Source organism: Sparus aurata, chromosome 9, assembly GCF_900880675.1.
Source record: "Sparus aurata chromosome 9, fSpaAur1.1, whole genome shotgun sequence".
Lineage (NCBI taxonomy): Eukaryota > Metazoa > Chordata > Actinopteri > Spariformes > Sparidae > Sparus > Sparus aurata.
This window is the reverse complement of record NC_044195.1, coordinates 24409152-24481240: the sequence shown is the minus strand read 5'-3', so window position 1 is coordinate 24481240 and position 72089 is coordinate 24409152. Positions and strand designations below refer to the sequence as shown.

The window sequence follows — 72089 nt, the reverse complement described above, 5'->3', positions numbered from 1 at the left end:
GAGCAACAGAACAAAAGGTTTCGGGGCAAACTTCTTTTGAAAGTCCAATTCATCCTCATGTATTCTTTTCTTCTCACAAAGCGCCTCGGCTCAGAGACAAACTTTTTTATTACTGTCGAGCGAGTCTAACTCGAGTAATTTTGGAAGAAAAGATGAGGGGAGAGAATGGAGATAGAAAAGACTGATGAATGGAGATTGACAAGAGATGGGGAGGGAGATAGAGACAGGGAAGAAGGATGGACAACTGGGTCACAGTGATGGAACGGCAGATTGATTTGGAACGAGTTTGAGGAGCCTGCACAGGTCAAAGCCACCATCTATATTACTGTCCCCGACTATTCATCTCATCCACTGATAAACTATCTTGTCTGCTCTTTGGAGAACAGAGGAGAAGTTAAGACGAAAGAAGATACACAAATGTAGGCACAGAGTAGGGAGGTGGTCGAATGAGAACAAATCAAGAGGGTGAAATATGAGCTGTTACAGTACGACAGCTTTTGTTTCGGTTGATGAAAATGTTTTTGGACGTGTTTATGGAAACACCGAAGCCTGAAGCCTCGGGGTGGGCGTCTCCCCTGCGACGGTGAAGTGACATCTGAGGGAAGTCATCGCTGATACTAGCTCATTTTCTGCCTGATACGCAGCTGCAGAGCGTCAGCTGTAAAGGCTGCACTGTTACAAGATGTTTTTCCTCTTTCTCGACAAGTTCACACGACGGGATCTCAGCCCTGATCTTGGCAACGGGTTCTGGAGATCACAAACAGAAAGCCCCAGATCAGTCGCAGATCGGAATGACGATTAGTATGTGAGAGTTGCTCGAAGACGGGGGAAGCCGAGGAAAGCTCATGGCAGCCGGCTACATTTCTGGCGGACTCGCAGACGGGTCAGGGAGCCAGGCGCTACAGCCAGTGAGAGCAGACACTCCTCTGCTCTGCTGTCCTTCTCTGCTCTCTGGACCTCGTCTTATCGTGCATCTATTTACATGGAGTGGGCCAATCAAAGCCCATAGCTTCTCTCTGAACATATACGCACAAGCTGTTCTGTATTTGAGCCCGCGCCATCCTTGTTGAACCTCAACACAAGTGGGCAGTTTCCAGCTTTCACTGCGAAAATAATCTGTTGCTTTCTGTGCATGCTAATCCATCCTCTCACCTGCGTTCTCTTCTTTTATTTCCCCATTCTGTTGCCGCAAATCAGCGCGGAAAACAACTCGGACGGCTCACACCGTCTCTTTCCCGTGTCACATCTTTTGTATGTGGTTTTATAATGCATAATCCCCCGTCGCTGATCAATCAGGAAGTGTGCAACCACTGCAAGACTGCTGATTACAGAAGTGACAGTGTGCAGCCGTGTAGTGTGAACAGCACAGCAGTCTGATGACTTTGAACGTTGTGTGCCGAGACGCTGGTCTATACAGCTTCCACACAGAAGCATGCCTGGGACTCAACTGTACTGCATATGTCTGATGAACACCAAGGATACTCATTTCTTGCCAAATATAAGTTTTAATTTTACTTCAAATTCATTTCAAATGCAAATGTGTTGAAATTTGCCAGCATCATTAAAAAAAAAAAAAAGAAGTTAAATCAGTACACCTGTTGAGAAACGCAGAGCAGTTATTGATGATTGAGACGGTATCGTAACCAACTGATCTTTGTTGGTTTGCTGAGAAAGACGGATAAAATACAGAAACCTAACAGCAGCGGCATCTGGCTTTTGATCAAGATACAAATTAGAGTCACGTAGGGGTTGTACACGGGCCAGACACTGTCGTACCCAAACATCTGTTATTCACCACCAGTGATGCAGATGCCTTGTCAGAGTGCCTGTGACATTGGCTCCAGTTATCATTTCCTGTGAAAACCAGCTCAGGGACTTTTAGATAGAAACGTCCCTGTTTTACACTGTTAACACTTCACCTGGATATCATCATCAGAGCATTGATTAGTCTTAATAAACCTGGATTATAGCTCTATAGCTCCCCCTGCTGATTGCCTTTCTCATCATTCAGCTCTGCATTTGGCAGACTCAAAGCAATGTGGTGCAAATGTTTGATGTGTGCAGGCAGTGGTGTACAGTGTCATTACAAAGGTTGGGGTTTGCGTCAGCCGTCGTTGAGTGAGGACTGCAATGAATCCCTATAGTGAAAAACGAGCAATGCAGTACTTGTTTATACTCTACTGTAGATAGACAGATGCAGATAGATGGATTTGTGCCATGGGGGACTGTTGCAAAAAGACAGAAAGGGCTTAAAGTTCAACATCAGATGTATGCTCATGGAGAGATGGCAAGAGTAGAAGAGTAGCTGTACTGAGGACACGGTCATTAGTGTTCAAACACACACAGCAACAACAGGTGTATCTGAAACGCTGCTTCAGTAGCGACAGTACAGTTCTCAGTTCTCAGATGCAAGAGCAGAGATGAAAAGAAATAGCCACCCCACAGATAGGATAGAAACACACCCGAGATGGAAAGAGGGCAGGTGGGAAACTATGAGATCATGTGAAAAGTGGACGGGCTCAGGTTGATCAAACAACCGTGCTTTAAAAGCGCTCCCTTTTCTATTGATCCAGTCTTGTGTCTCACACCATCCAGCCATTGTTCCACTTCATTTTTTTGTTTTTTTCTCACAAATTTCTTGTTTCGGAAGTAGCCAGTATCCACAGCGGAGCAGACTCCTTGTCTGCAGCAATCACAACTTTAGCCCCGAGCCACATGTGACCGTCTCCCCTCACCTTCACTCCTCCACCGATAAAGGTTAGTATGAGCTTGTCTCTGTGTGAAATGCGGGTGGCGGCGAGGGGGGGAGCGGCTGGAGTAAATTAGTGTGGGAGCAGGTGGTCGGACGGCAGGCTGAGAATGATGTGTTACAGGTGTGAGACCGCATGATTTGCTGTCATCGTCAACACATTCGCGAGACGATGTGGCACCGTCCTTTGTCCATGAAGGGGACACATGAGGGACAGAGGACGGGGTAAGAAAGAAAGTGTGTGAAAAAGGGAATTACACTGTCCGTCCCAGAGGTATCACAGGGTGAGGTAAACATAGGAACTGAAGGAATTATCTGCAGGTTTTCTCTTGTCGGTGATCGTGGACCCAATCGTGGACCTTAGACTTTCAATTTCTCTTCAAGCTTTGTTCAGTTCTGTTAGATTGCAAGGTCAGTTCCTCAGTGTCAAAAGATAATCCCATTGTCAAATTAGGCGTGACATTAAGACACAGTATGCAATTTCTGTCTCAATCCGAACAAAGGAATTACTTTGATGATGTCTTTTGATGAAAGGGGATTATGGGAGTTGTTGTTTTCACTGTGAAACAACCACCACTGCAGATTGAATCCGGCAGAAGTGTTGAAGAGGTAATGTATTTAAGTTTTATTCACGTTACGTGTAGTCCTGACCTACAGTCTGTCGATTCCCTGTAAATTAAAGCAACAGGTGACAAAATGAAATGCACCATTACCTTAAGTAAAATTATGTATTTCTCTGGCCTTGAACATTATTGGAAAATATGTTATTGTTATTATTATTATTATTATTATTATTATTATTATTATTATATAATTAAGTCTGTTTTCTCTCAATATGTGACTGTCCGATTTTAATTATGATAAGGGCGATGTATAGGACGGTCCTGTTATCTGTTTTTACTCAAAGGACTACACTGTCAAAATTACACTATTAACTTATGACAGTCTGCTTTAAAACAATCTAAAAGCTGTTAATTAGGTTTTGCTGGGTCACTCCTACAAGATACTATACCATCAAAAGGATTTTGAAGATGTTATGTTAAGGTAAACCAGTAACAACAATTTCAAATAGATGGTAATGTTGCCTTGTGGCTACTGAGCGAGTAGATAGGTAGTCATTAGGTCCGATTGATGATATGTCAATGTTGTGTTTACAACTTGTTTTGCTGCCCCCATGTGGCCATAACAACAATTAACGTTGCTTTAATCATCAAACATCGATGAGTTCAAGTTAGCGTATTTGGTCGGCCAGTGACCTCAGATGCTCTATGAGAGCTACAAGATCATAAAGACTTTATTTTGGACATGAAACTCGAAGCGCTTCCATCAAAACAAGCAGTCTCTGCAGGCATTAAACCAACAATGTACTGAGTTGGCATTGAGTGAAAACAATCACAACCCCTGCTCATGTATTGTGTCCACTTGGAGCAAAGAGGCAGTAAATGTATTCTTTTAAGTCAGATGTGGAACATTTATGCTGGCCAAGACTTCAATGGAAAGCTGTTTGCACGGAGAGGAGAATTAATTTAATGACATGCTGGACATGAACATCACATTTCTGAACAGGCCCACTGAATGTTTTAGATGATCATAAAACATGAGCAACAATTTTTTTTAACATGAACGTGTATCGCATTATTCTGCATTCAACACTTAATGCCTCGCTCTGGAACACCACAAGTGAATGCACACGGAAACATTTCTTTGGATCTGATTGGCTTCCGATTAGTTTATCTAACTTGCCATTGTCCGTGAGGGTTGGTGTTCTTGCAAGGTATATTACTGTGGCCTTTTAGAGACCAAATGTGCTCACAGTGATTAGAGATGGTCAAAAGTTAAAATTGTGAAAACACAATGCAGGATAACGCATAAAAAATAGGTTGGTTAAAGAACACAAGGCGACTGAACCAAACTGAACTGATCTTATTCGTAACTCCACCTTGGAAATGATCTCAACGCTTTTTAGTGAATGTGTGGGTTATATATTTATTTTTTCAGGAAGTTGAACAGGTGAGTAAAGTAAATAACTGAATTCACAAGTTTAACAGTGTTGAACTCCAGTCCAAGACAACCCATTTTCAAATCACCCGTGAAAGCTTGCAATAACGTGTTCTATGCTCCATTACAGAATGACCTTGTCCATTCACTACATCTGCATTTGGATTTTGTTATCCGCACACTGATGGAAGCTAAGCGCTAGATGTCAGTATATGCTACATAGCATCTCATTATATTATAGCCATTTCTAGCAGTGACACTCAAGATGAGTGGTTGGAGCCATTAACGTCGACAGTAGCAGCTTAGCAAAAGCTCTAAGGGCCGGAATGCATTCATCTGGATGAAGGTGGTGTGACTAGGCGGCAGCGGCGTGAACGTCAGGGGTCGAGACAGAAACGGCAGTCGAAACATAATCAACTTTTGGAGAAATGCAACCCGACATCATGTTGCGGTGGCCAATCACATCAGCTGGTGATCAAACATGCTGCATGACTCACCGAAACACAATTGAGTGTTTCCTTTTTATTCACTCAATTTGACCTTTTGCACCACTTCAGAACAAACCACAATGATGTGCCTCACAACCTGGTTGATAACTGATATTTTTCTTAATCTGCCGAATTGGACGAACAGTCACTATCAGGTCCAGCATGCTTGCAGCGTAGCAGTGTTGCAGCTTCTCCTTTCCTGTTTAATGTCGCTTGGCAAACACCTTTTTCTGAGCGCTACACCTCCTTTCTCTACCAAACATTTGCAAATCAAAAATCAAACATTTACGTTCATTTAATCTAAAAAGCATCTGTCGCTCGCACCTTAATGCCAGCTCTTCCCTACATTTACAGCCCTCAGAGGTGCATTTACCGATGACAGAGTCATAATCATATTAGTAGACATGGGGGATTGATTGCTACACGCCTCATACCAAAACATCAGACACCCAGACGCACACAAACACAAGCCCATTTGGACCAGTTCCCAGTCGCAGAGTGGATTAATGTCTTTTGGCTTTGGTGTGTCTGTGTGAATGTGTCTCCTTAGCCCTGCCTAGTTCCATATGGCCGTGCCTGTGCACGCAACGTAAACGACTCTCTCTGTGTGATGTATGAATTTGGGATGATAATCCTGGTTTATGAATGAGGAGCGCAGTGTAATTTATTGTGTTTTCTTTGTGGACCCCGAGTACATTTACTCTCCAGTACGATCCCAACCAGACGGATGACGGAGCGTTCCCCTACTTCCTCTTTCCAGCAGAGACTCTTCCATCCTTTCACTTCTCACTCCACTCCCTCCGCCGAACACTATTTCTCATTTGAATTCGGGATAATGGATGGTGCTGTACTGGAGCGACAGACAATTCAACACCGCTGGCATGTCGAAAACTATTACGGTCGCAGATATTTTTCATGAATACGTCAGACGTGGATTCTACACTACAGACCTCCGTGAGCGAGTATCTGTGTGTGCAAAGTGTGTCCAGTTTGTATGTGGGTCACAGGATCACGCTGGTAACGAGGACCGCAGGGAAGCGCGATCGTTGCACACGAGTTTGATTGAGAGGTAGACTGGAACACGGCACATAAATCACCAACACATCAAACTCCTCCTATCATATATAACTTTTTTTATGAGACTTTCCCATGAACTTCTCTGGCGGAAAGAATGCGTTGTTATTTAAGAGCGTTATCTTTGTCCAAGCGGTCTGACTTACGAGGATGAAGTGATCAAAAAAGCAGGAATTTAGATTAAGGATGGCAACATTTGAGATGGATGTTTTGAATGAATGATTCATATACACTGCATATACACAGAATACACTGTTGAGAAACAAACAGCTGACGGACAGATGATGAAATTTTGCATTCGATTCATGGGTCACACAATGTAAATACTACTTGTATTACAAGTATTGTTACAATTCACAGTATGTTCCATCGCTTGTACAAGGATTTTTTTTTTCTGTGTATTTTTTGACAGCATTGATAACATTAATATACAGTCATTGCATTTTTCCACCATTATAGCTACTAAAGTGAGTTTTCTCTGAATATAAAGAAAAATTCTGAATTTCAAAGATCAATTTCAGACATGTATGAGGAGAAAACTTGCTGCAATTATAAAGTCAGACATTTGCTCGATAAAAAAAAACAAAAAAAACAAACAAAAGCAGTGTTTGTTTTTTGATTTTTTTGGTCAAGGAAACACATTTCTTCTTTTTTGGACCAACCTCATCGCACCACAGACGCCACCAGTAGCCAGGCCACATATTTGGCGGAGCTGCAGCAGTATGAAATATGTGCACGTCTCCTCAAAGTCTGGATGCTTTGGGTGATATTTTGATTGTGGGCTAAAAAATCACAAGCTCTGTTCGATTGGTCTTAGAGTGTGATTTGATAAGCTTATCCTCTGCAGGCATAAAACACTGCGTCTGTGGTGTGATGAGGTGAAAGTGATGTCGTCCCTTTTCTCACGCAATTTGGACTTCTAAATCTCAGTGAATATTCAAGTTCTTTCTGGTAAATTTGTGAGATTTTTTTATTTTAATTTACAACTTAAATCTCTCACTCTTTATAGTTATATTCATCACAGTTTCAGTCTGGAAGGTGTGCATAATCCCAAGATTTGTTACATCAGCCAACCTTGAGAGACTAATCTAAAACAGATGTGTCAGGATGGCTTCAAATTCATGGGATATTTCTGGGAATTTCACAATCCCAAACATTTAAAACTACGCTAGAATTGCATCTTAATTGACTGTGAATTAATGTGTTCTATTTCATTCTTCCTGACCGCCAGAGGGCGGTGCTTCAGCACTGGATATCTCCATCTCGCACATGTGCAGGTCGAGTTATTATACCAACAAAGTCACCTGTGACCGTGTGATGACGTAGGGCGCACGCCCCAGTATAAAACCCCCACGTCATCACGCAATCTGTTCCTTCTATCTTCTCGCGATTGAGGAAAATCTGATAGCAGGTCAATTGGCTCGCCGCTGGTAGTCTCGCAACCTGAAGGTTGGTGCTTCGGATATTTCGTCCACCAGAGACTGCGGCAAGTCGCTCATTTCTTCAAGTCTGTTCTTCGGACGAATAGCGGTGATCTCGCCGTAACGATTCGTACTGAATTACTGCAGACAGGTAAGTAAGCTAAGTTTCCTTAGTTGTTAGCCGTTAGCCGATGCTAAGAGCCGGCGGCTCGCCGGACTCGTATTTGTTTTGAAGAGCGGTGTTTTCGCCGCTTGTTATGTTACACGCTACATTGCTTGACTCTCTGTTTTCGGTGGGTTGTAGCGGCAGTAAGCACGCCATTAGGCGGGACAGTCAGGAATCGTACTTTAAGTTGTCGGGCAGTGCTGAGTGCACCGACTTGTTGAAATATATATATATATATTTTTTTTTCTCTCTCGAGGCACGCTCCGGTCCGGACGCGTTTGAATCTTATTGTTGTCTTGGTGAGCAGCACAGTGTGTCCGCTGTGACTGCTTTAACAACTGTGCAGCATAGTATTGACTGCATTATTCTTTCGTTCGCCCTTTCTGGAAACTGTCCTACTTAATGACATGTTGGGCTCGCCTGTCTGTAACGCTTGTATGGCCCCCCTCCAAACGGAGGACGGCCACGATCAGTGCCCGGCCTGTCTCGGGGTTGAGCACCTGAGGACAGGTATGTCTGACAACCCATGCATGAACTGTAGGTTTATGCCACTGGCGGTCAGAAGGGCTAGACTGGCAGCGGTGGAAGGAGATGCTGCGCTGCTACCTGTTAGCGGGAGCGCAGTCCCGAGGGCACCTAAGGGACGTGGACGCAGACGCAGTACTGCATCACATGGCCCTCCGGGGAAAGTTAAGAAGGTGGACACTTTAGCTCTCAAAGTGGACACTCTTTCATCTGAGTTTGCCCAGATTAAGGAGCTTCTGCTCAATCTGCAGCCTGACGATAGGGGACCAGTTGTCAGTGGTGACTCCGCCACGAGGGGCTCGCCTGTTCGGGACATTGATGTGCTGTCAACTGCAGCTTCCTGCAGTTTGTTTGATGATGAAGGGGAAGGACAGGACGAGGATAAAGACTCAGCCCTTCCAGCCTCTGACGCCTTGTCTCAAGGGTCGGATGGGTCATTGCGTGGATCAGAAGCTGGCCATGCCACACTGAAACCAGCAATTCGGATGGCCTTGGCACGCCTTGGGCTGGATGACGCTCCCGCCACAGCAGCTCCGTCAAGTGCCTTTTTTAGGCAGACACCGCAGCCTGCAGCTTTTTCAGTCCCGCCTTCAAAACCCTATATTGAAGAGCTCCAGCGCTGCTGGGGAGATCCGAAGCTGTTGTCCCATCACACCAGTGATAGCAGGAATTTGGCGGCCATGCAGGAGGCAGGCAGCTATGGGCTGGATCGTATGGCTCCAGTTGATCCTACCATTGCCTCCTTGATAGTCTCACCCGATGAGGCTCTCAGACCTGATGCCCGCTGCCCCCGTCCTCAGTGCCGGATGACCGATGATCTCCTGGTTAGGGCTTATAATATAGCAGCACGCATGGGCCGGATTGGTAACTCCTTTTCCCACCTTATCCTGGGCCTGTCTCAGGTCCTGCAGGAATCTGGTGTGGACTCCTCTGCCCAGACCCTCAGTGATGCATCCCTTCAGACTTTTGCATTCATGTCTAGGGAGCTTGGAAGACTGATGTCAACAGTGACACTGGCACGCCGCCAAGTCTGGCTGGCACAGTCCTCTCTATCAGAAGGGTGTCGCCGTACTCTCCGTTCTCTCCCTGTGGTCCCAGGTCACATGTTTGGGCCAGCTGCTCAGCTGGCGCTAGAGCGCAGTGCTCAAGTGGACCAGGCCAGGCAGCGGTTTGCTGGCCTGCGTCGGGGCTCGGCTCAGGCCCCAAGGCAGATGGGTCTCTTGCCACCTGCTCCCAGCCGCTCCTATCCACCTGCTCGCCCAGGTTTACAGCCGAGGTCCTCTCACTATTCAGGGCATTATGATCAGCGCCGCCGGTCTTTCTCACGGCCATTTTTCCAAGTGCCAAGGGGACCAGCCCCCAGTAGTCGCCCCCCCAAAGGCTCCAGGGGGCGGGGGGGGCGGACCTGAGGCTCAAAGGGCCGGCGTCGGGCGCTTCACTCAGCAGCATATCAGCTACTGGGAGAGGGAGACCACAGACCCTTGGGTGGTATCCACGCTGTCCAAGGGATACACACTGCAGTTCCGACGCCGGCCACCGACCTTCTGTGGGGTCAAAATGTCTGTGGTCAGAGATCCCACGAAATCCCTCGCCCTCAGCAGGGAGCTGGCGTCCCTTTTAGACAAGGACGCCATCGAGCCTGTCGTAGGGCATACACGGCTCAATGGGTTTTATTCAGTGTATTTTTTAATCCCGAAGAAGGACGGCGGGTTCCGCCCGATCCTGGATCTGCGGGGGCTGAACAGGTTTTTAAAGGTCCTGCCATTCCGTATGTTGCGGATGGCAGACGTTCTCCAGTCAGTGGCACAGGGGGCATGGTTTGTGTCAATAGATCTCAAAGATGCCTATTTTCATGTGCCTATTGCTCCACACCACAGGCAGTTCCTGCGATTCGCATTTCAGGGCCGAGCTTACCAATTCAAAGTGATGCCCTTCGGTCTCTCACTGGCCCCTCGCATATTTACAAGGTGTGTGGCAGCGGCACTTGCCCCCATACAAGCCAGGGGGTTGGCGGTTTTGCCATACCTGGACGATTGGCTAATTGTCTCCCCAACGGCAGAGCAGGCAGTCAGAGACACTGCTGTGCTCCTTGGACATGTGAACCAGCTGGGCCTCACAGTCAACTACTCCAAGAGCAGTCTCACACCCAGTCAAAAGGTAGATTACCTGGGCATGACTCTCGACTCGCGGTTAATGAGAGCCTTCCTTTCTCGGAAAAGGGTGGAGAACATTTTGCAACTCATAGGTTGCTTCCAGAGAGGCAGAGTGTTGAGATACGGCCTCTTTCTCAAACTGCTGGGTATGCTGACTGCAGCATCCATGGTGATCCCACTAGGTCTCCTTTCCTTACGGCCCCTTCAAGTCTGGGTCAACACACTTCACTTAGATCCCAAGTGGCACAGAGGCAGGAGAGTCAGGGTATCCAGCCCCTGCTGTCGAGCCCTGAAGCCATGGAGGAGGAGGGGGTATCTGGTTGGGGGGGTTCCCCTTGGAGTGATCCCGGCCCGCCGAGAAGTGGTGGAGACGGATGCCTCTCTGTTAGGCTGGGGTGCAGTCTGGCAGCACAGGACCATCAACGGCAGATGGAGCACACAACACAGGTGGGAACATATAAATGTGCTCGAGCTCAGAGCAATTTTTTTCGCACTGCAGCATTTTCTCCCAGTTTTGAAAGGGCGGCATGTTCTCATCCGCACAGACAGCACCTCAGCAGTATACCACATAAATCATCAGGGTGGCACCAGGTCCAAGCTGGGTCTGCGGGTGTCAGAGCAGCTCCTTACGTGGGCATTTCCCCACTTCCTAAGCCTCAGGGCCGTACACCTCCCAGGAGTACAGAACAATGTAGCGGATGTTCTCTCCCGCCAAGGGCCGCCACAGGGCGACTGGAGACTCCACCCCGAGGTGGTGGAAATGATTTGGAGCCGCTATGGCAGAGCAGAGGTGGACGTTTTTGCCTCAGAAACATCCACACATTGTCCCCTCTGGTACTCACTGATGGAGGGGACCAGCCCTCTGGGACAGGATGCCTTGGCTCATGCCTGGCCAGCCCACCTTCTATATGCCTTTCCTCCAATTCCGCTCATTCGAGCGACACTGGAAAGAGTGCAACGGAACGACCACAGACTGCTACTGGTGGCCCCCAACTGGCCAGGGCGGCCATGGTTTCCAGTACTGCTGAAACTACTCCAGGGGGAGCCATGGCGCCTCCCAAGGAGACCGGACCTTCTCTCTCAGCTGGAGGGACGCATATGGCATCCGAATCCGGACCGCCTTCAGCTTTGGATCTGGCCATTGGGGGCCAGGAACCACTCCTGGCATCCTGTGACCAGTCAGTAATTGATACGGTGTTAAGTGCTAGGGCTCCCTCCACCAGATTACTCTATGCTAATCGGTGGAAGCTGTTCTCCCAGTGGTGCCAGGCACAGGGTGAACTACCGGAGAACAGCTCAGTGGCCACCATTCTGCGTTTCCTGCAGTCGTTATTGGACGCAGGCAGATGTGCATCAACCCTAAAGGTGTATGCAGCGGCCATTTCAGCAGGGCATGTCAGAGTGAACAACCAGACAGTGGGGTCACACTATTTGGTTAGTCAGTTTTTGAAGGGCGCACAGAGGCGTAGGCCATCAAGGGTCACTGTAGTGCCGTCATGGGACTTGACATTGGTGTTGAGGTCAGTGTGTCGGCCCCCGTTCGAACCCATAGGAGAAGCAGAACTTAGGTGGCTGTCTGCAAAGACTGCATTTCTGCTGGCAATCACATCAGCAAAGCGAGTGGGTGAACTCCACGCCCTGTCAGTGAGCCAGATGTGTATGCGTTGGTATCCGGACGGGTCAGGGGTCACTCTCCTACCCAACCCCTCCTTCCTGCCAAAGAGGGGGCCTTCCTCACATGTAAACCAGGCAATTGAGTTAGCAGCATTCAGTTCACCCAGCTCATCGCAGCAAGCAACAGAGCGGTCAGAGCGGCTTTGCCCTGTTCGGACTCTCAAGGCGTATGTGGCTGCTACAGCCCCTTTTCGTAAATCTGACAAACTGTTTGTCTGTTATGGGGGTTGTGGGAAAGGTCAACCTCTGTCAAAACAGAGGCTTTCTAAGTGGATTGTTGAGGTGATTTTACATGCTTATAGATCGCAGGGCCTACCCGCACCTAGTAACGTTCGGTGCCACTCTACTCGTAGTGTGTCTACATCATGGGCAGCCTTGAAGGGGGTCTCCTTGCAGGACATCTGTGCTGCGGCAACCTGGGAATCCTCATGTACCTTTGCTCGCTATTATCGGGTCAATGTGGCTGCTCAACAGGCTGTGGCGACGGCTGTCCTAGCAACAGCTTCCACGCCTTAAGGCGGTAAGCACTCCTCGTGACCTTGTTGGCATGAGTCATCCAGTGCTGAAGCACCGCCCTCTGGCGGTCAGGAAGAATGAAATAGAACGAGAGTTACGAATGTAACTACGGTTCTATGAATTCTGGATGACCGCCAGAGCTGTCTGTCACTCGGAATCTGGGCGAGAAGATTCTGTAGGAACAGATTGCGTGATGACGTGGGGGTTTTATACTGGGGCGTGCGCCCTACGTCATCACACGGTCACAGGTGACTTTGTTGGTATAATAACTCGACCTGCACATGTGCGAGATGGAGATATCCAGTGCTGAAGCACCGCCCTCTGGCGGTCATCCAGAATTCATAGAACCGTAGTTACATTCGTAACTCTCGTTTTACTGCAACCTTCATTCACTCATCATTTAGATTTTTTCCTGAAAAAATACAAACGGCGCTGTTCATACTCTCTGAGTGTGGACCAGCACTGCAGGGTCAAATTTAGTATTTTTCATCACGTTGTTGCTTGACAGAGTTTACTTTACTTTAAGCTTCATATGTAATCATTGAAAAGGGCTGCATTTGCCAGAAAACTTCAATCATGTAGACTTTTTAATATATGTATCCAATCGTCCGTTGATGTTTATCATACATTAAGCATGAAACAATACTGCAGTATAATTCGAGCATGGAGGTGCTGCACTGATAATAGCTGATATCCCATATTTAATATAGTTTCCCTCTTACCATAAGAGTGTCCATTAACTTTTTCCGCCCATCCCGCCAACCACCAGTGCATTGTTGAAAGCCGTGGAGGGGGCTGCACCTGCCGCGGGTTTGCGAGCCTTATGAAACACGTTCGGCTGTCTTTGACTCGAAATGATTTCCCGTGACATCTGGACGCAATATGAGATTCCAAAACACATGCTGGTCGGCGCACTCGGATAGTCATGCGTGGGCAAGCACGCACAAGTGCATACACATGGACTGATATCGTTCACACGGCTACGCTATATATCACATACACACACACACACACACACACACACACACATACACACAGGATGGTCCCCCTTTACTTCTGAGGACCCTCTGTCAGCTACATTCAAACTGTTATTCCCATATTTACTACTAACTGCAAATGTTACCTTAATCAAACTTACGCTAATACAAGCAAAAATCCAGTTGAGGTCAGATTTTAATCATGAAATAAAAACTCGAAAATGAGGTAGATAAGATGTCAAAATTAAGAAAGATTGGTTAAAGTTATGCAGATTTTTCTAGTCAATAAACCCTTAACTCGTTCAACAAAAATGATCTCACAATCACAAACACGTCTCCACTACGGATGTCTAACTCTTAAATTGGTTCTCACAAAGTATAAAAAACACTCTCACACTCACACACACACACAAATTTGTGCTATTCAATCCTTGCCGCCCTGTTTTAATTTATGAGAAAGGAGGCTGCTCCAGACATTGGTTCCAATTCCCGACCCCGCCTCGCCGGTCGGCTCCCACTGGTGTCTCATCATCCATCAGCGGGGGCTGAAGTCGAAGACGACACCCAACCGGGGCATAGCATGACACGGCGGCTGTGTTTCCTGTCAAACACACCTCTGAGATCTCTTTCTAACTCCACTACATGTCTGCTCATCGTTGCCTAGCTCTTTTTTTTCTTCGCTGGCCCCTAGTCATTTGTCGTCCCCCCTCCTGTCTTAAGCAACTTCCCTTAATCTCAACTAGTTCTGGTTTTCTTGACATTTGCTCATTTTGGCACGTGTACGTTTTTTCATGTACAGTCCAGATCGACGCATGTGATCGGACGTGAAGCAGTGATGGATTGTGGCTATTTTTAGAGAGTGATTTTAGGTTAAACCTCGGCAGCTGGCGTCTCCGCGAAGGGGTATAATGATATCAACAAGACATGCTCCAATCAGGAGACAACCAAAGCCCTATGTTACTGACCCCGTCGTCTACATGAAACAGGCCTCTCGTGCTTTTCTTTTTGTGGTAAAGAGATACTTTACCACAAGTATCTGCTGCAAACCGCGGCCAGATTTCCTGTACACCTATCTGCAATTTGGGATCTCGCTGCACATGTCAAACAATTTAGGTTCCCAAATCAGACATTTCCCATGTAGGCTGGATGTAACGAAACTTACCATTCAGATCGTTTGCAGAATAGAGTTTACCACATTCTTTAAGGACACAATACATCTGAAACTTACATGAGATCGAACATTTAAAAGTTTAAATGGATGTGGCATGTAGGCTGGGTGAGACAAGGGGAAACTGTCTCATAAAACCTTGTTTTTATCAGGATGTAAGTTCATGTCGTGGACAGCTGTGTACGAGAAAAGTGAACCTAACATTTGTCTACATCTGTGTTAAACCCAGTGCTGGGAAGTTGTGAATTTCTACTAAATTCTTATTTGTATATAATTTATTTATTCATTTATTGACATTTCTGGTGAAGTTAACTATTGTGTAGTTTGTGTGTTTGTTTGTTTTTTCTGAGCTGTTTAAGCTGATAATTTAACAGATCCAGATGTGTTCACACCAATTATATAACCTTCCTCCCTATGTTGTCACTGTGAAAAGCCCAGAGGCATTGCTCTGTTGAGGACAAGGGCAGCTCACCTTTGATTAATGTTTTAAATCTTGACTTGTAAAACTTCACTTGAATGTATCGTTGTGGGCAAAACCAAAGCTTACATTCCCTGCACGTTCCCATAACAGCGTGGTATTTCATTTTTAAATAAAGTCAACTCAGAGGCATTTTTTTGCTGCCGTGTGCAGTCCGTTCTCGCTCCCAATGGGTCAGCAGCCCGGTCAGTGGTCTGTGGTTTCTAAGTTTGACACTGTAGACAACCTTCTACTGTCGCACCTTGGAGCACCCCCTGGAGCAGGAATATTAAGTGATACAAGTCCATGTCAGGTGGCGGTCAGGGTAATTTGATGGGTCAATCACAATCCAGTTTGCGTCCAAGAGTCATGAGTGACCTCATGTTACTTAAGTCAGGTAACATCATGAGACTGAACACAGTTATTTTGACCCTAATCGTGACCTTTCCCTAAACCTAACCAAAGGTCAACCTTTGGTTAGGTTTAGGGAAAGGTCACTAGGTTTATAACAGTCCATAAGCCATATCTCATAATGAGTTAACTGTTTGTCAGCAAGCTTAATTTCATATAAGTGTATAACATAATATTGCTTGTTATTGCTAACTTGACCACGGTGCCCTTCACATCCAAAACTGACACTAGAACAGTGAGTAGAGTCATATTTTGAAGCTTCTGACCAAGCAGCTTTTTAACTACTTTTTTCTAAGTTGTTTGTGTCAGCAAAACCAAATTTCTCCCGAGGGTGCCGTTGCTGTGGGTTAACTTATTCCAGTGTGGAGTAATTGTGAGCTCGCAAAGCTGCTTTCAAAGAATATTTCCCTTCAGTGGAAGTAAAGTTTCATTTTGTAAGATTCTGACCATAAGTGAAAATAATTTATTTCCTATAAAGCTCTCAGATGTTTCCTCCTCCCTGCTGGGACCCTCCTACATCCTGTCATCCTCTTAGTGTGTGTGTGTGTGTGTGTGTGTGTGTGTGTGTGTGTTTATGGGTGTGTGTGTGTGCGCGTATGTATCTGTATGATGAGGACGATGATGATCTACGACGTGAGTGTTTCAGTTTTCCATGTGGCAGATGACAGACGCTCTCCACAGCACTTGCTCCAGGCTTCCTGCATTCTCAGCTGTTCAATACTCAAAAGCCGAAAGTAAACCATCTTTTTCTGAGCCAGGACACGCGTGCACAGATGTGCACATGTGCACACTCGCGAGACACACGCACGCGGCGTGATTGCCTTCCCTCCCTTTTCCCTTTGAATGTAGGCCAAATGTTAAATGAAATATGCGATAAGAGAATCTAAGACCTAGGTGTGAACGAAGTGTGTTGAGACGCCCCCAGCAGTTTTTTAACGCACGGACAGAAGCACATCTCCATTCATTTATTTTAATTGCTCTCCACCTGCTATGATAATCAGGACTTAAATAGAGAAATTTCCATTTTCAATTAAAAAACTCTCAGTGTACGCATGGGAATGAGGGCCACGCTATTAGGAAATGGAAAAAAAAGAGACATTACTCCCTCACTTCGGAGAATTTTTCCTCCACTGCGTAATCTAAAATATCATAGAACAGCGCTGTGAGACTTCCATATGTAACGGTGAAGAAGCACCGGGTTTGTGTTCATGACACTACCTTTGGATTGAAACTCAAAAGCTCTCAGATAATCATACTTCGATTTAACCATTGAATATAAATAATAAGCAATAATCATTAAATCATATTAGTGAGTCACTTCTTTTGGGAAATTAGTCACTTGTTAGCTGTTTTCTGTCACTTTCTATCCCTATTTCGTCATCTGACGTCAACCGATTCCTAATGCTTTGCTGTTTCGTGTCTGTGGACAATTTTTCACATCGGTTACTTTCACTAAGAATAAGAATACAAGGGAAGAGAGGGAGAGCTGGAAAATGAAATCTTCTATCACTCCCAGACAACAGTGACTCTAGGAAGATCTGATTTTAAAGGTGCCATATTATACAAATTCAGATTAATCTTATTTTCATTAACATTTTGGGTGTTTACCAGGAAAATGCAGTGTTTTCCTATACTGTCCATTTTCTTACCGAATGCTTTGTTTTAGTGTCTGTCTCTTTAAGGCCCTCTCTTGAAAAGCCATATGTTGTGATTGGTCAGCTCTCACAAGCATGAGCAGGCTTAGCCCACTGGGTTTTTGCAGCCGTGGCCATACTGGGAGAATTGCTGAGGTGGCTTTATAGTTGTAACATCACAATCTTACGGAGGTCCTGACAGCTCATTTTAAGGCACAGGTGAACCTGCTGCATATAATATATATATATATATATATGAAATTATTAGACAACCAATTTCTCCCAAATGTGCAAGAGCTTGCAGTTTTGTAATTTCTCCATATACTCCATATACTCCATATGCAATATTTATCTCAAGAACACTAAACTCCACCAAGTTAGAAGATTCACTTCCCTTCTACTTTAAGCACTTGGCTACATATCTGAAGGTTTGTTTTGTCTTTTCATTTTCTCATACTTTGTAAACATTACAGTAATTAATGGCAAGTAACATTAAGAGTGCGAGTTGTGACACAAGGTTGTCAAAATGTCCCAGAAAACGGGGTCCAATTAACAAAATATATCCTGACAATGGATAAAAAACGAATTGTCTGTGTATGTTCCATGTTTCGTCCTCTGTTTCGGTTCCATGCTTGGCACTGGCTCTCCTCCAGCACTGGCGGATATCCTCGCCTGCTCAGCTTTTGTTTGCCGAGCCTCTCTGAGCTGCTGTAGCCCCTTCACTCCTTTTAGTAAATATGAACATTTTGCTGGAGACAATGGACTACCGCATGGCAGGAATTTTTAAGATCACTCATAATCTTTTGTTACTCAAAGACTCCCCAGATTGAGGTGTGTGTTTGTGTGTGTGTGTGTGTGTGTGTGTGTGTGTGTGTGTGTGTGTGTGTGTGTGTGTGTGTGTGTGTCTCCCTATGGAGATCATTAGCAGTGGAGCGCATCTTGGTCAATACTACCCCTAAATACAATGTCTACTACCAGGCCCCTCTCCCTCTTCTGTGTTATAGAGAGGAAAACTAATTCGCAGGACTCCCAAATGTGTTAGACTAGAAATTTACCACAACACTGAGGAAACTGTGAGATCACTCGAAGACCTTCGGGGGGTGAATGGAGGTGGTTTTACACCTTCTGATGCGGTACTGCTATTCATTGTGCTGCGAGGGTTCAAACAGCAGCCCGTTGTTTGAGTTAGCAGCAGGCAATCTAACAGATACACAAGAGCTGAGAATGAAACATGACAGATGATCCCAACACTTAAAATTGTAGTGATTGCGTTTTATCCTAAACAGCGTGGAGAATCCTCGGAAATGGAATCTAGGTTATTGAATAGCGGACATGCAATCAAAGGGGCAGCTGGCTGCCTTGGTTGGAAAGTTTGCACAATTTACATGTTTAAAAAAAAAAATGTGTATGGTTCTGAATGGCAAGAGATTGGGACTGTGTCATGAATTTCACATATGGCGTTAGTTGATTTAAATGAAACATTGTCTTGCGATTCCAGAAAATCAATCAAATGTGTGTTTTTAATTGACAAACATCATATACATCATAGAATGGTGTAGGGAGGATGTATTCTTTTTTTTTAGCTAACCCTGATGTTAGTATCGCCCTGGTTCCCTTGTCAAAAAGCCTGTAGGATTTCTTTATTGGTTTTTGCATCTTGCATCGGCTGAAAATAAGCTCTGTTGCTGACAAAGTACATTACACATTTTGTTCAGCAAGATAATCAGATGAACTCCACGTTAAAACTATATATTAAATTGCTCGAAGTAAAAAGCTAAGTCACATGGCTTAAACTTCACCACCACTATGATTCTTACTATACACGTTTTCTATGAATTGATGAAGTAACAAGTTGTTAAGTTAGAGTCAGAATAATTTGTCACTAAAGTCGGCCTGTAAAGACAGACTTGTGAGTAGTAGAGTCTCTGTGATCGACATGATGACATTTAAGCTTTATAATTAAAATGCGGGACATTTAATGATGTATTTTATGTCGTGGAACGAAACGTGCAAATAGCTTCAGCCTGTAGTAACCAGCCTGTAGTAACCACACCCATTAACAAAAACACACTGACTTTGAGACAAGGGATCAGAACAGAAGTGCAAAAATGCTGACTGATTTCCAGGTTTTAGGACTCATTCCTGTGGCACTATATTCATGACACAAATGGGGATAAAAAAAAAAAAAAATGGTTTGTCTCTTATCATTGACTACTGTGTATATTTTTTTTCTGAAATAACATCCCATGGTGGTCCCTCAGAAGGGGAAGGACCTCGCCTCTCTGAAGTAAATGTTGATCGTGCAATACTACGGCTGTAGAATAATCAGGCACAAAATCTCAGAGGAAAATGAAGGCTCACTAGTGAACTAACAGTCCGGCACCATTTCTATTTGCTGTCCTGTCTTCATTTTAGACTCAATAAATAAATAAACTCTTGCTTTGTTTCCTGTGCTGTAAGTTTCCACTCTGAGGCAAACAGTAAGCGATCCAGTTGTCTTTGAAACAGCTGTGCCAAAAACAACACCACTTGGAAAAGAATCAGACTTTTTATTAAAACCTCAGACTGATGATAATCTCAACTTTTTTCTATTAGTCATAACACCGAAAAAACACACAAGTAAGCCACACCAGCCGCACACTGTGTGTGCAATATGTTACTTAAATGATCATTGTGATTTATCCTAAATCAATCCCACACACACACTCTCCCGCCGGTGCTGTATAAACTCACTAGCGCACAAAATGTGTATTGATCCACAGCTGAAAATAGTCCCCAGCAAATGCAATGTTTAGTCCTGCATGAGTAATCCTCAGTGCCCATCTGCCTTTGCAATCATTATAAATTTAAATGATTCATGTTTTTTGAGGTGGAATAATACATTGTTTATATTGAATTTGTTGATAGAAAATTAAGAGAAATATGCTAATCTTCAAGTAAATCGATGTCTGCCTAACATTTTAATGGGGAATTAAATTAACATTAATTCAAAAATAATACATTGAGATATATCATAAATCACAGAATATGATGTGATATATATTATGTAAAAAATATATTTAATTATCCGATCTGTTTTTAAAGAACAGATTTTACTGCCAGTGAATCACTTTGTAACCGTTGGTCATACAGCAACCCTCTTACCCTCAGTGACCCTCTCTTGCATGATCTCACATTGACATTACAGTTCAAAGCCTGAGCGCGCACACCAACACACACACACACACACACACAAGAAGATTCTACCTTCATTCATTCATGCATTCCTGAAATCACCGTAACACCACCTGAGCCAGCCTCCGTACCTGCTCCTGTTTGCGCCGCGGAGGAAGAAGTTTTATGGAAGATGTGGAGGAACAGTTCCACAGAACAGAAGGACAGATACAGAGACAAGGAGGGCAGCGTAATGACTATATCCATCACTGTGACACACACCGGCACTCTTCATGGATCAGAGGCTTTAAGTGCCGAGCTATGGTGGGTTCTACAATAATACACAATACAAAACCAACCAGGGAGCTGATTTATTATGCCGCTGACCTGCCCCCGCGCTGCTTGTAGGAACATAACCTTGAGTGTGTTTACAGTGTGTGTGTGTGTGTGCGTGTGTGTGTGGGTGATCTCCTTTGAATAGAAGTGGTACTCGTATATAATGGCGTTTGTGTGGCTGCACCAGCGTTCACTTTCTCTCGACGGGATAGCTTTTTTACAGTATAAACACACACTGATGGGTAAAACATCTGTCCATCTCTATGTTACTGAAAGTGTCTGACAAAGCAGCTCGAAGTTACATTTTATGGATGCTCCTTTTTTTTCTCTCCACCAAGAGGGACACAAAAATGAGTTCACCCTGAAATCCTATTCACGGGATTTTTTCTCCCTGACTCACTCGTGCCCACGTCTCTGACGGTCAAGGACGGGGGAATTTCCCAAGATGCAGCATTTTTGCTGTCACTGAAAATGTTCCGTCGTAAAAAGATCGGGCAAACCAGTGCCACCATATCAAAGGCTTCCTGTGTCATAAAGAAGTCGTGTAATGTTTCCCTGCTGCGCTCACAGCCCCCCCCAAAAAAACACCATCATTATCTCAGAGTGACTAAATTACTTCCATGGTAAATATGCAATTAGAGTTAATCTGAAAAATATTTGCGCTGTTGCGGACAGGACTTAAGTTTTTCTGTGGTCAGTCAGCTGATTTGTCTAAATCTTGGATGAAGATGCTTTTCTGAAAATTGATTTTCTTTGGTAAGAACAAAATCGATATTCCTGAAAGAACAACAAATGTACTGCATGTCAGAGTGTTTAGTCCGAGTCAGATATTCTTTATTTTGAGTGGTATGTGGGAGGCTGGTAGTGGAACAGTTATATCGGGCAGGAATCTTGTTTTCAATGTGGTTCAGATTATAAAATCCATTTAGGATCCATTAGAATTTTTGATAGTAATTTGTCCCTAACAATTTGCATCGGATCTTAAAATTCGCATCTGACATGAAATGAAATCTTAAATGTTGAGCTGCATACACAGTCAGCACACACGTGTTGGCCAAGTGCCTGAACTGTGGGAGAGAAGCATGTGAGAGTTACAAAGTCCTGACCTGCCCTAGTTTCCCTTTGGAGTTTATCTCTTTTTTGTTTCTCAGGGTTTCTGTCACAAACATCGGGTCTTTAGCTTTGTAATGTCTGAAGCTAATCTGAGCACATTTGCTGAAAACTGCTGCAAAAGAATTTATCTTCTAATTTAGCAACTGAAAATTGTCCAAAAAGATGTTCCCTTTATGTTTCATATATTAAGTGTTAAAACATGTCTTGCCTGTTCAATTGTCACATAATAATGACTGAAACATTGCTTTTCATAATCTAAGATATTTTACACAGTATTACGATGGATCGAGTTCACAGGGTCCTGGTATTGTTCACGCTGTACTGTCACAGCCTATTGGGATAATCGAATAGAGCGAAGCCACCATTGATTTTCCTGCTATGAAAACTCAACATGTCTGCTGTGAAAATAGTCTAAAGAAATGCCACAATATATTTATGGGGTGTTAAAACCTATTTTAAAAATTGGTAATGCTCGCTTAAATATATAAATGTGTATTACTAAATGACAGAAGGTCAGATGACAAGTTTACTTGGCAGAAAGAAGGGCTTTTATTTATTAAGCAAAACATCCTCTGATTATGTTTATATTTATGCTGATTTCACACTCTAGAAATACATCATTTTATGCGATTCATGCGACTTAAAGGTTTGAAAGAAAAAAAGGAACAAATGAAATTCAGTAAATGATAATCACACAGTCCCACAAGTGTCCAAAGTGGATATTCAGCAACTCTTGAAAAATATGAATGATAATTCATATGCTGTATCATACACTGTAAATCCTGCTGAATGCAAAATACACCGTGATACAATTTCAGCATGCACACACAACCGTTTAACCCTCTCCCTGTCTGCATGGCGAAGCATCCAGTGGGAATTGTTCAATTACTTTTAGCCGCTCCTTCTACAAGTCTTTTGACCCTCCGCTAATCTCTTTCTTCGACCCTCACTCTACATCCTATTCGTTTCTGTCCCTTCCTCCTTCTTTTTCCGTCTCTTTCCGTCTTTATATCTCTGTCAAAGTGTGCCACAGTCTCCAGCTTTGCCTTACGTGACTGGAGCTCATATCAGGGAGAATAATTTATGGCGGCCATGAATAAGAGATGCCGTGGAGTTTCCAATGATTCGGCTCTGATATGGAAACAGTCTGAAATATTTGGACAGTGGAGGATTGAGTGATCAGTGTTCGCCGGCCTGTTGTTGGCAAACACATGTCGGTTAAACCAGCTGTCAGGAGGACCCATGAGACCGGAGTAGAGAGGAGTAGGAGGAGAAGGGAAAGGACAGGGGAAATGAGCAACAAAAAAAAAAGGATAGTGAATGAAATGATGTGAAAAGAGACAAATAAAACAAAAGAAATGTTAAATCCATTATACATTTTTTTCTTATCATCGTGTTTAACATCGCCTGTCAATCCAAGGTCTCTTCGTGCTACGACATCACACGTTGGGTGACCGGTGCACAGGTGTCTCTGTGAAAAGCTGTTAATTGAGCAGGTAATTGAAGTGTTAGCACTGTCATCACAGGCACACACACGCCGCTCAGGTGTCTATTACCTGATTTCCTGCCAACAAGTGCTTCGTGATGATGATAGATGAGGAGCAGGTGTTATGTGTGGGCGTCGCCAAACAAACGCGCTAATGTCTCTACACGAAGCCCTCGTAACCATGTGCTCCAGATCTGTAAACCATTGTCATCATGTCAGGTGTCTTCCCTGCCTATTGTGTATTGTTCAGATGACATTAACCCACAGAGAAGTAATTGGTGAGTAGAGTTCATCCTATGTATCGGATGGATTGTCGTAACATTTCGCTGAGATGTTGAGATCCACCTGAGCATCAAACGCAATAACAACAGTATGGTGACAAACTGACAGCAATTTGTAATTCTTTCAATGCTTTGATTTATATCCCCGTGTCTAAAAATGACGAGACATCAGTGGTAAATTTTGTAAAAAACAGGAATAATGTGAGGAATCAGGGATGAAAAGATGGAAACACGCAATGGACAAAGGAAAGGTACACAACAGACAAATTGACAAAGAGAGGAAGACAAGGACCTGAATACACAAAGGGTGTTTAACTGATGGAACACAGGTGATGAGCAAAAAGGGTGGAACAAACGGACCAGGGGAGGAAGTAGAAAGTAAGACACAGTAGGATATGACTTCAAAATAAAACAGGAAATAGCAGAACCAAAACTTAAACCATGACAGATGAGTTGTGTACTCACCCCAAATGTTTCCAACAATGTTTACACAGAGAAATTAATAATTTTGATTCCTAAATTTTTTTTATTGTTTTTTATTATTTGAGGTTTGACTGGCAATCATTTTATTTAGTCATCTTGTTGCACTCTCCTCTTCTGTAATCATTTAATGGTACACAAATGGAAAATTATCTCCACCTGCTGTTTCTTTTAATGAACCCCGTTCTAATAATCGTCTAACTCCAGTGGCTGTAAACAAGCATTTATTCACATGTTTTTTGCCATCTTGAAATCTAAAATATGTGCTCCATTTTTCTACAGCCACGGTAGTTTTAGAGGGAGCTTTATTGACTGCTAATGAGGCATGTGTTGAGAATCAATCAATCAATACATTTAAGTCCATTGTTTGTCAGAGTCATTGAGAAAGTGATGGATAAAAACATTTAGTGATCTGCGATCTCCATATCATAGGTTTCATAGGTTAAAAGAAGCAAACATGGATTGTTAGTTCCAGGTTGCATGTAAAAATTGGAATGTCTGCACAAAACCCCCCAAAAAGTGTATAAACTGTGAACATCTCTATGCAGACTTTGCTGGAAAGTTGAAAAGTGTCCGACAGTGTCCAACTGTTGACAATCAAAACAAGCACAACTTATTTGATAAATGTCCTATCTGAGTTAGGCTTTCCCTTCACTGTGGGATTCATGACAAGATGGATTAGGCGACTACTTGCTCCCTAACGTTCATTGTAAAGAAAAAGCAACCACAAAGGCCCTTAAAACCATCATCTGAAGAATGTTGATACATTAGAAAACCAGCTGTCCAGGAGTCAAAATGCCCAACGTTTATTTATGAGTGTTATTCAGATCTGAAATTGAAGACGCATAGCTGTGGCAGCTGTGTCATTATGATGTCACAGGTTGATATATGGATACATATTTTTTTGTGGAATCCAGTAGGTATTGGTTTCATCCAGCATCAGTGGAACCTGGATGACACACAATGGCCTCGGTTGGGAGGGACTGAGTGGGGTGCTAGCTGAGATGTCCAGAGGAAGAGGAAGGGCAGAACAATAAGTGCAGTGTAGCATGGGATGACAGGGTGTATCCAGATGCGTTATGACTCACTTCATATGAAAATATGACATATTTTGCTGAATACTGGCTTATTATTGGAGTAAGACACTCGGACATGTCAAGTACTGCTATGAAAACTACTCAGATCTGATTGTGGCTGTTATGTCTGTAAAATCAAATAATAACAAAAAATAAAAAACTCTGAAAACATATTTCTGAGGGCAGCATATCAACAGAGTAACTGCTAACTGATGCTAACTGTTGCAGTCGCTAGCTAGCTGACGTATTGGCAGACTGCCCTGGACTGGGAGGTCGGAGAAACAGGACTGTTGTTTGCAATCAGACTATCAGCTCTTGGCTAGGAGCTAGCTGGTTAGCATGCAAACTTTAATAGACATCACTGCAACACCATGCGCAGATGCTTCAACAGAACTGTTAATTGTTTAATGTTTTACGCTATAATTCTTATATATTACACCTTTAAAACACATTAGATTGCAGTAACGATGGTGAGAATACTTCTGGTTTGTGGTTCGTGGTTGCCATGTAAGGGGAACAGCTGGCTCCGGAAATGTATCTTTGTTCGTAAGTTTGAAAGTTTTCTTTTGAAAGTTTCTTGATAACTTCACAATGCTCTAGATTTATGTCACGGTCAGATTTTATGTATTTGTTTTATGTATAGAGGCCTGACCGATCATTTCTGATGCAGAGTACTGATGATTCAGACTCAAACTCCTTGGATGGACAATGTTGGTAACAGGAGCTGCAGGTTAAACATAATGAGAAACTAATTATGCTGTATACAGTATATGGTATACTGGACTTTGACTTTCCCTCCTTTATCTTTTTTTATTTACAATTTCAAAGTAGTTAATTATGTATTCATGACATGCATTTAGACTACAGAGATATCTGTGCAGTATCATTGTGGTTTGGACACACTGTTATAGTAAATGATTCCGTCGGAAGTGGACATAATGCTAGAAACAAATTGTCGCCTGTGAAATCGAAATCTACTCTGACTTTTTCCTTGCTTGCAGTCCCGGTTGAAATCCAGCGTGGTGTCACGGAGGTTTCTGTCAGCACTTGGCAGGTTCCCTGTGGATGGGCCCTGAAGCTCTTGGCCCTCTCTCACACAGTTGATCCCTCTGTCTCTCTCACCTCTTACTCAAACTGGGTCTTTGGCTTGCAGAGCCTGTGGAGCCTCCAGAAACCTCAGCGTCCTCTCAGGCTCATCACTATTCATTCACTCTCGTGGTCTCTGTCACCCAGCTGAGAGAGAGGTCAAACAGGGTTGTCTGTGGGGGTCTTTTTGTAGTCTACACTGTGAAAGAAGAAAACTTCTCACTATGAAGTGGTTAAAGTTTTTGGTTGCTAACGTTTCTGCAAGCCAATGATGCGTTCACATTTGCATTTATCATAGGCTACGTACTTCTGACAATGCGTGTCAAATCATATTCACGTTACAAGTTTATGACCTGACTTTAGGGAATATCGGGACGTTGAGAGGTTAATGTTGGATTTACAGGCTGTGAAGCCAGTGACCGCAGTTCAAGACTGTGTTCCAACATTAGTAAGCGTGAAACCACTGGACATTTTTGACTAGGGACCAAAGCATTTCAATATTAGTAAGCATGCCATGATGTATTTTACGAGACTTCAGGACAATTTCCAGCCGTCTTTGTGGCAACAAGGTCGGGTGTATTTCATGAGACCTTAGGACATCTCCAAACCCTAACCCAAATCAAAGTGGCTATTTTAAGCAAAAACATGATGTTCGACTGAAGCTAACCAGAGCATAAGCACAGCAATGTTGACAAGAAGAAAATTGTAGCCTGAACCCAAATGAATGTAGCGTTTCAACATAAAGACATGTAAAGCGTTGCTTTCTCTGAGGTTTTGCAGAAGTGTACTTAGCCAACAAAATAGACCTCATGACCTCGGGAGAATTTCCAGATGTGTTTGTGACAAATATCAGAATCGGAATATGAATACTTTATTAATCCCCAGGGTAAAATTGTTTAAATGTATACGTACTATATATATATTGGGATATCTTCATGTTTGTGGCAACCAAAAGGTATTTCAAGCCAAATCATGATCTTTTTCAAGCCCTAACCGAGTATTTTGTGTGCCTAAACCTAACCAGAGCTTTGGCTATGTCACAACATAAAATAGGACACTGTATTAATAACAAACATACAAAAAAAACATTAAGTTGCAGCATAAATAAACGCAAAGTATCAACATATCAGTGGCTTGCAGAAATATACAAAGCCAACAATTACTCCTGCGATTGGATAATTGTCATAGTAAAAAGAATGTCAAAGACAGTGTGTAGTAATGATTAAAGTTACTTTCAAAGGACAGGATACCATTAAATACATTTATATTTTGGGTTGAGTCATGTTCTATTATTGCACAACATACATTATATTATAACTGTACATGTGCAGACAGTTTACAAACAGATATATGCTTGAACATCCTGTGGTCCGTAGAAGTGAAGAAGTGACTTAAAAGAAATAACTAAGAAGATTAATTCCGACTTGTTTAATATTTTGTGATTGTTTTGGTTCCCTTTCTACTAATTCAAAATCAATTTACATCCTGATTGAGTTTAGATTTTTACTTTGAGATTGTGCAACATGTTGATATTAATTGTTCTATGTAGCTACATGCATGTGGGTTTTGTTATACTGTGTGTGGAGGGTTCTTGTTCTCACTTTGTTTAACAGCAGATTTACATGATAAATCAGTGTTAACATGATTAAAATTGACTGTAGATTTATGTGACAGGATGATTAAAAACACCGGGATGCTCACTTTTAAAGACAGCCCTTCACCTCCTTTAGTACCGGCATCCTTTCACACACATTTCCTCTTTTTCTTTTTTTCCACGCCACACCTTCACCAGATTAAAAGTCTCAAACCCTCAAACAATCCCCAGCAGCGTCTGCCTCTTATTGCATTTTCCCGAAACTGCTCTGTTCACCGAATGGAGCGAGTCCGGTAATAGCTCTTCTGTCATCCGGTGGAATCCCTCCCTTTTTCCAGTGCCATGCCTCCAGACTGAATAGCAATTTAAATGCCGCTCACTTCACATGTATTTGAAATCTCATTAAACGGATATAAAGACCCAAAGAAAAGTGTAAATAGAATATCTTGGTCACGTGGATGAGGGAAAATTTATTCATGATTAGTCTTTCTCTTTTTTTCTTTTTTTTCTCAGTTCCATTCCCGGTGCAGAGTTTAGTGAATGTCTGTAAAGTGTCAGCAGTCAATTTCAGGGTGAGGCCCAGTATCTCCTCTAAATACACTCCATTTAAACAGACACAAGAGGCTGTTCACAGACACAGAAAAATGAAATGCATTATGAAAAAGGGAGAGCGAATGGGCACTGCTCCTCAACTGACATCTACTCTGACAAGCACAGAGGGGAAATAGTTTAGGTACAAATCCTCAGAAATCTGGCAAATTAACGGATAATATATCGAAATTCATGAAGATTATCTTAAGTTGGTATGCATTTTAAGTTCTGTTTTTAAAGCTGCATCAGGCGACTTCAGCAAAAGAAGGATTGTTTTCTATTTTGTTATACTGAAACTTGAGACTTCAAGCGAGGTGAGATGAAACGCTCATTGCCTAAGATGTAGCTTTCTTCAGACGTGTAGTGCTTGTTTTCAGCCTTTTAGCAGATGCTTTGTAACATACAAAGTGTAATCTCTTTTTCTGTTTATGTTCAGTTGTCATAAGTGGATGGATTTATTTCGAGAAGCTACATTATTTTGATTTCTGTTGCAGCCACTTGTTGAAAAGCAGTCTGCAGTGCCTTTGACCATTTATCAGTATTGAATAACTTACGCTTTTGCACGGCAACATTGCTGTTGGCCACTATTTATAATACATATAGTAACATTACATATTCTCTGAGAGGCAAAGAATCTAAAAACGAACTGGTCTTCAAGAAAGTACATTACACAGGGTTTTATTTGTAGTGTGGATTAGTTCCAATGACAATGTATTTCTAAAAAGGCCATGGTGAAGTTGGGTTTCTTTAAAATTTGATGCTGTTTTTCTTTTATTGCAAGGACAAAATTAATTCAATGGACTTCTTTTTTTCAGCAATTGATTATGATGATATGCAAATCCATCCTTGAAAACGTTAGATTACTGTGCATGTTAATGTGCATAATATTGGTCTGTATTGTACAGCCATTGGAGCGTCGGTTCATTTCTCTTTCTGAGGCCGTATTGCATGAACTGCTTCCTCATTTGTGTTCTCTCCTGACTCCTAAAACTATCAGCAGCTGCAGCCTTCGGTCATGCCGACAAATTATGCGCGTCATTCGTCGAATCCGTAGTGTCTTCGGTGAAAGTGCTTTAGGAGATTTTGCACCTTCATCTTGGTGTGAGCCGTAGACACCCGAAACTCAGTGAGCATGGAGGGTTATAAAAACAGAATTAAGGCGTGTTTGACCACTGCATGCACTTGTACTGTTACTGAACACTGGTAAATCCACTGTCTGGATGTAATCTGCTGCTTGTTTTAAGCCTGTTGGTTGTTTCATGAAACATCAACAGGCTTTTCATGAAATTTGTTGAATTTATTTTATGCTACTTGGTCAGAACTTCCTTGTAAAAGAGATTTTAAGTCTCTATGGGAATATTACTGGTAAAATAATAGTTAAGTAAATGAAAGGAATTAATAGGAAGTAATATGATCTTATACAAAGTGCACTGGACTTTGCCAAATGTGGTCTCAGGTGCCAGTTTGGCCAAGGCAAGGACAAGATTGTGGTTTTGTAAAAATATAGAAAGTACACACAAGACAACAAAAAACAAAACAAACATGTCTGCAGATTAAAGCCAGAATTAACGTTTTAAAATATTGAACAAAGGCCAAGATCACAACCCAGTGCTTTAAGTGCCTAAAGGTTTACTAGGCTTTACACTTTCACAATAATCTCTACACCTGGACTCTTACTTTATCTCCAAGTACGATCGTTGATCAGCACAAGGTAATTCTTTCTTGTTAATGTGTCCTATATATATTTCCATACATTTTTCGATAGTAAGATATATACATACTGAATATTGGTGTTTAATGTGTTGAGCAGGCTTCAAACTGTTGTAATATTCCTGGTGTGTTAACAACTACAGTACACAAAACTTTAACAGCACGGTTATTAACTTTATTCACTTTGTAATGTTTCAAACTGTTTTCAAGGTTTAAATCCGTAAACAGTCAGTTGAAGAGTGACATCAGGTTAAAATTCTGTGGTTAGATCATTACAAAAAAATAAGTTGGAGAAGAATAACTATAAAATATATAGCGTAGTCATCAAGTTGTTCTGTGGAAGGAACGTCTGTTTCTGTGTCTGGTAAAATGATCACAGAGGCCTTTCAGTCCCTCTTTGTCTCTCATCTCATTGTTTCACCATACTGTGTATATCCTGACCTCCCCGGAGCCTCGTCGCTCTAACGAGAAGCGGTGATAAATTAATAATTGGCAGAATTTTGGGGGGAGATTACGCTTCTGAACTGACGTATTTCACACAGAGGCTGTCCACACTGCTGTAAATCACCCCAGTGTGTCTTATTGTATATGTGTGTGTGAGTGTGTGTGTGTGTGTGTGTGTGTGTGTGTGTCATCAAGCCGAGATATACACACAGTTTTGGAACTGAACAATTTAGACATTCAACGCACACACATTTAGTAGGACACTCGCCAAGGGCTGTCAGATAGAGGGCAGAGGGATGTGTGGGCCTAATGAGAGCCTGGCCAGGAGTCAGGAGCTTTATGAAGTCTCTGAGGTGAGTCCTGGACTGGGGGGCGAAACCACTGTAATCCATAACCCAGTGACACTTATGATTGTTGGCTGCTCAACCCTCTCTGCGGAGCTCAAGTGTATATTTCAACAGAGAGAATAAAAATAAAAAATAAAAAACAGCGAGGCGATTATAATCATATTAATCAGTTTTTGTTAAGAGAGAGCTCCGTGGCTTGTCTTTAAGCAGCTGCCAATTCGTCCCTTTTTTTTTTTTTTCCCTTTCGAGGCGCAGTTCTCTGCGGACGAGTTTAAGTGTTGTCTCATTATCTCCGAGGGGAAGGCTTCTCTGGAATTCCCTCAGGTGCGGTGCACAAAGCCAGATGGATGTGATGGTGAAATGGGATGATATCAGTGAGACGGAGGAAGTGCTGGACACATGGACGGAGAGACAGATGGAGGGTTAGCACCAGAACAAATAGTGTTTTATTCACACACAAGAATGAGGATAATACAATCTATAAAATGGAGACGTTTTCAAGGGTTATTTGGTCGGGGATGTGGTGTTAAACAACAAAATTGGTTTTACTGATTAGTTTAAAGTTGTTAACTCTAATGCATCCAACCTTTTGACACCCGTCAAATGTTAATTTAAAGGTTAATGGGCTCGAGGCAAACACATGTTCTTGTACTGTACAATGTTGTATTATGTTACAGTCCAAAATATAGACATTCCTGTTTATATCATTGACAGAATCTTGTTGCCATATGTGTCTTCTGTGAATTTTATTCAGTGTTAGAATGACAAAAAGGAAGATTTTCAAGATTGACAACACGTCCCACCTCATCCTGACGGGGGACTGATGGCACGAGCAGACACGACAGATGCAAGGAATCGCTGGAAACACAGATGTGTCTTTGCAGGGTTCAACAGAGGATCGTGGCTTCAAATGCAGATACGGTGACGTTTGGTGACATTTACTGTTGTTCACTTCGAATGAAATCCCACATGTTACTTCCTGTTATAAAAAGAAAATGCTGCATCAGTCCGAGGAAAAATGATTGAATTTCACTTGGGGAAGGTACGGAAGAGGATAAGGGACACAGGGAGAAACAAGTATTTCTGTTCCGACTCTTTTTTTCACAATTCTGACTTTAATCCCAGAATTAAAGAAAAAAAAGTCGTAAATTCTCAGAATCAATTAGAATTCTGTGGAAAAAAAAAAAAATCGGAACTCTGAGAAAAAAATCTGAATCTTTTATTTTATTGAAGTGGCCTTAATGCTTTCCTGTAGGAAGGAGATACTTTTTGATCATTCATATACATTTCATTAATCAAAGTTATCAAAGTTACTTGGTAGAAACACTGAATTACAAGTTATCTTATGCTTTTCGTTTGTCCTCTCCACCTCCTTTCTCCCGAAGTGTCTTCTGGCACTCGCCATGCTGTCGTTGTAAATACTGAGCTTTTCGGAATGTGTTGCCTCATAAAATAAAGGTTACATAATCGTAAAATGAATCATAAAAATTGGCTACATGTAAACTTTAAAATAACAAAATCTAATGTCTTGTAGGACAAATCAAATGTTTAAATCTCTTTAAATACTGTCTAGACGGTCTTAACACACACACATCTGCACCATTTGCAATACATCTTGATGTCAGCGGAGCTCCTGAGTCTGGGCACCGTAGGCCAGACACAACTTTCCACTTTTGATTATGAGAGCAGAAATTGTGCTGAATGCACTTACCGCTCCTGCACCGGACCGCACAACTGTTTCCCCACACAGTTATCCAATAGAGTAAATAACATTATGAAGCTTAGGGAGCCATCTAATCAATTTTCAGGCAGAGTTTGATGACAAGGTAGAGTAGAGCATGGAGTCAGGATCGTATTACTTGTTACGCAGGCTGGACCGGAGCGAGACAACATCGGCTCAATTGGTCTTAATAGCTTGTGTGCTACATCGCAAGGTCAGAGTAATGGATCGCCGAGGAAAAACATGCATACACGTTATGAATTGTTAAGAGACGTTTTCCTTTTTAGCAGAGGTACCGACTTTGATGGAAGAGGCTTCGGGCCACACTCAAAAAATACATGTTCTGTGTTGTTTTGAAAAACTCAGAAACTCAGAATTCTGAGAGAAAAGTCAGAGTTATGAGTTTGAAGTCAGAACACGTCCAAGGTTTCAAAGTTAAGGTGAGATAAATGTTTTAAAGTTGGAGTTTAAACTCTGAAGCTCTCTTGAGTTTTGAACGAAATCTTAGTTTTAAGTTAAAATTCTGAAAAGAAAAAGTCAAAATTCTAAGTTCAGTGTCAGAATTATGAGAAATATGAGAAAGATTTATGGAAAAAAGAAATTTAGAACCCTTTTTTTTCTAAAGTGGCCCTAATCCTCTTTCATAGAAAGCTAATAAATTGGTTTAAATCTGCAATAATGTGCTCAATTAATTCACATATCAAAGCAGAAAGCAAAGTCAGCGCTGTGACAGTTTTTTCGTGTGTCCACTCGTGACGACGCCTCGTGCCTGTAAGTGTGAGTGTTTGCAGGAGGCTGTGCGTGTTTGCCCTCTCATTACAGAGAGGATTAACCATCGGGGAGGCTCTCAGTTCCCTCTGAGGCCCAGAGAGCGATGAAACGGGGCAGCGTCCTCTGAGACATGTTTTATTCACCCACGTCTCAGTTCATTTTCACCTCTCCTCTGTCCTGATGTGTGTGTCAGCTGTGACCCTGCTGCTCACCTCTCATTGTGGAGTAAATGAATCAATACTCAACACTGGAGGACAGAGAGGCGCGATATCGAGGTTGAGGGGAACGGTATGTCGATGCGGCAGTGAATACAGGTACTTACATCCCGTCTGTGTGAGACTAAAATATTCAAAACCAAAGAACAAAGCCCGAGGAGAACTGTTTTAGTACTTTGTAGAAAAGTAATGGACAGGAAAGCACACCATGACATCAGGGACTGAGTTTGAGGTGCTATAATTGTTGGATATCAGCTCCCTCTGCTGGTCATTTTCCACTTCTAATGGGAAACTGATTAATAGTTCAGCCATTAAATTTGCACTCTCATTAAGAGTAAGTGTGCCGAACATAAAAGCGGAATAGAAAGTGTAATCAATAACCATCAAGAAGTTACACGCAATGAAAAAAAGTTAGAAATTACACTATTCATCCGAGTGATTGATGGTTTTGAGAGATTTGATTCCTCCAAAAAGAAGTTATGAATCTAAATTTACCGCATGCTGTTGTTGCGTTACAGTTTTCTTTCATGAGCACTTACACGTCTGTTTAGAATCTCAAAGGATGGTCTGAAAAAAACCTCATTCCCTATGTTTATTTTCATGTTTTCTTTCAGACAGTACAGTGCAGTACAACGCCACCGGATCTGATTGACAGGGATAATTGCAGGCTCGGTTCACAGCTGCAGCTGTGGCGGCGCGCATCGTCTCCGCTCAAAGCGTTCGCGCATCTTCTCACGTCGTGTTTCTGCATCTGTCGGCGTCTCGGCTTCGTTCGGTGGAGAAACGGGGGAAAGGCTCTGAAGGAAGCCGCTTGTTTGAGCGTGAGCCAAGAAGAGAGTGTGAGAGTGTTGAGTATCTGTAAATGGAAGTGAAAATAAACATCCTGCTAAATGATCCAAATCTGAACTTAAATATGATTATGCTTATTCTTGGGGAACTTAGTCAAGTCACGATGTATCGTACAGAATCCTTACATCATGTCCGGCGGCCATAGCGGAGATAATATGACACACACAGAAAACTTTAAACACTCCCTTTTGTTTTACACCAGTTTCACATGTGCTGAGCGTTAAACCCAGTGCTCATTCATCCACCCACCTGTCAAAAAGATGAACATATCTTTTAAGTCGCTGTAGCTGCTACACACATATGTGTCTATTACCCATTGACTCTATCTACATGGGATCGACGCAGATGGCTTACACGCGGATATGGCGCTCCAATCTTCCCACAGCTCTTATTACTGAAGCTCATATATCACTCTGACAGAATATTTAAGTTTGAACATTCATCCTTCGATAGGTAATAAATAACCGCCCGGGCTTTGTTATTAGCTGGTTTACAAAACTGTGAGCGATCATAGTTTGCTTTCACATTAAAGAGCCTCTTGAAATAAATAACACGGTCAGAGCTGCGAGACGTGTTAAAGTTTCAAGGAGCATGTATATATAAGTTACTTATCACATTACCCATTCAGCATTTATTCCAGCGCTCTGTGAGCTATTTAAATTCCCATTTATGTAACAGACACTTGAGTACAGACATTTTATGTTGGCCATTTGCTTTTACGCAGTAGGGTCAAAAGGTAAAGTCAGAATACTTCGAACGATGATATCAGATCGGCTGGCATGGACCAATGACTAATGTTAGCATCTATCACCAAACATGTTTGCTTTGATTTGGCGTGATTTCATGTTTCATGTAAGACGGTGAGAGTGCAAAAAAGAGAGTGTGCTGTGGCTTAGTTGGTCAAAGTACCTGTCTTGTAAAAGGGAGATCCTGGGTTCAAATCCCAGCAGTGCCTCTCTTACCTGTTGCATTTCCTTGTTGACAGCCCCTATTCAACAGGGTACCCACCACTAGGTTGGTTTGTTTCTTTCTAGCCCTGACCAAATAACGAAGCATCTATCGCCAAAGACTTTTGTTTTGATTTGGTGTAATTTCATGGTTCATGGAAGACTCCATGAGAGGACCAAATGCAAAGGTGCTGTGGCTTAGTTGGTCAAAGTGCCTGTCTAGTAAACAGGAGATCCTGGGTTTTAATCCCAGCGGTGCCTTTGTTAACTGTTGTATTTCCTGCTTGACGGCCCCTATTCTACAGGGCACCCACCAGTAGATTGGCTCTATCATGTTTCTTTTCTAGCCCTGACCAAATAACGAAGCAGCTATCGTCAAACACTGTTGTTTTGCTTTGGTGTGATTTCATGGTTCATTGAAGACTCTGTGAGATACTTAAAGGAAAAGGCGCTGTGGCTTAGTTGGTCAAAGTGCCTGTCTAGTAAAAAGGAGATCCTGGGTTCAAATCCCAGCAGTGCCTTTCTTGGCTTTTTTAAAGAGGTTTGCAGAGGACTAAAACCACCATTATCTCACCTGCATTCACCGCAACGTCAAGCAAAACACAACCAATCAAGAATGTTCTCTGGAAGAACACGGAAATTAAAACAGACATATTTGATAAGAAAACCAACTAACTCACAGAATTCTTGACTTTTTTAGTCTTCAGATGTTGGTTCTCACCGGATGCTAAAAACTTAAACGTGTCCTTATCAGTCACCTTGAGAGTTGACAACATGATTTTCTGATATTTCTTGCGTGGTGCGAAGACACCTCAAGTCAAGTCAGGCAAGAACCTTGCCCCCTTTAAAGAGTTTCTCTTAATTAGACTTCATATCCTCTGTATTGTCCATTTTCAGGACATTTTGATATTAACTCTTGTACCTTTAAAGTTTGGTCAACTGTTTTGTTGGGATTCGTTTGATCAGGATCAGGTCAGGTGACAGTGGAGGGGAGTCCATGACGGTCGGGACTTCTTTGTCTTCTTTGGTCTTTGAGTACTTCTTGCAAAGTACTTAGATGTGTTTTGGGTCATTATGCAGAACCGTATAGCTAATACCAAAACTTCATCATTACTTACCATTATATTGGGAAAATATGTGAATGACACCCCCTTATATACTATACTTGTATCAGCAGAGATCCTGCCCCAATTTTTTTTTTCAGGGCATCATAAATCTGGAGAAAGATATCTGATGAGTCTCTTTTTCAGGTAAATTAAATCACTTTGGTTCAAGGTATCTGTATTTAACGACCTGGAAATGAGACTCAACAATTTATGTTCTCCAGAATTGTTTACTACACCTTGGAATGGTGTGTTGAAGAACATCGACCAAAAATACCTCACATTGTGTTCCTTTCGGGATTCATTTTAAGGCGTTTTTTGTGTCGTTGGCTGTTTTACAGAGCAAATATAGAGGGAAGATGGGGAGAGAAAGAGGGCAGTGGCCTGCAACAAAGGTCGCCAGCTGAAATGAAACCAGGGATATTGCAGCTGTATCTCTTCTGCTACCAGGATGTCACATTTCTTTATTGATTGTCATAGTTTGATGTGTTTATATCTAACATACTGTGGCAATGCCAGTCTTGGAGGGTGGTTGTTAAAAATCATCTGTTTAACCGAGGGCGATTAGATGCTCAAAACTTTGGAATCAAACAAAATAGAGAAGAACTTAGTTGAACTCCTTTGTGGTACAGTGCTTTCCATTATATATACTTCATTAATCGGACCATTTTCACATTCAAATGTTTCAAAAAGTGCCATTTAACTTTTACTTGTTGCAGATTGAAGACTCCATCGCTACGATTGTTGCATAGTTGCTGGTTCTCTGGCTGCTACTGCTCTTTCCAGACTCACTGTACAGTTTCTTTGATTTATCGCTTTCTGAGGGTCCTGATATCTCTCTGTTCAGATTTTGATGGGAGTGATAAAACCAGGCAGTAAAGTAATGTCAGCTCTCTATAACCACAGCTGGTGTTACTCACAGGAGGCCCGCTTTGATGATTTTTTCTTTGTGACTGACAGGACCGACAGAAGAAATACCTACAGTACATAGCCGCATACAGACGTCACTGTATCTCTGTCAGCCATGATCAGCGCCGTAAACCCTCATACGTCTCAGATGTTCACATTATCGTTAAATCAGAGGTGATGGATGGGCTTCGTCTGGAAAGTGGGCAGAGGCACTCACGGTGAGTATGTGGTTGCTGTATTGGATGTGGAGACATTCTGAAGGACAGCAAATACAACTGGATAAGTATACATAAAACCGGTAGATCTTTTAGCCAAGAAAGAAAACAGACTTTTTTTTTGGAGATACAACCCTGCTACTCGGAATATCACCCAGAACCTGTGAAAAAGATAGGACTGGCCTTGTTGCTTTCAGGGCATCCCATCTTGGAACAGGTGTTCTGTATGTGCAGTTGCACTTGTGTTGCGCAGCTTGTTGAAACACAATGACGGCCTGAGAGTCAAAGGTTAAATCTGATTCGGCGAGGAACCAGAACAAACTCCTGATTGGCTCCAGGCTAGCCGGTTTTCACATGAAATGCTGGATAACAACTTTGGAGCTGGGGGTGAACAAGATGAATCCACCGTGGAACATATAAACATGAGAAAAACTTGTTGTTGTACAGGGCAGCTCCCAGAGTGGGTGACTGTTTGAATGTGAAGCAGGGTGGTGCTGGGAAAAGATCAGCTCACTTACCCTGCCTTTACAGGGAGAGGGAGAGAGGGAGGGAGGGAGGGAGAGTTTTGTGAAATATGCTGGTGACTCTGTCTGACCTGCCTGGTGTGACTCTGGCTGACCTGCCTGGGGGTCAGACATCCAGAGGTTTCTGAACTGACCGCTGTGCAGTCACCCATGGCCCGGTGTTCTCAAGGACGGCTGATATGAAAGCCCCAGAAGCTTTCCCCCAGGTCTGCAGACTCTCCCGGAGCCCTGCTGCTCTGCTTAATTCAATCTCATAGACTTCTCTACTTCCATTTATTCCCGCTATTCTTTGCAGCCCTGTCTCCTATAAAATTACATTTCATACGTGACAAATTTGCAGCAGCAGTTACATTTTGTGAGAAACAGAATGCTGACGGAAAAACATTCTCTGTGAGCACAATGAGGAAATGTTGTCGATTAACTCCCAAACTGACGTATATCGCTGTATCCAAAACATGAGCATTGCAGCGTAACAGCAGGGATAAAAGTAAATAATGACCTTTATCAAGCGGTCACAGTCTCGTTAGGTTTGGAAAACAACTACTTGATTAGGATTATGCCCTAAACTACTTGGTGAGGCTTAGGCTCAAAAACTACATGGTAAGGTTTAGGAAAACATTGTGGTTTCTACTATTTTACTGCTATAACTTCAGTTACTAACGTGTCCATGTTACCTGAGTAGTGTATGTTACTTCATATGTGACACAACTTCATCGTGTCAATAAGTTAGAAGACCTCACCGCTGACTTTGTGTTTAAAACTGGACACCAACAGCGGCTTACTGACTTTTCACTCTTTAGACTACTTTCCCCTTGGCAGCTGTAATACTTGCTAAAGCCACAAGAGGTTGCCACCAAACAACAAATTTGATTATGGGTTGTAATAACCTGCTTTAACTTTCGACTTATATGGCTGTTTTTCTGATCAGGACAGGCTCCGCATTTCACTTGTTTTCTGCCAAATTAGCGTATCTTTGCACTGCACTACCAACTTATAGACTTTACTTTTACTTTTTTTTGGTTATATTTCTGCACTGGCAGCTCTCAGTTAAGGTTGGAGAAAAATCATGGTCTGTTTCAATGCAGGAAAAAAAATCTGCAGTGACAGAAGACATTAGATTTTTATCAACATATAACCCAAATCAGGGGCGCCGTTTAGCTCAGTTAGAGCGCACGCCCCATGTGCCGAGGCTCTGCAGCGGACCTGGGTTCGACTCCCGGCCCGGGTCCCTTTGCTGCGTGTCACTCCCCCTGTTTCCTGTCATATCTTCAGCTGACCTATCAATAAAGCCATAAAAGGCCAATAAAATACTAAAAAAAAAACATATAACCCAAATCAGGATCCTGCCCTCAGCCAAAGTGCTTTTGTTCTCTTAATTTACCCACAGATTGGTTTAGGTACCAACCCTGCACCTCCAGAGGGGGTACATTTCATTCACTCAGAGAACACTTTCTTCTGAATTAATCCAGGCTGTGATTATGTTGTTCAGCACAACATGATTTAAACAAGTAAAAACATAGTGATTTACAAAAATAATTTCTAGGAGACAGGGTTGTTTTATGTGCATGTCTCTGTGTTAAGACAGCTCTCACATGATCAAGAGAAAAGAGCTTGACATGTCCCGTAATTTTCATAATGTGCTGACAAGTCATTTGGGTAATACAAGTTTAAAATGGATCATCAGCACCAGGCTCTGACAACATTCAGAGGGCTTTTCAGAATGAGACAGCCTCTTCTGTTCTCTTCTGATTTTATTTTTCTTTTCTTTTGTGGAGCAGAAGTGACAAAAACTATTGCCAGTGTTGGTGGAGCAGGTTTGTGTTGTATAACTGATCAAAGTGAAACTGAATTCTTCTTCTTTTACTGAGAACTGTCTTTGTTTCCATATACCGACAGTTTAAACATTAAGTAATCAACTCCTTTCTTTTTTTTCTTTTTTTTTTTTTAACTGGCAATTATCTCAGTGAACACTGGATGGCATTGTTGCTGTTCAGGAACGCTGCAATTTGCAGCAGCGCTTCATTATTCTTCCCCACGTCTGAGAGGAGGCAGAAACTACTGTGCAGAATCACAACGTATTGCTATTGGATTTACATATGCACATTTACATATTTGATGCATTTAAGTCTTTGTTTCAAAATCGAATTCTCACCAGAGTGAGAGTGAAACACCGGCGATCAGATTCACGGAGAGACTTTTCCTGTCAGATAGCAGAAGTCAGCAAACACCTCGTGTCTCACCTGGTTCCTCTACTAGACCTGAGGGAGCAGTGTAAGTATCTGTTTAAGGTGTCACACGAGTTATCATGTCTTTTTTTGATGCTTTTACGATTGTCTGTCCATTTTAGTCCTGACCATGTTACCCAATGTTTACCTGATATTAAAACGTCGTGAATGCTTTTCATACATTTTTTTGTAAGTCTAGGAGTCGTCTTATATAAAAAGAAACACTATTTGACGAAGGTGAGTCTTCTGGCAGAAGTTAACGGTTCTGTTGACACACCGTTCCCAGCAGGAATATACAGCAGCTCTCTGGAGTAGAAGGCAAACCAGATTTTCCAGTCTGGCTCCGGCACACCCAGTCCACCTGTATTTTGTCCAGGACACCAGACACCCCGGGTCAGTGAGTCGCTGAAGAACATCACTGTCACTGCTGATGAGAGGCGACTGTACTTCAGCGTGATCATGAATGAAAGAGACTGTATCTCCTCAAATGAATTGATTAGTAATTATCAATGCAGACAAAATGCATCAGTATTTTTAAACTAAGCATTAAAGGGGCTCCGTGGAACTCTGTCGGTCATTAGTCTTCGTTAGCGACTCCATTCCTGAGCCAATATTCGCTACTGTAGCAGCGTGGAGTACTTGAGAACGTCCATAAAGTCACCGGAGTCCTTTACAAAGAAATCCAGCAGCATTAAATGACTTTCTCAGGTCGTCCACAGGCTTGAAGGCATCCAAGAGGGACGGGGAATGAGCAATAATAAAGTGATTAAATACATGTAAATCACTACAAATTGTTTCATAGAGCCCCTTTAAGTAAAAGGTGAAACAGGGCATGATTACCTGTCAACAAGTGCGAGTCTGTTACACAGTGTACTGTACCGCCAGCATTTTACTTCAGGATGCGGTACTCCCGCAGGCGAGAGCTTTCCAGGCGATTTGAATTCACTTCTCTCCTCTTTTATGCGACATCATTTTAATAATAACGATACACACGGATGTGTGTTTTTCATCTGCACAGCGTAACAGCTCCAACACACTCGCACATTGAAGTTCCACTCTCAAATACAAAACAATCCAGAGAAATAACATCTTCCATCATATTTTTCCACCAGCGACTTCAATGGTTTCCTGCAGCTTTGTCACAGTGACAGAAATATTTTGATCAAGGCTCGTAATTCAAAGTATTTTTTTCTTTTTTTTTACTTGAATCCCTGCCTCTGTAAAACCAAATAAAAGGAATAGTATGTTTTTTTTTTTGCCGCTAAAAACGGCCATGCTTTGATATGCAAATGAGATTAACGACTAATTGCGAAACAAGTTCTTTTTTTTCTTTTTTTTTTCCTCTTAAGCATGCGGAGTGACAAAATGAAACGAATACATAACGGCTGAAAATCTCTTAGGATGAGGATCTTTCGCCGCTGCGTTAAATTCTAGTTTCTGCTGATCAGAAAATAGAGAGAGAGAAAAAAGATGGTCTTAAAGTCTTAAAGTGCACATACTGTGTAAAAAAAATAAATGGTCATTAACTAGAGCTCCTGAGGCAGAAAAAAAGATGAGAGGCTCCTCTGAAAAAAAAAAAAAAAGAACAAAAAAAAAACGGTGAACTATCAGTGTTGCTGATCTGGCAGCGGCAGAGGCAGTGGTCTCCCCCTTGTTTGTGACCTCTGTCAGATGACAGTGAAGGTCTCCAATAAGCAGCAGTGTTGGTGAGTAGCACTCACTGAACTGTCTCTTTCAATAGCGGTCGCCTCACATCCTCTTGAAAGAAACAAGTGCCTCAAATACCAATTCTGGCCTTTTCCCCCTAATTGTTTTCTATGCTCTGCTGAATCTGTCTTCACTCCGTTCAACAGTGAAACCGCAGCACCATAACCCTCACTTTAATGGTGCTTAAAGCCGATGTTTCTTACTCCCAAAAGTGAGAGTTTTCGACTAAAACATTGTTTGAAATGGGGTAAAAATGCATATGTTTTATAAGCAGCATCTCCAGGGAGGGCAGCAGCAGCAGCACAGCTGTCGGAGCGGGTTCTTCTTCTTGTACCTGGCGGCCAGCTTGAACTTCTCGTTGGATGCGGCCACGTAGTCCTGTGTCCTCTCCACGTTGGTCTGGATGTGCTCGATGTAGGCGCCTTGCTCCTCCACCAGCATGAAAATGTCCATGAATAGGTCCCTCAGCTCCTTCATGTTGTTCTCCAGGCTTAACAGCTCCTGTTGGGGGGGGGGGAGAGGGATAATGGGATTAATACTGCAGATATGACGAATGTGAGTCAGAGGCTGGAGGTGGTTGGTAAAAGAGAATCGAAAGACTTAAGATGCAATGTGGGAACGGATTCAGTTCTTTATGAAACACGACCCGAGTGCTGAAATTTCACAGACATCATCTTTTTTCTACTTTGATGTCCAGGTTCACTTTGAGTTCACATATTTAAAAAGTGGTTGCAAAGTTGTTCCTCCAGGCCCGCAGCATCTATCCTCCCGAGGAGCGTGATTGATTTTAATCACTGTTTTTGTTTTAAGCCAAAACAGCAGAGCCAATATTTTGTCTTCTCCAGTTAGACCCTATGAAAGATTAATTTCCAATTTCCACTCTCATTTATTTTCTTCCTTTTACCCCTTTGTGTCATTAGATGCAGTAATGTGCGAGACAGGCGATCATCACACGTTCCTGCCATGTGTAACAGATGGCGGTGACGGGCAGGATTCTCATGATTATGACTTGCAAGCGTTCGTGCTTATCAGACGGCTCGGGACGACGACTGCCGGCGTAATGAGTGCAAATTGCAAACAGACTGAATAGTTATCAGTAATAAGCTGCAGTACAAATGTGTGCGTTTGCTAAATAAGCGTCGATTGGGGTTATTTTGTTTTGAACGAGGCATTTTAGCAGACTTTTGGCTCTGAAAGTTGTTCAATTTATCAAGCTTTATTTGATTTTTCAGCATTTTGGGCACCTAGAGATGTTGGAGCTCTCAGACGAACCGATCGCCAGAATAAATGATGGAGGAGTATATTTCTGAAAAACCACAGATGAGTTCAAATTTGATATATTTTTTAAGTTTCATCTATTCTCTTTCATTTCCTTTGCTTCAATTTTAAGATTTTCTCTGAACTTGTGCTCTCATTAGGTTTAAGCCCAAAAAACACTCAGTTCAGGTGAGGAAAACATCATGTTTTGGTTTAAACTACCTTTTTTGGTTGATGCAAATGTCCTCAGATTATCCGAGGTTTCATTAAAAACACCCAGTTTTGTCGGCATGAACACAAATTGTATATACATATATATATATATCTATATATATATATATATATATTCATGGCATTTATGTACAAAAGTTTTTTGTCCCTGCATACACAGCTAGAAATCAGCCCGAGGTCTCCTTAAAAATATTCAGTGGTTTGACACTTTCAAATGTTGAAACACAGACATGAACCGCTGTCACTGGCTTGTTTTGGTCACCACAAACACAGCTAGAGATGTTCCACAGCCTTGTTAAAAACACCCAGTTTTGTCGGCATAAACACAAAATCCCTGAAGCAAATATCTGTTGTATTTGCCTCCTCAAACATGGCTAGAAATCGTTCTGAGGTCTCCTTAAAAATATTCAGCGGTTTCACACTTTCAAATGTTAAAACGCAGACTCGAACCCCAGTCTCTGGCTTGGCAGCCTTATCGCCTCGAACTGCACCACCCTCCCCTCCACCGCCAGCCATGAATGTGATATGACACGTTTTGTGGACGTGTCAATATGGTATGTAGCCTATGACACATACACATTTGTTTTTCCTATCAGTGGTTTGCAGAAATTGATAACATGTTATCCTGGGGAACGGGCTGTCAGACGAGATGTTCCCTGCTGCATTTTTCACTATTCTACTGAAAAAGTATTAACTATGTAAATGAATGAGACAATTCCCCTATAAATCCGATTGGAAGCCACCACATACACAAAAGAACAACGCTTGTTCCATCTAAGCTGATGACTTGGAGACCTACAGCGCGTCTAACAAATGGATTGCATTTACAAAATATCATCATTCACCCTCTCGCACCTTGTGTCGCTGTTCAATCTCGGACAGCTGCGATCGCGTGATCCTGGCGTCGTTCAGCAGGTTTTCGTTGAAGACCTCCCATTTTCCCGCGGCCACCATCTCGTTCACCTCCTCCTCCGTCACATCCCTCCCTGACACCTCCAGCTGCCGGATAATGAAGTGCTTACAGCGCTCCTGCTTGGTGAGCAGACCTTCATTATACTGCAGCATTACCTGGACATCGTGATAGGAAGAAGAGAGAATAAAAGGTAAAGACGGGGAGTGGAAATGAAAAATGAATTGTAATTTGCTCCATTTAAATGTCACTGTGTCTTTCTTTCTATCTACAATAACAGTAAAAATGAACTAAGTTCTGTTGAGACAACTTTCAATTGTCCCTAAAGCTAAAGTTAGAAAGAAAATATCTAATAACTGTTATCTAAAGTTTCTACAGTAGAGTGGTAGCAACATCTTCCCAACCTGCTGGAACTTGCGGTACAGCGCTGCATGCTGGGAGCGCTGTATTCTTGTCGTAACAGCAGCGGGTCCCTGCAGGTCCTCGGTCCTTTGTACTTGCTTTGAAAGTGCATCTAAGCGTCTGTGGAGGTTTTCGGCCTGGAGCTTGATGTCCCGCGTTATGCTGCTCTCTTTCTTCATCACGCTGAAACGACGCATGGTCGCCACCAGGGTCCTCTGCTGCTGGCTGAATTTAAGGACCTGTTTGAGGTGGAGATTAGACAACAATTGTGATCGCTTCAGACCACAAATGCATAACACAGCAGTTGAATGCATGATAGCTCAGTCAGCTTTGGAGTTCAATGATAATGAAAATTATGAAAAAAAGAAAGAAAGAAAGAAAAAAAAAAGAAAGAAGGAAAAGAAGAATTGAAGACAAACGAAATCAGATAAGTCTCGTCGATATAGAATTTAAAAAGCACCTCTATAAAGAATTAAGAAACAAATCAACAGCCAAAGCAATGCATCAAGGTTCAAACTGCATACAAAAAAAACAGCAAGAAAAGGAAATGACCTCAGTCTCCAGCACCGTGATGTCATCTCGGATTTGTTGAGCCTCAGACAGGAAGTTCTCAATGATCGGCTCCTCCTCGAACACCACGGCCTGTGGTTGGATGACCCCGACCTCCACAGAGTCGTCATTATCACCCTCCGCCGAGAAAGGGTTGGCACCCACGCTCGCCGCCTCAGAAAAGTCTTGAGCCCTCTGCTGCAGCTCCTCCAAGCGGTCCCTCATCGCGGAGGAGCCCTCACCGAAGCCGGCTAGCCTCGGAACGCAAAGTTGTTGCGTTGCGAACAAAGTTCTTGACAAGAGAGCGCTGAAAAGTAAAGGACGTAACAAACTGGGTTGTTGCAGAAGGTATCAGCAGTAAGTGCAAAGCAGGGACGCCAGCAAATATTGATATTTAAGTAGCTTAAATGTGATGGTGAGATCCGAGGAGAACTGTGTCTCACTATTTACACACTGTGTCTTTGTGGATCTAACTACAGGTAAACCCACAGACAGGAATCACATGGGTTTATCTGTTTATTTAGACTTGGCTGTAAGGACAACACTAGGAAGATATAAGCTGATCAGTAAATACCTCTAAATGTTAGGCTAGCTGCTTTTAAATCACAATTAGCTTTACAATGTTTCATACTGCCGGTTAAAGCAACAGCATGGCATGACACCTTGATACCACAGGTGCACTGTTTTTGAAACCAAATACGTGGAAATGTGGAATATTTGAGAAGAGCAGCTACCAAACCCAGACACCTAGACGTAAGTTAGTCTCATTCACTGAATAAAGACTTTCATAAACAATTTCATTTACACATTAAAGATCCTTAAAGTGGTGTTCATCTGCAAGGATTATCCTTCCAAACCAAACATGAAAGTATCATAAACTCGGTGGCCACAGAGCTTATTTTTTGGCAAAAATACAAAATCTGTTGCAACAATTCCCATCGGCTTTTTGACAAGTGAGCAGGACCCTGCAGTATGTTATGACACATGCTATGTGCTAAACTAAGACACTGAAGTGCGTATACATACAAAATGCAGAAATAATGAAACATCACTATATTTCATAATGCACACAGTATGCCTTAACCAGTGTAGGTGATATGAGAGTGATTACTGATGTAAATAGGCTTATTGGAATTTTCTTGTAATTACAACCATGTTGTTGTTCCATATGATGTTTAAGTTTCTACAAGCTGATATTGTGTTGTCAGTGAACATTTCACCAATTTGTTCAGTATCAACATTTTGCTACTTGCCGGATACGGAAGCTCACATTCTGCACCGTTTTCTATATGGTTGTTTATTTTGATTTTGTATCATTTATTACACGATATTATATTATATTCAAACATCTCTTCCAGTACTGATACTTTTAGTGTTGCTTTATCTTTTCATATCGTATTTGTCCGCTGTATGTATTTTATTATTGTAACGTCTTTTGGGACATGCTGTTTCTTAGTTAGCAGTACAGTTAGTCATATTAACTCTACTCCTGAGACACTCCTTGGTTGCAGGCCTCTTCATACTGCACGTAAGGCGACGTTGTATACTTAAGTCTACATTACAGCAGTTATTACAGCAAGAAGACTGCCAAATGGCTGACAGCAGTATGAGTCACACCGGTGGTTAATTTAAAAAGGACACCTGGGTATACTTCCAGTGGTTTCTGTGGCGACCAAAAGTGACCACCTTTCACAGGAAGTAGGGATGCAAATTTAAAGTTGTTTTGTGAATCAATTAATCAACACCAAATCTGGTGAACATTTTTCGTTTAGAAAACAGTTTTAACCACTGACATGATGATGTTTGATGTAAAATCCGACTCGGCTACACAAGGAGACAAAAGAGCAGATAAACTAAACACTGAGATACCAGACTGATAACGAAATAACGCAAAATCAGTTTTTGGTGTATTTGTACCCATCTCTTATTGTCGATTAAGACATTTTCAATCGGTTTAATTCTTAACAGCGATGAATTGACTAATGATTAATCGTTAACAGCCCCAACATGAAGTCGCACCATCTCCATCTGCGGCTGTAGCGACCAAACAGGTATTCTAAGCCAAACCATGATGTTTTCCTAACCCCAACCGAGTGGTGTTTGTGCCTAAACTTAAGCGGAGCATAAGGACAAGGTTGCGACAAAAGAGAAATCAAAAATTCAACTGAAACAGAGAACAAACATTCTGTTTGAACTCACTTGTGGTTTTGCTGTAGCGTACTTAGCTGACAAGTATTCTTTTACCAATTTGGTTGGCAAGCAGGCGCACTATAACTGATGAGACATACGCTATCTGCTCTCTGCCGAACACAGATGTATTTTTAAACTGTATGGGAAAAACAACACGTGCAAAAAGTTTATCTGCAACATCAATCAAAGAGACTCCGGCTCCTTTTTCCCAGGAGAGCCGAGGGGGGATGTTTGTGTTCAACAGCACAGTCAGCAACAAGTAGAGAAGAGAAAAAAATGCCAGGTTGTCTCACACTCTACAGGAGAGGTGACCTTGATAAAGACATCACCTAAACAAGCACAGACACAACATTTCACACGTCACCGCTGTTTACCCGTTTCGAAATGAAAGAAGATGTCTTGAATATCGAACGACTATCACTCTCCAGCCCCTAACTCACATATTTGCCACGGCTAAAGTTAACTGAACTGAGGTAGTTATGATTAAAATCTGATTTCCTTTGTCGAGTGCAGTGCATTCCAACATGAATTCCAATACATCCAAAAGGGCATACCAACATTTAGACACTGCCTGAGCAACACAAGGATTTCAGTCTTAGAGGCCCTAAACATAATCTTTTGGAAGCACATGACTGTGTGTGTGTGAGGGGGGGGGGGGGGCATCAGGGAACAGAGTGTTTGGCTGCCGAGAAGTGGAGCATTTCAAATCACAGACTATCCCATTTCTGGATAGATTTCAAACAGGAAAGACCCTATTTGTGTGGGTGTGTGTGTTGGTATGTACAGGCGAGAGAGAAAGGTTGCTGTAACTGTTACAAACTTCTCCGAGCTCAAACACTGTTAAAGTACCCTTTGTTTATTCTTGGCTGAACTCTTTCCTCTCTCCCTCTCGTCCTACCTGCCCGACCCAGAAGAGCCGATTAAAAAAAATTGCTCAAAGGATTTGGGAGCAACATTCTCCTGTGTTTAGCCAAAAAAAAAAAAAAGAAAAATACCTGAAAGATATGGAGCAGAGTTTGCGGAAAAGGAGTCTAGCCTTTCTCTCTCTCTCTCTCTCTCTGCGATTGAAAGTTTTGTTCACTAAAAACAAGCCAATATTTTTCTTCTTCCTCCTAAACCCATCCGCCCCTCTGTCTGTGTTTTTGTCTAAAGGAAATGTTGTGCTGGCTTCATTTCATCTCCATGCAGGTGGAGCAGTAGGTGTTGTGTTTTATCACAGGATGAAGATCGCACTGTGTACGCCGGTTACAAAAAGAACTGATACTGCATGACATATTCTAAGTGAGCGGTCCTACTTTTATTCATATCTACACATTCTTATAACGAACAGAAAGCAACGTAGAACCACTACCACAAAGATTAAAGGCTACATGAGTGGAGGATTTATTTCCACGTACTACTTCAGCATACTTTAGTCTGAATTTAGGATTTTACCTTGAATTTGTTAGTATTCCATCACAGATTGCTGAGCATTTCCATTCAGAGTTGACTGGGAATGTAATCCAAGATAAAGGTCGCGCATTTTTTTATTTCTTTTTATCATGTCATGTCATCTTCAGATCTTCTCACGTCCACTCATCAGCTGTGAGCCACAGATTTGGAAGCAGTTACACTCACAGGCAGGGAAAGTTTTGAAGGAAGTCTGGGTGAGTCTCCTTCAGGCACCTCCCACCTCATACTGAAGACAGACCTGGAGCGGACCAATGGAAGTGGAGCAGACCGGAGGCCTATTTACTTATCTAAAGAAAATGAAAGGTGACGCGATTAAGTAAATGGGGAGGGAGAGACAGCACGGAGAGAGCGCAGGCGGCTCTCCCCCTCAGGCTTATTCCTGAAAAAGGAACACAGAGTCGAGCAAACAGTATTGTGTGCATTGCAAACAATGGGGATTGTGGTTTTGGGTGTCAACCGGGGCGTCGGGTTTCTGATCCGCAGAGTTGATTTCTGTGCAAAGTGTCCGGGTTAGCGGGGTAAGCCCACTTAGTCCGGGGGTATTGTACTCCTCAGGCCCCAGTAGCCCCGCTGAGTGCTTTTGACAGATTTCTACTGACAAGCTCTCTAACACCCAGGGCGCCTTTTCAACACGGGAAGGGACGCAGTCGCTCTTTGCTATGCAGCATGACACGCTGTGCAGAAGCTGTTTGAAGTGCGGCGTCAAAGGGAGAGAGGGGAGACAAGTTTTCGAGGATGAGAGGAGTTTCGGCGGGGGACAAGAGTTCACTCCTCGTCGCTTGAAACTTTTGTAGGGCTGGTTGCAGAGTTTCTGTAATTTTCCCCTCCCCACTGTGGAGCGAAAAACTTCAGAATGTAGTGGCCGTGTTGTCGTTGCGACGGCCAGCAATGCAGGGAAGGGTAGATTTAAATGGTGCACTATGGAGTTGTGTTTTTAATGTCTACATGAACAAAATATACAAACTCTCTTTGTTGTAATGACTGAACAAACTGAAACAACAAACTGACCTTAAAGGGACACACGGTTTCTTGCTGTTTTAATTTGAAGCAAGAAAGGTGGCAGGGTCCGCCTTATTGTCCTCTGAGAACAGCTTGTTTATTCAATTATGGAAAAAAAAAATATTTCTGAGCTTGTATTTGTACCTCATTAATATAGTTGTTATGCAATTCTGAGTTTCAAAACTATGTCATGCCCCTTTAAAGATATGTTACATATCTGCATTGAAATGTCTGCAAACGTCTAGTAACTGGAAGGTCACTGGTCCGGAACCCGGCTTCCCCCAGCTGCATGTCGAAGTGTCCTTGAGCAAGATACTCAACCCCAAATTGCTCCTGATGAGCAGTTGGCACCTTGCATGGCAGCGTCTGCCATCAGTCCAATCCAATCCACTTTATTCATATAGCACGATTTTAACAAACACATGGATGAGTGTATGTATCAGTGTATGAATGGGCCCATTACCATTTGAACAAACAAACAGGCCTTTTGTAGTATATATGTTGAGTTGTGTACCTACTTTATCCTAAATCATTTCAACACTCTGTACAAACAGACATAAATCTATCATTTTAATCGAGGTAACAATGCGTTTCAATTGACTGCCTGTCAATATAACGTCAAGACAAACATTAGATGATATGTCAGTGAGCGGGGACGGAAGTCAGTGAAGGTAACCAATACATTGCCTTGTCTGTGAACATTTCTGCCTGAGTCATGTACGATATAGATTTTAATTGGAAATAATGGTTGTCAGACAATAACTCCCAGGATCCCACACTCCCTCACAATCTCATCAGACTATATGTTTGATTGAGAGACCCTGGGCGACGTAAATTACATACTGTGCATTTAAGGTGACGCATTACACTTTCAATGACTTCTGAACTTCTGTGTTATCTTCATGTTCACTCTCAGTCCCTCTCTAATATTCAGTTTTGAGTTCATCAGTTCAAAAACACGCTCGCGGCCCGAGGCCCCCTGTTTCGCCAGCCAGAACGGGCCCAATTAATCCTTTTAAGTTTGTAAATCGCCAAAAAACTGGAGTGATGAGGTTTCCTCATGGCACCAGCAACGCATAATGTCAGGTGGGTGGTGTTGCGCTGCCTCAGTATAAAAAAAACATAAAAAATTAAAAGCACATTAACCATATGATGACGGTGCAGAATAGCTGTTGGTAAAGTTTTATCTCAGTGGTACCAGATGCTGCTCTATGTCGGTAATAATGCCGCAGCGGTGTGTTAGCTGTGAGTCATCTATCCCTGATGGCAAGATATTATGACAACAAAGCAAAACCGGTTTTCTGAGAGTCAGAATCACCTTCATTAGCATCACGGGAGCAAGCCAACTGTACTGTACGCGAGCCTGTTTAAAGTAGCGTTTCCTTTTTTACCTTCATATTCTAGTTGGCGTCGCTGATTAAGGAGAACAGGCCATATGGGGGATTTACTTTGTCTCTCCCACACACACACACACACACACACTCACACCCTCTCACACAATCACCACCTCCTCAGGCGAAGTGGATCTCATCTCAACATTTCTTAATTGTTGCTACTCTGGGTGTAGGGTTCAGATAGGCGCTGTTAGAGTAACACAGCTGAAGAAGAAATACCAACTAAAAAGCCGAGCTCAGACTACAGGAGCTTTTTTAAAATTCTTGCATATTTAGAAATCTGGTTGCATCACGCACATAAGGAGAAACCTCACAGGTTTTATTTCTAATCTCTAAACATGCACACAGCACAAGGTTTTGTAAATAATGTTGAATCATACACTACAGGATGTTATTAAGATTATCACGCCAGAGGGAGCAAAGTACCAACACACGTCAGAGATTAGTAGGAAAGGAAAACAAGGGCAGTGAGTAAATAAGGACCATATTAGAGATACACCGACTATAAAACAGATGCAAAATAGATGCAAAATACAACATACATCTGCAACGGTATGTGTAATGTAATGTAATGGTGACCTGGCGTAATCTTGCATGGTTACATACGGGAAAAAAATGTAAATGTAAAAATGTGGGCTGAGTGGTGCAACAACCTGCTGTAGTACTGATTTGAACTGGCCAATCACAGTGTGCATAACCCTAGTGTTTTCTATCAGTTATCTAATGAAAAACTACACTGCTTCTTTACCTGGAGACTAGCAGCCCCTGCTGGACTGCCCTTATCTTCTAGGATAGGTAGCAATTGCAGGAACTTCATTGCCGGACTGCATTTGAATTTTGGATGTCGTATGCCATCAAAGAGGGGAATACGACGTTGTAATATGTCAAAATGTGTGTCTGTCATGCAGAAACAATTACAGTGACGCGTTAGATGCTAGCCAGCTAACGTCGCAAACTAGCAGCATCAGTTTTCCGCATGTCATAAAGAAAAGGATCATAATCCTGTATCCCGACAAGAATCAGGACACCCCAACATGCTGAACGGCGCGGTACTGCCAAGTGGTACGAGCAACAGGTGTTTTGTTATTGGGCCTTGGACCTACAGTGCAATGAAAATAACTCTTACACATAGCAGTCGCCTGAAGCAACATAAAAAGGAGAATTTCAGTAAAGTCGGCCTAAGTATTGAAAATCGACGAATGTCTCCTCAAATACCCTCAATATAGTATAGTGTGTCAGGTTGTCTTGGTCAATACATCAAGTGGAGTTTGTCTCACAATAAAGCTGTTGGAGGACTCTCTGGGTATTACTGTAATTGAAGGGATGTCATAAACGGTGCTTTGATATTCTTCACCGTAGTGAGTAAGAGGGAGCGGTAAGTCAACAACTCCCAAACAGCCTCTCAGTCACAACCTTGAGAGCGAAATCCAACCACCGGCAGGGAAACTATGTGTTGCCAGGAGGGGGGACAAATGAAGGATTAGATGCAACTGATATGGCATTGTAGGCCAATACTACTACTGATGCAGTGATACTGTTTGACCAAATTCATGTCACAATTTTGAAAGTAAAAAAAGTAAAAGCTTTTGGCCCCAGTAACGGCCTGGGAACACAGTTAATCTGCTGAGCGAAATACTTCAAAAGCACTTCAACTTCTGAGTTAAAACAAATGATTACAAAGCCCTTTAATGCATTTAAACAGAGTAATTAGAGCAAGAGTTACCCACAGTATAAACTTGAACCAGCTGCAGTCAAAGAGGAAACTCCATCATACCATACAAGGATGACGTGACGGGGCAATATCCAACTTTTAACAAAAGCCTGATACACACCAGGAGAGAGTGGGAAAGGAGTAGGAGGAGATAAATGGGTGAGGGGAGCGAGGCGGTCAGGGGGGCAAGGATAATGAGGTCAAAACCATCGTCATTAAGCCAATCGGAAAGATTGATGCAGAGGTCGGTGGCCTTGCTGACTAAAATTAGGCAATCAGAGATCTGGAGATTAAATGTTCCTTTTGGGCACTGTATGAGATTGTGCCTGGGGTCATTTGGGTTCTAATTTACAGTTGAGCTCCATAGTTTTTAATTGTTAATCCTGCCACACTGCCCTAGTGTTGCACATCCACAAATCCCAGGCTGTTCACCTTTTTTAACCTACATTATTTGGACTCTTACAGGCAAGGAGAAATATACATGTGGTGGAAGCAACCAACTGGCAAATGTTCAGAACCGACGCAAAGATGAAATGGGTTGAGCCAGTGACTAGTGGTGTCATATAAAGAGCAAGTCAGAAGAATCACGAGTGATTTGTCTTTAATTTATGTCATTACACAAAGGTGCTGTACTTTTGTTGCATCACTTACGTAACGTGGCATGAGTAACGCCACTTTACCTAATAACCGTTACAAACTCAATGAAGTTATTATAACCCAAACTATCATTTTTTCCTAAACCAGAGTAGTTTCTCTGCCCAAACCTAATCAAGTGGGGTTTTTCATGAGTACACCTGACCAAACCACGACCACTTGCCAACATTGGTAGCAAGTCATAACATGCCACAGGTTGGGGGTGAGAACTTTAAATTCATAAGGTAGCCACGCTCTCAAGAGTACCCTGCTTTGTTGTCAATTTTATCATCATTTCAAAAAGTATATCAGGCGGTATTATGGAAGACATAAAAAAAAAAGAAAGTGAGAAGTACGCCCATTTTCTCATAAGCTCAGACTTCCCATTGAAACTACTTAATCCTGTTACAATTTGTAGGACGGTATTGTGGACCTGAAAGCGGACACCGAGACAGGCGAAGGGTTTAAAGGAATTTATCTGTTCGCTCAGGAGAACAGGTTGTAGATGAAGGCTCAGGCTCAGGCTCAGACAAGAGGCACAGCAGGTGGTGTAGCTGGAGCTGACAGTACCGGAAGGTAGCTGAGGTGGAGGCACAGGTGAGCGAGACTTGGGTGAATCCACAGAGGAGTTTGTCTTGTGGCAGAGGTGCAGGAGGCTGGAGCTGGGCGGTTGCACAGGCTTTGGGAATGATTAGTCATAAGATTAAACAGAGACCCACAAGAGCAAAAAGTCACTAGTAGCAGCACGAGTTGTTTAGCCATAAACATCAAGGCGACGAGTGGAAACAGTCTGGCAGCCAGTGGAGAGACAACCGGAGTATTTAAGCTGCTGCTGACCATCAGATAGGTTGCAGGTGTGTGAGAGGCAGGAACTCCAGCCAACCAGGGAAGCCACGCTTAGCCTCTGCAGGAAATATGCTATCAACAGGCGGTGTGTAAGTGTAAATATAAAAGAATCTGGAGCAATCAAGACCAAATGTTTTGTTTCGTTTCACCGCCATCAAATGACCTGTGTGTGGAGTTAATGATGGGGACGGTGGCGGCTGAATGTGAAAGCGGAGGCCACAACACGCTGCCAGTCACCACTAAACTCTGTCCACTTACTTTTCTTCAGATGTGAATTCTAGTCACAGTGTCCCTGCAGAGGAGGACCTGAATGAGAAAAAGACTTTATTAGAAAAATTGCCTTAAAACTGAACCCCCAGATCTCGGTTTCATTATAAATGATTATTATTATTCTAGACGTGGGCCTCGGGAGCCTGAGGACTGCTAGTTTACAATCCCTGCAGCTAATTAATTGTATTCCTCTTGTATCCCACATTTAAATCAGTCGCTACTTTTGTTAAATGGCTGGTTTGAAAAGCAGCAAGCCTTTTTTTTCCCTCCTCTCCTGAGAGCCACTGCTTCACACAATCAACAGTGTGTGGCTTTGGACTCTCCTCCTCTTTTTAAGCAAGCACTTCAGACAAGGGTCATTTCCCCCCCTAGTGTCATGAGGCTTTTATATCATCCCTTGGCCTGTGTAGGTACTCTGCCAGAAGCAACTCTGCAGGAGGATAGTGCACAGCTATCCTGTGTGCAGCAGATTGGACAGTTTACTTACTTTGTCAACTGTCAGAGAGAGAGTAAATAAATCCAGGGTGACCCAACGGCCACAGACTTTTCTTTCCTTTTTTTGATACTTTAAAAATACTTTCTGATCAAAGCAACTACTGGTGTCACTATAGTAACTCTAGACCTACTGCAGTATCGCACATGCTTAAGCCGTATATCATATAAGAACACAGAGGCTCATGCACAGTATCTTTTTTTAGGGGGGATCTATTTGGTATTGTGCAATTTAATTATGCGTCTTGAATGAAGACCTGTCAAATCTGCATAATTCTAACCCGCTGCTCTAATGCAACCAGTGCATCATGAAGGACACCCGTAAGCCCGTAAACTAGGGGGTGATGTATCCTGGATGGACCGGCAGGCTTCGTGTCCATCTGAAGTGAAGAGCAAACACATTTAGTCAAACAAACAAAGCCGAGGCCGGGTAGTGTATGTGTGTGTGTGTGTGCGTGGGCCCCTGTAATACTCTCCCTACGCCTGCTCCAACAGGGATTCAACACAATGAATTAAACAAACATCAGCTACAGAAACAGGCTCATTGCTGTAAATAAACATTTATCCTCCAGGCTATGGGTGAACTGAGGCTTCATGAAACACAGTTAAAGGTGAAGGTGCGTGCGATGTGATGTAGTAGCGATGTGTCTTTTGTACACTGTGATGAACATTGTATGTTTTATTTGGACAGACCAATCAATGTAAAGGTTTAATTTACAGTATAACTTGTCAGAGGACAGAATACAGCATCAGTTCAGATTCATATAGACCATCATATATGACTTAATACAGTATGAAAACACAGAGTTTGACATGATGTAAAATAATTTGTGACACATCACTAATATAATATGATATAAAAAATGGCTTTTTACAATTTGGAGAACACAATTATTAGCCAAGTTGGATGTCCATCACATTGAACGTATAGACTAAAATGAATAGGAGCAATGTTTTAAAAAATAATTCGAATCATAAAGAACATGTAATATAATATTCCAAATATTCAGCTGAATCCTTAACATTTCACTTTTAGGATACATGGCTGCGCAGAGTTTTGATCTTCTTGTAAATGAAATAAAAGTAGAGGAAGCAAATTATGCCATCACTGGAAAATTAGGACATTTAGAAAGATGTTATGCACACGAAACAAACCACAATGTAATGTCTTACATTTCAAAACGTAATGTGAGTAAATGCAGGTATAATTTTCACTGACTTCAGGGAAAGACAGAGAAAAATGGAGAGTCGCTTTTTTTCTGGTAAAAGCTAAAGATGAGTTGATGTCACTTCAGTGGAAGACGATATCCAGGCAAAGCGAATAAAGGGACATGTAAACAATTGGCAGGCCATTTACCACCAGATACGCCTGCAAAATCAGATTACAGTACAGTAGACAATAGAAGCATTGGTTGACATCATGCGTTAGATTTAGCCTCATACCTACGCAAGAGTAAAAACAAACTGGAGGGAAAAGGAGGGTGTGGAGGGGTTAAAAATGCAGCAGAGTGTTCAATGTATCTCACAGGATGAAAAAGTCTACGCGTGTACACGGGTGGGTGAAGAGCTGCAATATAGACAACCAGAGCACAATCGATCAAATCCACATACTGTATTATATCCATTATTTTTGAGGTGGACAATATTGACACATGGGTCTCGTGTGTATGTGAGAGTGCACATGCTGCATTTAATCCTCCAGTCTGTAAAAAGATCTATCTATAAAAAAAACAATCTATATAAAAAATAAATAAATAAATAAATAAATAAGAAAATCATGCCATTTCATCAATTATCAGAAATGCCACATCTGAGATTGGATGTTGTAACCTGACACTTCCCATCTCCAGGGGACAGTAATTGTCATTGTTGAGGTAAAGTGCCGATGTTCTTCAGATCCTCACCATGACAGTGGCTTTGGCTTTGACAGGTGGATGACAGGGAGGAGGAGGAAGAAGAAGGGGACATTGCGGTACAGGCTAGATCAGCCTTAGACCATGTGCCCCCCTCCCCCCACTCCCCAGCACACACCCACGGACACACACATATATGCACATAACACATATACTGACTCGTCTCCCGCCAGCAGGCCACCCCCTAATCGAGATGGAAGAGCAGTGTGGCAGATCGAAATGCCTGCAGATGACAAGGTGGGAATGGATTGGCTCCCCTGCCCTTGTCATGTTGCTCCATCTGCACCAAACGGAGAGGAAGACAGATGGATTCCAATGGCAGAAGGCTGGGTGGGACAGGCAGACAGGTAGAAGACAGACGGAGATGAATCTGAAATGACAGAATGAAAATTAAAAGCTGTAGGAAAATTGTAGTTTTTTTGCATAAAGATGCTGCTCGAGGTTTATTCTCATTCCCGTTGCCTCGCGCACTAACGTTTTGTCACGTTTGGTGGTGTTTCAGATACAAACAAGTAGGTACCCTTTAGCGTCTGTAAGAGATGGACCAGGCTTTACACTTACTCCAATGTGATATAGAACAATTAGACCAACAATTAAACCCGGCCAAGTGTAGAGAGCAACGAACTCTTAATAAGGTTAGGGTTGAGTGGAGGATCTCATGCACGACTTTCATCCAGGAGACTGGGGTTCTCTTCCAGTGGGAATCCGAGAGTGAATAATGTTTCCCTACACCTAACCAAGAAGTTTTGAGCCTAAACCTACCCAAAGTGCTGTTTCCCTATGACCACTTGTTAAAAAAACACTTGAGGGTGAAGGAATGAGCCCTTATGGCTTGCTGAACCAGATTGAAGTAAGCAAAATACAGTTTGACAAGTGTCTCAAAGGCGAGATACATGAGAAGGCTTGAAGGATGGGGACTCACAGGTTAGTACGACCAATGCCTGATCAAGTGCCCCACGTCTGAAAAAGAGCAGCACCCATGCCGGTACCCTCAGCTTTTCCATGAGAAGTATCCAGAACTGTGTCCTACCCAGTGGACGGTGCCGAACAGGGCTACCCCACCTTCAGGGCATTTAGCTACTTTAATTACGTATCGGCTCTGCAGGTGGCCAGCACTCCTTAAATGCCTGAGGGTTATATCTTTAACACGCAATAGCTGCAGACTAGCACACAGCGGATAGTGGACCTAGGATTCCTGGAAGTGAATTAACAGTGAATATATCACTGCGAAGGCCACTCCTATCTAAAGTGCTGCAGGTGCCGGAAGGCATACTTACTGCGGAGGTTACCTTATATCTACCTACACAGATTGTGCCGGTGTTCCTTTCTATCCCTGGCAGTCTTTTACAGGTCAGTGATCTCCCATTACTGCTAGGAGATCTGAACCATGTTTCCTAACAATCCTTTTCCTTCTCTAGCTGGGCTCCAGCACCAGATAAGGCCATGATATAAGACATTCCCATGAGGGGAATAGCACTGTTCTTCACCCTGGTAGCAGAGATCATTCATAGTCAGAAGGTTGCTTCCAGTTCAAACGATCCACTGATCAAAAAGACGCACGGCTATTTCTAAGCAATTGCATCTGCAAATCATGTAGTGAGCGAGGCAGAGGGTGAAGAAAACAGAGTTATCTAAGGATTTTTATTGAATTAATTCTAAATAAACTGCACGACCCAAAGTTTTGAGGAGTATGGGAGTTGTCACTCACTCATGCAAGTCTTATCACCACTGGCAGCTCAGTTAAATTAAAGGTCTAATGTTTTAATTAGTTTAAGGATTCTGTGGAAAATGCCACAGCGCTTGTGAATCAACCTTTATGGGCTGATATTCAGTGGGCTGTTGCACTGGTGTGTTTTTCCTAAGGTGATGTGGTGGCAAATGCTGAGAGGCAGGTTAATGTCGTTTCCCCTCCCTGGGGGATTAATCACCTGGTCTCATAACCACAGTACCTGCCAACATAATCATCCTGGAGAGATAGGGAGACTCTGCCAACAGCAAACCTGGGAGACAGCAGACGAAACACAGAGAGAGCGGAGGAAAGAGAAATTAGCCAAATGCATTTTGTCATACTACCACTAAATATTTTTATCACTGGCTGCTGCTCAGTTCGTGTGTGTGTGTGTGCATGTGTGTGTGTGTGTGTGTGCCTGTCGCTATCTATTCCCGTCTTGTCTCAGCAAAGATGGTTCAATTATTCCTTTTCACCTGTTTAGAACCAGTAAAGAGGGAGATACTGAAACACTGTTGTTGCTGGTGTTAGAAATGGAGAAATTGTGGTTTCAGCTCAATGTCGAGACGCATTGGCAGTTTCACTTAGACCACAGGAAAATGTGTTTTTGTCTTGTTATGAGATTGCCCCAAAAAAAGCGCAAAGGTATTGCTTTCATAGCCCCAATGTATTTGCCATCTGTCTGGTTACTTGCCAGTGAGACATGCTGCTGGGCTCTCTTGCAATCGTACATATGAGACGGGCGTCAGAGAGAAAGAAAGAAAGAAAGGAGTAAATGCATAACGTATGAAGCCGTTCTAAAACAACATGTCAACTGGAGATCGAAGCAATCCCATTTGTTCCTGTTAGCTTGGCATCTCTCATCGACATCTGCTGATGAGAGTTTGTCTTGGAAGACGTCCTTCATTTCACCTCCCAAGGTCTCTGCCGGTACTCCCTCCCCTCTCCTCCCCTTTGCACTCCTTTCCCTGCGTTGAGATCATAAATTGCTGAATATAAAGCCTTGTTTCCAGTCCGTTAGACGCGCCAGCCGATGCCAAGGGCCTTCACATCCCCTTTTGCACCTCTGAAGGCACTTAGGTGGAAAAATCTGCCTCTCTCTCAGTACACCCTCGTCTCTGATATGTGCATGCATCACTCGAGCAGCAACCCGCGCCATGGCTCGAGCCATGTCCCCCCACAAGGCCACATCGTAGCATCGCCATTTATTGTAAGGGGGACACTTGGTTAGAAAACCATAGATTAATAAATGGGTTATGCGAAAGACAATATATATCTTTCCTGACAATTTGTCCCGTAATGGCCCAGTGTCCGAGAAGTTCCCTTATTGATGCTCATGCAGAATCTGCTGAACTGACCGAATATTATAAATGGAAACTATTAAGCGAAAGTCACCGTGTGGATGTTACTGAGGCAATTAAAACTTTAAATTGAATAAATGAGATGGTAACACTATTTTGAGAATTTGTTGGGCCATAATTTTCCAGGTTTTGTTTTCCCTCAGCTGTAAGTTTTTAATTAGCAAACTCACAGCTCGCATATTTCACAGCAAACTATATAACTGTAATGATCCTGCACTGTCGGCTGTGGACTGCGTGGTGGTTCTTCTGAGATGTGTCTGTAGCTTTTTTTTTTTACCCTTGTACATACAGCTTTTATATATTTTCTTTTGTTCTTCTTCTCCCGGCAGAATTTGGGCCAACCAGTCTTTTTATTTGAAGCTCAAGCATGATACACTGTAAAGATTCGAGAGGAGTTTACAATCGTGCATGATCGTAGGTCAAAGGTAGATTAGATCTCTGTGGCTTAGCAGGTAGACTGGGTCATCCATGAATCGCAGGGTTGGCAGCTCAATTGGCTCCTGTCGAGATGCTGAAGTGTCATTGAACGAAGCACTTAATGCTGATGGGACTCCATAACCCTGGTGTTTCGCTGGGGGTTGGCCCCTTACATCGTGGATCAGACAGTCTTGTTTGCTTTATATGTGTTCTCATTGGCTTGCGTTGACCTATTACCAAACCGGAAATCCAAACCGGGTTTTTCCTAAACCTAACCAAGTAGTTTTGTTGCCAGAACTAATAGATATTATTTTAAATACCTGTAAACCAATAAATTCACTTAGTTTTAAAGTAAAAATTATAAAACATCTAACCACAGATGGGAGACTTAACTCCGGTCGTGTGCAAGGAAGTCCCATAAAAGATCCCTTCATTCAGCATGACTTGCTGTGAAAACAGGCTTTGTCCATTGTCATACCTCATCACCTGACTTCCTCAAGGCTTTCCAGCAGAATAACTTTCCTATAACAGCCCAAACGATCTTAAATGGCAGATTATCACTTTCCTGACGGGCTTAAAATGCACAAATCAATGAGAAATGACATGCAATCAGAGCACGGGCGGGGCGATCACGGAGCTTGCCTAGGCGTGCACTGCTACTGTACGTCCTACAAAACCACACCCATCCAGGGGAAAGTTATTAGTGAGTGCCAACAATATTTAGCTTCAGATCTTTGAATGTATCTTTGAAGAAGTTTGGTCCCAGCTTGGCAAACCCCCAAATGTTAGGATCATTTATTTCAGCTCTCGCCCTCTTCTGAGGATTGTGTGGGTGTAGGCAGGCCCTCTTTTTAGTTTTGTTTACATCTGCTGGCGCAGAACTGCTTACACCTTTATTCTGCAAGTATAGAATTAAGTCACAACCGCAAATTGACAGGGAAGCTCTCCACAGCTTCAACCAAAGAAGACATCTCATCAGCCATGATAAATGAAAACACCTGGGTGAGTGTGCACGGCCTCCTTTTGTATTTTCAATGAACCTGTGATCCGGGCATGCTAACATTATGTTTGGTACTCATGCTGGTTGCGCTGTAGATATAAAAGATATTTGGTTTTACTGAGGCAGTTTACTGTAGTCGTTGAGTCAGTTGTTCGGGTTAATGTAGAAACTGTAAACCGTTAACGCGACATACTCTTTTGCAGATCATCGCTATGGAGCCCAATGAAGAATACTGCTGGCATGGACAGACCTGACATTAACTGGTCTAATAATCCTCTCGCATTTCCCCGGCCTGAAGTGATGGGCACAATGGATGGGTGCCTTTCTTCCGACGTGGCCCTACTTAACACTGGCCATGTGTTTTAACGAGTCTGAGCTCACCAGTGGGACAGACACTCTGTCATTTGAGCCTAATCTCTATGCACAGACATAAAACAGAGAGAGGGACAGTGGAGTTATTTACTGGGAATTGTCACAACTCAGCGATCAAACCACATGTGGCATGACCTCTATAAACGAATCACTGCACTCATAGTACATACACACAACAAAGGGACCCTGCATGAGTGTGTGTGCGCTGGTGTGTGCAGATGCCTGTTTTAATGATAGTTCTTACAGGTCTGTGACAAAGAGTCTCCACCACACCACTGCCCCCCGCTGAGCTGACAAACAACGGAATTGTTGTCAGGCTGTCACTGTGAGACAATTTCAGTGCCAAATAAGCATTTATGATTCTCACCTTGTGAAGGCAATTGAGGTGTTCCAGCTTTTGTCAGAGGCATTGTAGCAAAAATGGGGGCCTTGGTATTAACTGGACAGACCACCCAAGCCAAACGCTAAGGTGGACTCTAAGTCATTGTTAAAGAAAGGTTATTCGACCATACAATGCAAAATAGAAAGATGTTGGTTTCATCACTCTTCAGCGTCACCTTACTACAGAATATAAATGTTGAGATAGTGAGAAGAGAGTCTATTTAATAAGGTTAGAAGCTAAACGGACCCGATGACATTTGTGTCATTGTTCATTTTTCACCAGAAGGCCATAAACGACATAAAAGATAGACATCCATCTCCACTGCACTTTGTTTTAGTCTCGAGCTCAACCTCCCTACCCCACAAAATATTTTCTACAGTACTTTTTTACATTAGGTATTTTTTTTTACCTTTTTATCTAGAGCAACTTCAAAACAAAATGTTTTTATCTGCTAGCCTCTACAACCTAGGGTAACTATTAACAGTGTTTGCCTGCATAGGTATGATGTTTATGTGTATCTGTGCAGAATCATAAGATTCCATATGTATGTTTTCCTGAACTTAACCCAGTAGTATTTTTTCGGCCTAAACATAACCAAGTTGTGTTGTGCCTAAACCAACCGGGTAGTATTTGGACCTAAACCTAAACTTCAGTTCAATCAGGAAGACTATTTTTTCATTCTCCTCTCCCAGCTGCCTCCGTTCACCTGACATGGGCGTTTCTTCATGCACTCTCTCTCCATTTAATTAACCAGATTCTGCCTCCAACACCATCAGCCAGTCATGTCTTTTCTGTCAAACCTAAAACCGCTGTCCTCTCTGCTGTCAGCTGTCATTTTCATTTCCCTCCTCCACCCCATCCTCCTCCAGCTCTTCATCCAGCGGCGACGTTCTACTCACCAGAATCGACTCCCCCGTCGTCAGATCTCCAGGATCCTTCGTCCTCTATCACCACCCCCAGTGTCTAGACCCCATCGGGAGGGTTTCCTATTTTACTCTCTGCATCAACACCTCCCCAAATATTACTTTATCATGATGGAGTCCAACCGCCAAAGACTTTCTCCTTCTTTTTTGTACACATGCAGTAGTGTTGTGCTTAAACCTAACCAAGTAGTTTATGTGCTTAAACCTAACCAAGGAGTTGAAGCTGTAAAGCTAACCAAGTTGTGTAGTTAACCACATTATGTCTATTGCTAACTTGACCATGGAGCAATGACGGACTGGGAACAAAAAATGGCCCTTGCATTTTCACCCACCAGCGGCCCACCAGCAGCGGGGGGGGGGGGGGGGGGGTGATGGTGAACGTAAATTCCAATGCTATAAACACCTGCACCAGAACAATGCACAACCCCAATGCATAGAACAAATCAATAAATCATTAGAGCCAGCCGCTCCATAATAAAAACGTGTCTTACCATCACACAGTTATCCATGTCTACCTCTTCATCCTCCTCCTGCTCATATTCCACTGTCCTTTCTTTCTCCCTGGTGTGCTGGCTCAGCTGTGTCGTTAACATTAGTGCTAGCAGTATTAGCGCTAGTGCTAGCTGAAGCTGCACTTGATTTTAAAAACAAATCAGTCAGTTTGCAGCATTTTTCACCGTCAGCCAACAGTGCTCTCTGAGATTTCTCTCTTTTTCTCCGCTCCCCCCCTTGTGTCGCTTGATGTCTCGATTAATTTTTTTGCTATCTTAATCTCAGTCAACTTCCAACTTCCAGCAACCACGCAGATGGTCAACTCGATTCAGTCTTGAAATTCCCAGAAGGCATTGCTTCATTTTAACTTTTGCAAACAAATAATCAATTTAAAAAATGCAGGTAGATTTGTTTTATTTCAAACCATGCATGTTTTTGAACATCTGAATAAGACATTTCGCTACAAAACAATGCAGACTGATATAAAAGTTTGTGAATGTAAAAGGTAACCATGACTGTGATATACAGACTCGTATGTGGCATGCAAATCCTGATTAGATAGCATGTGAGTTTTGTGTGAAGCAATGGGAGGATTTGGTTTTCATTTAGCGTATGAACTTTATTGAAGCATGAAAGGGGGCAGAGAGAAACAATCTTGGGGCCGCTCTCAGATTGATTTGTCGACCGGCTGACTCAAATGGCTCACGAGGACCGGCGGCCCCTCTGGCATCTGACCAAATTCCAGATTACCAGTCTGTCACTGCCATGGAGCTCATGTGAAAAAGTGACGTTAGATGGGTTGGTAGAGAATCATAGTTTGAAGCCTTAGGCCACTGACCTAGCTACTTTATTGCATTTATTGGTAGTGAGAAAGTGTTGGCATATACAGCGAGTGCAGTTCACTTTTAAATCACCGGGTGCAAAGTATTATACAATTGCAATCCTGTAGAGGTTGCTGATTCATCCCAAATCTCAGCGAACACTTCTACTTAACATAATCTTGTAAGATTATGCATACAGAGTGTCGTTAAATCATGTACTCCCTCAAAGTTTGTCTTCTCATGTGCCTCTCGCTTAGAGTATTCTGTACTGGCGGTATCAGTGCTTTTTGGAGAATGATCAAACTCTTCCAGACTATCAAAACAGCAACTCCAGAGGCTTTACAGAATTTTTTACATCTTATAAAGCCGACAGACATCTGTTTTTTCTTGCCAAGACAGATGTCTGCAGGTTTTCCACACAAGAGCGGCAGGTGAAAAACAAATGTTGTGTACCAGGCCTCGTTTAACCTGGGTAAAAAGGCTCATCAACTGCTGCCTGTAGGCTGTTTATATCTCCTCGACGTTTGGCAGCGGAGCGTCTTCAGTGTTACCACAGCTCTCTTGATTGTTTGATGTGTTGTTTTGTCTGGGTAAGTTGTCATGCCCTCTACTTGAACTCTCGGTAATGTCACCTGGAGAAGGCAGTTTGTTGATGGATTTTTTTTTTTTTTTTTTTGCTGGCACCTTTTCGTGTGAGATACAAATAACTCTCGATGGAATTTCTCTAGATAAAAATGTCGAGTAAAAAAAAAAATAATTCTCAGTGTCTGTAACTAAAATGTATGTAAAGCTAAGGTGACCTTCCCGGACTTATTATGTTTACACTGATCTACGTTAATGCGGTGTCCTGAACGACCTCCAGTAATACGGTAATTGGGGTTTGTTTTGTTTTTTTCGCAAAAAAATATAGCAACACCTTACGATCAAGTCTGCACTCTGCTGCTTAGTCATCAAATCGTTCCTTCCTCTCATTAAAGGATGAAATGCCCTGCCATGCCTTGCTATGTGACTTTAAACGTTGAGGATGTTTCATTTGCAATCCCCCAGGAATGACTCATTTCCTATCAACGTTAGCCCCACTGCCGGCATAAACCCCCGCTCAGAGTCTATTAAAGTCATGTAGGACACAGGTAATTTAATTCATAAGCCAAGATTACATCGGAGTTGTAATGGCCTAATGATGAAGCATGATGTTTGAGTTTCGGTTAATAGGATTGCCTAATAGATGACAGGGACCGGGCTATTATCAGCTACTAGGGAGCACAACATACACTGAGCATCGCATTTTGCCAAGAATCGTTTGCTCTCTCCCGCTGCCAGAACGGGACAAGTTGCAGGATGTACTGTTCTTCTAAACACCCTCGACATTCAAAATTCTGTTGTAGGTTATACATATACTGTTTTTTATCTTTTTTATTTATACCAGGGACTGTTAGAAGAAGCGCCATGCTTCTTTCCCAAAACACTGGCCGTGATATATGAACTGGAAGCTGCACATCATACCATAATATATTATAATGCATGAAAAGGTTTTTTGAAACACTTGTGGGCCTAGTCTACTCAGTCTACATCTGAAAGTGTTTTTATGAATATGTTTTTGCAAAACCCCTTGCAAAATATAAACTTAACCTTTTGTTCTTTGTTGCAACTTTTTCTTTTTCTTGCGTTACATTTTTAAATGTAACTCCTGTCACAACACTTCCTGGCAAGTTTTAGTCATTAAAACCACCTAGTGAGGTTCATAAAAACATCACGGTTTGGCTTAAAATACCAAGTTTTTGGTTTAGTTTTGTTGCTGCAAACACAGCTAGACGATGTTGCCTCAAAAATAACCATCGGTGTTGCATATAAAAATGTTGGCACGCAGTGGTCCCTCGTCACATATATCCTGTGGTTTCATTGTTACCGAGTACACCTTTTGCACACCATAGGGTCGACAGTTGCGCTGGAGAAGCCCGAAGGCCGACAAAATCAGGAAAAAGGCTCCGCACACTTTCCTGATAGGTACAATGCCAAGTCTATAACTGTGGTCACAGGCTTGGACATGAAGGACAAGTAACATATATGTAATGTGAATGTAATATAACACTCTTTTGGGGGAAATGTCAATATGGTAAGTATAACGTAGAACGTCAGTTTGCCTACATTTCTTCCTGGTGGTGAGTGAGCCGGCTCAGCTCAAGTGTACTTTTTTCTGAAGGTGTTCAGGAAATGAGGAGAGTGCCTCAAGAAACTCCTGAGGCCGAGGACGCTTATTCTGATAATCAGTGGGATTCTGGTTCAGCCCAAAAAAACAGAGAGTTGATTGTGATTGACAGATTACATGTTGACCTCTTGTTCTCTTCTCTTGCTTTCTTCTGCTGTTCTATTTCTGTCTTTTTATTCCTTCATCCTTCAGTGTAGACAGGTAAAGTTGTTTTAGGCTGAGGAACTAGAGCTTAGATAACCCTGTATTTCCACCCCGGAGGTGTAGGAAGAGAGGTGCTGACATGCAGATTAATAACGCTCCCTCTCTCGCTTTTTCTCTCACCCTCACTCTTTCTCTTTCTCTCACTCGGCTGGCTGCATTTCAGCAGCTTCCTCTCCTATTTGTCAAACATATGAATAATAATTACATGCAGTGCTAATTCATTGTTTCTCTCTACCAGTATTCTTTGGAATTCATGCATACTTAAACCGCTATTATTCTGATATGGGTCATTTCATGGCAACAATAGGCTCTGCTATTTCCAGGTCTGTGGTTTCCTCCTTTGGTCTCCTTGGACGTTTCATTGCCTGCAGGATCCATGGATCCATTTCATTGTACAGCATCAGCACATGGCTTTGCAGAAATATGCATTTTTCATATCCCCGAGAATGAACAGTGTTGTAGGAAAATAAAGGCAATACATAGCATTATCAAGGTCAAAAATGACCGAATGGCGATTTATGTTTAAACAGTGTTGCTACACTTAGCGATTAAACGGCATAGATGGTCAACAGCATTTTATAGCATAGAAACAATAACACTTCCCCTATTACCATTAATAACTGTCTAAATATAATCATCTTGATTGTTTACTCGTGAAAACAAAGTTAACACATGGATAATCATATGCTTTACCAACTGTCCCACCAGAAATACATTTCCTGCTCATACACTGCCAATGGTAATTCAGCTTTAATTGCGGCAATTTTCATCCATTGGATAATTGACCTTTAAGCTTGGAGCCCACATTATCCCCTGTGTTAACAGTATGATAAACAACATTTAAAGCGGAGAAAAACAGGGGCAAGTCATGAAGGGATAGCCACTCATGAGACTTTTCACACACAGAGCCAGAAGTCAATGTGTCCATTGTTGAATCTTGTTGATGAAGGTTCTCAGTCATCCAGGTCATGGCAAATCTAAGTACTGTATCATAGGCAACTGGATGTGTTTCAGTTTCTTGAAGACGTTTCAGCTCTCATGCAAGAGGGCTCTTCAGTTCTAACTAACTGGAGAGGAGTTGGTAGGCTTTTAAACTCCGTGTGTGAGTGTCCTCACAGAGTCGTTAAGGACACGTGTGCGCTCTGAGTTTCAGGGTCGTTAGAGCCACTTGTGGGTTGTTTGTCAAACTGGCCTTCATGTGGGTTTCTAAGGCTAGGTGAGCCCAGGGGTCAATGGTTGTTAAGCCGTCTGGGCAGAGAACTCAGTACAGCATTGTAAGTGATAAGTAATGTCTGTAGTTGAATCTTGTAATCCATGGCAAGCAGACGAGAAGATTTAGTTTTTTTCATATTGTGCGCTAGTTATAATTGACATTTACTCACAATGCCTGCAATTTCAATTATTCAACAATCAACAGAGCATAGACTGTTTTTAAAACTTTGAAAATGAAACAAAAAAACATTCAACAGGATGAGTTTGGTTTGTGAAATCAGTTTCGACAAAACAATCCCAACTCAAGGTTATCTCGCCAACTTTCAACCATGCACACAGGTTTCACAGAGAAAACTCCTAAAAGTGCTATGCTAAAATGGTGACAGCTACTGAGCCAGTCATGTCACTGCTGTCAACTTTAAATCTGTTCTCCACCCTGCCGCTGTCAGCTGTCATTTTGGTGACAGACAGCGACCCTCCTCCACCCCATTCACCTCCAGCTCATCACATCCAGTGGCCAGGTTTGAGCTCATCAGAAGTCTACTCATCACCGCAGCCAGACGTTCAGCCGCTCTCTTTATCCCTTTACCACCAAGACCAGCCCAGGTGGCAGGATGACATTTTAGCAGGGAGCCTTCCCTGCAAACCACAGAAACATCCAAATGTCTTAAGTGGCCACTTCACTGTCTGCATTTCAGCATTTGTAGATGTGAAACCACTGGATATTTATAGGGAGATCTAAGGACAATTTCCAGTCACGTTTGTGGTAACAAAAACAGGTATTTTAAGCCAAAACACAAGGTTTCCCAAAACCTAACCAAGTGTTTTTTGTGCCTCAACCTAACTGACACTTAAGCAGTGGATTGTGATGCTGGTGATTTGGTTGCCGAGACTCCATCGAGGGGGTGTCCCATAAGACTCACAGCTTATCTACCCCTTCAAAAAGCAAATATGGTGGGGTGTAATCACCAAAAACTCTTTGCAAGCTAACAAAATATTTGTTCAATCTCATTTAAAGCTGAATGGTCTGATTGGAATCATCTGACAGAATTCCTAATTGCATTTGATTTTCACTGTATAAAAAAGTTCTGTGATGTGAGTTTTTTTGCAGGGGTCTTTACCAAATGCGCATGTTTCCCTATGTCTGGAGAGTAGGATTTCTAGGCCGAGGCATCTCTGTGATTCAGATATTGCACTTGGCTGTATGTCAGTTTCAAATTAACTGTGCAGCCCAGCTCTTAATAAAGTCTTTCCTGATTGAACTGCAAAAGAAATTGCTCAATGGATGAAAAAGAATGAAGTAGCTCTTCTGCAACTAAAAAGCTCTCTGGAAAGCACATCTTTCTCCACGCCACCTGCCACAGCCTCCTCAGGCATTTCATCAGCCTCTTAAATACTTGTGTCAGAATGTTCTGCCTAGTAAAAATGCTTTTTAAACAAGCATATTTGCCTAACTGTTGGCATCTTTCATACTGCTAATGCTGATGACGCACTGTTAAACAAAAATTTCTAAATACTAAACTTATTTTAGTGACCTATATTTAAGTGCAGCACATTTTTAGAAAGATGCAATTTTCGTCTGAAGTTCCACAAGTTCCCGGCGTCCTCCATTTGAACCCGGTGTTTATCTCTGCAGAAAACCCTCCTCCATCCTCATTCTGTACATTTCAAAGGAAGCATGAGCCACTGATTTGCATAATCCAGAATGTACCGTGCGCGTTGCATGTGTGTGCGAGTGTGCGCGTGCTTCTTGGGATGCGCATTGACTTATTCTCTGCATTCCCAAATCTAATTATCCATACTGGCCTGGGGACAGGGCCCACTCAATGAGCAAGAGAAAAGAAGCTGGTCACAGATGAAAATGGAACAGACAAAAACGAGGGAGATCTGCAGAGAAAAAACGGGAGAGGACGGAATATAAAGAATACACAAGTTCTCCAGAACTGGGTCACTGTTTTCTCTGCAGCTGTTTTTCTGTCCAAAACGGACGCAGACAGATAAACTTGGACCCTACAACATGCAATTTTGAGAGAATTGAAAGACCCATTTCTTTTGGCTACACTTGATTAAACCTGTAGCATAATAGCCGGCAGACAAATCTTCAAAATAAAAAAATAAAGCTGTTGGTGTCCCCTGTGTAGTAGTAGTCGTGCTGTGTTGATAATATTGTTTAATTAATTTATTGTTTAATTTCGAAGCAAGAGAGAAAAAAAAGAACAAAGAAAGAAAGAGGAAAAGAAAATGAAAAAGAGAAAGACTGATCCTAGTAATAAGTCAATTTCGAAATAAAAAGATAATAAGATTCTTGGATGACGGTGATCACATCACTGGTCCAAAACTATGGAAGTTAAATCCTGAATAATAAAAAAAGTTGTTGTCCGTGCTGTATCAACACTACTTTTCCTATTCCCAGGTAATCAAACTCCGATATCTTGTCACGTCCCTCAGCATTTGAATGAAGCTGCTGCCAGAAATTCCCTTAAACGCACGGTTACCATTGTGAACCTGTCGCAGACTGGTCAGGTTTAGGCAGCAAAACCATCTGGTTGCATCCGGCTTAGGAGAAGATGATCATTCAACTTAAAAAAGTACATTTGCAAGTGTACAAGCTCAGTACAACATGAAACCAAGTCTCCAACATCTATCCAACCAGATGTCGCTCTCTGCACTACGTCACCTTGTTCTGAGCACAGGTGTTATCTACACCTGGGTGAGAAAGTCCGTGCTGGTTGACATGTGCCTACCATTTTCTTGAAATGGACAATTTTGCTCTCATCTATTTTAAAAACAAAATGTATTTCAAAAAAGTTCTTTAAAAACTCCTTGCGCCAAGGAATGTTTAAACTCTTTTCTTACCTAATGCTTAGCATGAGTCAAGGTCTTTGTGTATCATTAAAAAGGTATGCGTTGTGTGTTTTTTTATCGTCGAGTCTCAAGTCTGATACGCTGTTATGCAAGTGTTCCTCAGACTGCAATTATCTACTCTGACGATCCCTCCTCTACTCTGCAGAAAATCATATGATGAAGACTGTGTTTTGTCTCTAAGCTCTTGTGTCGCCATCGCTTTTCAGGCCAAAGTGACCCCCTTGGCTCTGAGTGTCTGATATTGTTGCAGACAGGTTCACGGTGGAGTTTGTTGGAAGCCCGGGATTGTCTCACGCAGATACTAAATTGTACCTTGTGCCTCTGCATGAGATGCCTGAGGTTGACAAAAGGTTGGTATTGTCTGATATCATGGTTCAGTCTTCAATTTCTAACAGGAGGTTCTCCAACAAAATGTAAGCCAGTACTTTTATGCTACAGACACACACACACACACACACACACACACACTCATTCATGGTGGAGTGCAGACGAGTCTCACAGCCTGAGGAAAGATGCTGCTCTGTCGTCTGGTGGTACGGCAGTGGGAACTTCTGTATCGCTTG

At 42.5% G+C, this 72089-nt stretch overlaps 2 protein-coding genes, 1 long non-coding RNA gene and 1 other non-coding gene across 5 annotated transcripts; 2 read left to right on the top strand and 2 right to left on the bottom strand.

Annotated features, from left to right (window-relative positions):
• Positions 1–8333: 8333 nt before the first annotated feature.
• Positions 8334–13078, top strand: LOC115588169 (uncharacterized). Its single transcript, XM_030428556.1, has 3 exons — positions 8334–9366; positions 9520–9578; positions 9685–13078. The coding sequence occupies exons 1-3, from the start codon at positions 8334–8336 to the stop codon at positions 11758–11760; spliced, it is 3168 nt and encodes a 1055-aa protein (XP_030284416.1). The 3' UTR covers positions 11761–13078.
• Positions 13079–36057: 22979 nt separating this feature from the next.
• On the top strand, positions 36058–36131 carry trnat-agu (transfer RNA threonine (anticodon AGU)). The gene has a single exon. It is a non-coding gene; the product is annotated as a tRNA-Thr (tRNA).
• Positions 36132–41377: 5246 nt separating this feature from the next.
• On the bottom strand, positions 41378–49513 carry stx19 (syntaxin 19). The gene is made up of 5 exons (XM_030427309.1): positions 49267–49513; positions 45646–45949; positions 45096–45332; positions 44637–44849; positions 41378–42794 (listed from the first exon to the last, which is right to left on the bottom strand). Exons 2-5 carry the CDS (start codon positions 45865–45867, stop codon positions 42558–42560), a joined length of 909 nt encoding a protein of 302 aa, XP_030283169.1. The 5' UTR covers positions 45868–45949; positions 49267–49513; the 3' UTR covers positions 41378–42557.
• A 4966-nt stretch (positions 49514–54479) lies between these two features.
• Positions 54480–59535, bottom strand: LOC115588448 (uncharacterized). Of its 2 annotated transcripts, XR_003985358.1 has the most exons (5): positions 59492–59535; positions 57702–57912; positions 55911–56009; positions 55126–55173; positions 54480–54700 (listed from the first exon to the last, which is right to left on the bottom strand). It is a non-coding gene; the product is annotated as an uncharacterized LOC115588448 (long non-coding RNA). The 2 variants fall into 2 exon arrangements; XR_003985357.1 differs by lacking the exon at positions 59492–59535 and having other exon boundaries at positions 57702–58091.
• Between the last annotated feature and the right edge of the window lie 12554 nt (positions 59536–72089).

Coding starts and splice junctions, on each gene's coding strand:
- LOC115588169 (XM_030428556.1), top strand. CDS start 8,334: ATGGCCCCCCTCCAAACGGAGGACGGCCACGATCAGTGCCCGGCCTGT. Junction 9,367..9,519: donor CTCCTCTGCCCAGACCCTCA/GTGATGCATCCC, acceptor CTGTGGTCCCAG/GTCACATGTTTGGGCCAGCT. Junction 9,579..9,684: donor GCAGTGCTCAAGTGGACCAG/GCCAGGCAGCGG, acceptor CTGCTCGCCCAG/GTTTACAGCCGAGGTCCTCT.
- stx19 (XM_030427309.1), bottom strand. CDS start 45,867: ATGAGGGACCGCTTGGAGGAGCTGCAGCAGAGGGCTCAAGACTTTTCT. Junction 45,333..45,645: donor TCACGGTGCTGGAGACTGAG/GTCATTTCCTTT, acceptor CACCTCAAACAG/GTCCTTAAATTCAGCCAGCA. Junction 44,850..45,095: donor TGTACCGCAAGTTCCAGCAG/GTTGGGAAGATG, acceptor CACGATGTCCAG/GTAATGCTGCAGTATAATGA.